This window comes from Rhopalosiphum maidis, chromosome 3 (assembly GCF_003676215.2).
Source record: "Rhopalosiphum maidis isolate BTI-1 chromosome 3, ASM367621v3, whole genome shotgun sequence".
Lineage (NCBI taxonomy): Eukaryota > Metazoa > Arthropoda > Insecta > Hemiptera > Aphididae > Rhopalosiphum > Rhopalosiphum maidis.
In genome coordinates, this window is record NC_040879.1 from 9,781,466 (window position 1) to 9,839,815 (window position 58,350).

Sequence of the window (58,350 nt, forward strand, 5' to 3'; positions counted from 1 at the left end):
TTCTGTAAGTAATAATATAAGAAAAAAACAGAATTATAATATAATCAACAACTTTAACAGCAACAACAACTATTTAGTTCAATTATTATTTAAGTATAATATACCTAAAGTTGGTGTATATTATATTGTGTACGTGTGTATAAGTGTGAATGTTTTGTTGTTGAAAAAAAAAAATCTACAATAATCAACTACTTGTTTACCTATTTAATAAATAGATTGATTGATTGATTAAAATATATAATAATAATAATAATACTATATGTTGAAATTAAATTAAATATGAAATAATTAAATGGTTAATGAAATATAATTGTAATAATAAGGAATTTATCATTTGAAATAAAAAGAAAAATAGTATACTATTTTTATTCAAAGAATATTTTACGAAAAAATTATTTTTCAATCATTTATTTTGTATAAATGTAATATATTTTTCAAGTGAGCAGCGACAATGAGTTTAAAATACAAATTTTAATTTTAAATGACCCAACAGGCAATATTTTGTTTGCCGGTGTACGAGTGCTTAAAGTGATGTTTTATAATAATATGAATGTTTATAAATTTATGTAAAATTATCAAACATTTTTTCTACATCCTACTCGATTAATAATAATTAATAAATTGTAGAAACAGAAAGTTCAAGCAAATATAATTGGTTCGTTTTCGTGGATATACGTTGATTACCTACGTAGGTATTATATAAATGCGAGTTCCGTCTAAATAAATGTATACGATTTTTAATACAATGTATATGTTATAATTTATAACTACAATAGTCAATAATAATAATAATAATAATAAATTTAATATTATCTCGTAAACGTTAAAAATGTTAAGACGACTGGTGGAAAAAAGTAGTTATGAATCGGTTATGACAATAAAATAATACTGCGGCGTTGGAATAAACATCGTGCAATATAGAAGAAAATAATTGATATTACTATTCCTTGAAACGACGCATTATAAGCTCTCCTAAGCTCAATGTAATAGTAACCCTCGTCATTTTCGTGATTTTTAATTTTATATATAATTATTATTATTTTGATTACAATTACGTTTGATTATTACGTTCTGGTGGGACACAACGGTATTCATACAATTATTATAGTATTATAGTACCCTGCAGCTACCAAATTTTAGTTACATTACATAAGGTAGGTATATAATACGATATACAATATCGACTGTAGCTTTTTATTTTGGTAGAAACTCCAGAAAAGTATTTAAATTGATGTGCGTGTTTTAAAATATATATATATATTAATAATATTAATAATAGTAAAAATAATAATAATAATAATTACACATTGATACGAATTTCGTGTTGGTCACAATCGAAATAGTGAAAATGAATATAATATTATGAATGTATTATTAATATAAGACGAGGATGGCGGAAAAGGAATGTTATTAGCTTACCTAAGAGAAAAAAAAATTGAACGATACTTTATTTCATTAGTTATATTATATAGGTATCTAATGCTGTGGTTTACGAACCGATCGACATAATATTATGTTGCTGAATCTAATAAAGAAACTTGTCACGACAGCGTTGGAAAACCTATATATAATATTAAATGTAGTAAATGTATTTTAATAAAACGTTTCCTCTCCTACATCCGCAGTGAAATAAAATAATATTACCAAAAATTACTATGATGACGATGATAATAATAATAATAATAATAATAATAACCACTGTGGTGTAGTACAACAGTTGCAATTGTTATATTATGCTGAATTAACTCGTCCGTCCTCGATAGATATTATTATTATTATTATTACCGTTTAGCATTGTTGAATGTAAGAAAAAAATAATATTAATAATATTAATGGAAATTTTATACAGCAGCGGCGGTCCTATTGCTTGTTATCGATTGCGTCGTCAGCCTTCCGAGCTTTGTGCCCACGGAAGGATGCCTGAATCTTCGTGGCGGCTTTGTGCAGCTCCGGATCGGCCAAGTCCACGTCCAACAGCTCGCTTAGGTCCGCGTCCTGTACACAACAGTTTAATGGATGTGTAGTACATTTTATGGGCGATATCAAAATAAATTGGGTTACATATCATACGGTCAACGATGATGAACGAAGTATGACAATAAATTATTATAGCACGTGTATATTGTATAGGTATATATTGTACATTTTCTGAATTGGTCGATGAGATGGTGAATTAATGATTTCATTCCAAGCAAATGGGTTTTTATACTGCAGCCTAGTGCAACAAACTTTTCCTGAGAACTTATTTCTACGCTGGAAAAAAACTTTCAATGTTCCGTTACATACATTGTGATCGCGAGACGCCGTGAAATGCAATTCGAAAATTGCAGGAAAAAAATATTTATAGCTCAACTTTTGACGCTTTTGAATTCTATGTAGGTCTAGAAGTAAAAGTGGACGAGTGACGTATTAACCATAAAACTATGCATATTAATATAGAGTCTACTCTCTATTTTGTTTTTGAACGCATATCATATTATATAAGCGACGAATGTAATACATTAGGGTGTTCCACTATTCAACTACATTATATTTTAGATTCCGAGCGTACATATTGGTTTTTATGATTAAATGATAGGTATATGTATTTCGTTCTAGAATATTTGTTTCGAAAAACACTTTGTGGATTACTATAAAAGTTTCAACCGTAGGTAGTCGGTAAATGTGTATAGACAAGTAATTGAATCTGTATTTTCTCTTTTAAGATGTATTTATTTAATTTTCTAATAATTTTAAACACTGACAAAATCCAAATATATTTAGGTAGGAGCTCCTCCCAAAATTGATTTTGTATTATTACTATTTTCAGACAATGGTTTGACATTTTAATTATATTATTTCTGCATTGCTAATATATGTTGTTCAAACGTTTATTGAAAATATATTAAAACCGCCAAGTAAATTAATATTAGTGTGTTTGATGTATTATTAATATGCAGAAAATAATATCACTGCTATTCAGTGTTATTATTCCTTTATTCTCATCGTGTACATTTCTCATGTCATTGACATATCAACCAATTATTGCTCATCTTTACATAACAATAAAAACCTCTAATTCAAATGGAAAATTTATATTATTTCTCGATATAGAATATTAATAAAATAATGGAAATGTGTTTGAATTTTGAATGTTTCTTGATTAGGTTTCGTAGAAAATATAGTCTTGCTAGGTATTTAAAATTGCATGTTATTAAAATAAATAAAAATAAAAATAACGTGTTTTTATATTAAAAATATCTTGATTATAAGATCAATATTGTAGTTAAACATAAAAATGTATTTTCTATAGAACTTAGAAAAAAAAATATTTATCAATTTTTTTATAATTATTATTGGATCACAGTAAGTAAGAGTAAATCACATTTGCTTATTCGTCTGGAATTATAGATGTATCAATTTTATTAGCTGTTTCAACCATAGTCAAGTTCTTTGTCTCATTAAGACTTTATAATTTTTTTTATTTACTCGTGTATATATTTATATCCTCAGTCTCTTTTATGCTTATATAATATTATATATTTATATTCGTACAATTATTGTAAATCTTTATGTATACATGGTATTATAATTTGTCACCTATATAATATAGTTCTATTTTATAACATTATACACTAAAATTTTAAAATTAACTTTCCCGTGCCAACTAATGTTAGTTTTATATTATGATTAAAAAAACATTATACCACTATAATAATATCTTACTCTCGCATATAAATAAATATTTAAGTATTTATACCTTGTTTATGTCGACGTTTTTCAACTGCGATTCGAGAGTCTCGTCTTTAGAAGTCAAAGCAGAAGCGGTAGCGCCACCAGGCTCATCTTTTCCGCCAGCTTGCTGTTTCCTAGTCATATGACCTCGGAACGAAGCTTGGATTTTGGTCGCGGCGTGACACAATTCTGTTTATAAATACATGCAATACAAATAAAAAAATAAATAGTTTTCGCGAACACATATTGTGTGTGTGTATGTGTGTGATGTGAGAATTGTATTTCAACAGATTCGAAAAAAAGAAAATCACTAAACAAAAGAAAGAATTTCCATTTATCTTGTAATAAATGCACACACTATTCACATAGTATGTCACTTGCACATACACACACATGCGCGCGCACACACAACACGACAAAAGTGTGCGTGCGCGCGGAACGCATTTCGTTTATGTGTCCTCGGGGGTTCGATTTTCCCTTACCAACGTCATCCGGCCGGAATTCCTTTTCGAAATCTACTTCCTCGGATGTTTTCATCGTGTCGGAGTTTTCTTCTTCGCTAACCGAACTGGTCAAACTGTCGCGGTCTCCCGAATCTATATACACACAAACAGAATACGACGTAAATTCAATTACGATATACACTCTTCCCTTGCCATGATATGCATGTAAGTGTCTATAGGACTGGGGTTAGAAAAAGTCTCCTAGTATAAATCATGTCCACATCAATTCTATCGCAATGTATTAATTTTTTTTTTTTTACGTCATGCGGCTGTGCAGGAGTTATTAAAAAGAAATTTCGATAAAAACATAATCGAATATAAAATGACATATTAAATTATCTAGGTAGGACAGATAGGTACTGATATTATATGTTAACGATAATTTCTGGGGTCATCGTGCGAAGATTGGAAATGTATAGATTAGTGCTGATTGGGTAAACAATAGTGGTACAAAATCTCACTAGTTAGATTTTCGTAAAAAAACAAAGGGTTCAAGCTCCCGTCGATTTAATTCCCCATTTGCACCAATAATTTAACAACTTAATAGTGATATTATATATTGTAATTATTGTTCTACACTCCAAGTCTGCAAGCGCGGACAACTATATACTGCATAAAACATATTTTAATATTATGTATTTATGAAATATATCTAAATGCTTTTTAGATCATTTTTATGTACACGGTACACATGCATATATATGTATATTGTATACAGAATGGCGAGTATACTGCAGTATTTGTATTGTTGCGCACAGCTAAATATAAAATATCGTACAAAGCTGGTAACCCAATCGTCATTTAACATTTAAAACGTGTATAATTTGTTTTAAATGTAATCCATTTTCGCTGTCCTCCGCTTCCCAACTTCCACTCACATTCACTATCATCATCGGTCGGTGGTATTAAGCAGAGGGCATAACTCAAAGTGGTGTGCAGCGTGCCTAAACATTTTTAGCAGATTCCGATGTCCTACTCCTATATATATTTTCAAAATGACAGTCGTATACAAACCGCTAATATAGATTGGAAGAGGAACTGCGCAATGCATTTTTAACGAACTTTTAAATCCTCATCACGCTATGGAAAATTATGCATGTCATTAAAACTTTTGGAACATAAGTACATAGTTGTACAAATTACATACACAAACCTATATAATATATATATGTGTGTGTATATGTAAAAGTCGAGTAATGTTTAATTTCAAAACATGATTTATGGGATTCGCATATTATATTTTACAATATTGCAGTTATTTGTTTTGTATCGATTATTTGTTTAATTTGACGTTGTTCACATTTTTATTTCGGTCATTAAAACATGTTTGGGAAACAAAAAATTGGAACGGCTTTCCGCTTACGACCTAAATACAATAGGCTACGAAAACAATACAATACACGTTGATACGCCACTACATTTTATTATAGTGTTTTAGTAAATAGTGAATAATACGCAAACGTCGCAAACGCATTAAAAAATCAAAAAGTACAATAATAATTAAAATACCGGAGTGAAAACTTTTTAAAAATGATGTAGGTTAAAAGTTGCAAAACAAACAAAAAATATATTGTAATATAAAAATGCATGATGAATACATAATAAATAATATAGTACATAGATTAAATACATATAACACTAGGTATTAGATACTTATTGTACGTATATTTATGAATACAATTTCAGGATTTAATTCACTCCCGAAATATAGGTACACGATAATTCAAGATAATATAATAAAAACAAAAAGTATATATTTAATACCAAAAAGTATTTGAATACCTTTACTCAAATACTCTTACTCAAATACTTTACAAGGGTGCATATATAAATATATATTATATATATTATACAAATACAATATATATAACAAATTTACACACCCCATGTGTGTTTTATTTTTTTTATACCATAACCCATAGCTGTTCCGTAGATACCATCGTTTTTGTGGGATTTTATTTATCCCAAATGCTATTGCTATATAATAAATATTACCTATAGTTTAAATTTTTGTTTTGGTTTTTGGCACTCAAACAGTATATTTGAAAAATGCGAACAATGAGAAAGAATACTCGAGGAAAAAATACTTGACAAAATAAAATACTCGACTTCTTTTTTGTTAGTAGATAAAATGATAATAAAATGAACATAAATAGATGAACAATAAAAACATGGGTATATAATAATAATAACAATAATATTAAAAAAATGTCTACTACACTATATAATATATATATATGACTTTTGAAAGGGCGGTGTTGAGAAGGAAACACTGCCACACTGGTATATCTGTGCCCTACATTTTTTTTTTTTTTTAGATTCCGCATACAGTGGTGCAAATCAATGCTCCATTTTTCGTACCCTTAACTGTTTTATCATATTCTTGTGTCTTTTATTCTTTTTAGTTTATATGCCTTTTTTTTAATCATTGGAACTGCTTCTTACAAAAGGATTTTTTTTTTTTTTATCGGTAACATCCATCTCATTTGGCTCGTTCCAGCTTACATAAAATAGTAATTTACGAATATTGCAGTTATAATTTTCCAAACCAATTTTGTCAACTAATAATAACAATAACTATTGTTATAAAGTCTAGTTAAAACTGCAGTATATTATAAATAACACGTACTGTACCTACTATTATTCGTATACAAAGTATAAGACAAGTACCTAAGTATACGTAGCAATATTGCAATAAATATCATATCACTATATTTTATTACTGTGTGATTGTTTATTTCATTTTAATACGATTTTCTTGGTTTGTTTTTCATGCCTACTGAAGTTGTGCTAAATTTTGAGTAAATGCAAAGTTGTTTTAAAATTATTAAAGATACAAACTGAAATATCAAAATCATACAAAAAAATTACGACCATCGACGCTAGTGGATGATAAATTTAAATATTACATAATATGTTTATGTTTATAATTTTTTTGTCAGTATAAAATATTTTCTATGGTGAAGATTTCAGTAAAAATTATAATAAATAATTATTCTCGGGGGAAAAATCTCGATTATAAAGTTTTCAAAACAAACTTATTTTTAATCCATCAATAAAATTATTTTCGCCGGTATGAAAATACGTCACCATGTAAATCGTTCTCACAAGTTGTGCCAATATATGTATATATATATATATATATAGGTGTATTGTAAACCATCAATCAAACAACCTTCGTGCACAAAAAAAAAACAATTTCCACTACTTGTGCAATAAGGTCGTAACTCTCAGAAAATAATATAATATTGTCTTTACAAGTTTGTATTTTTTTTAAATTTTAAATCCACCCCAAATGTTATTTGTAATCATTTGTCATGAAATGTATTTTATTTTATGTATTTCGTTTATTCGGTTATATGAAATCTTAAAAGCTCAAAAATATCTTGGTCAAACTTTCATATATAAGCTATAAATAAAAATAATAAATTATGAAAAAAAAAATAATAATAATAACAACATAATTATTACTCGATATTTATACGGTTTAAATATGTTCATTCTCGGCGAGTTCATGAGAGTCAACTGTCTGTAATTAATTTGAAAACTCACGACATCTTTATATTCTAACAAAAAAGCTCCAAAGAATTGCCTGTAATTACAGCGTTATTAAAAACTAAAAAAAGCATAAAATAGGCATCAATAATACTCAACGCTAGTTGATATACCAAGTATTGTAATTAGCTTTATATTTTTACGGGATTAGACGTACAATTTGATAAATCAAACTGTCGTAAAAACCAAATTAAACCTTACATGAGTTATATATGTATTATTCCTACCCATACCCGCCTAGCCTGGGCACAAACGAGTTAAGTTAATATTAACTTTTAACTTTTTTTAAATTTAATTTTTGTTAACTTTGATTTTAACTTAATTAATTATTATTGATAATAATTTAATAAGTAATGAATTTCTATGGTATTCAAGTTACGTGTAATTATATTCGTAAGTAATCAAATAATAAATATAATAAAGTTATAAATTACTGACTAATAATATAATTCAAATTGCATTATATACAATAATGATTAACGAGAAATTAAAAATTTAATTAAATATCTTTTTGTTTTTTTTTTTTCATTATTCCGAAATGTATTGATCACTAATATATCTGTAATACTACGCTATATGGCATATTTTAAGAATAATAATAATCAATACCTAATACATACGTTGTAAGTACAAATTATAAAATATTTTCAAATTTTCGTCATATTGACAAAAATAAACCAGACAATGAAATATTTAGTGAGTTATCATTGTTTTTAACACCTATATAAACTATATTTATATGTATTAAAAAAAAAAAATTAACTTAAATTAATAAGTACTCTTAACGTATTCGAGTTAAAAAAAAATTAGGTAACTGATAACTTTAAATGTTTTCCTATCAACTTAATTTAATTCAGTTAAAAAATATTATTAATTTGCTCAGGCTCGAATTATTCGTTTTGTTTCAATACATTTAGTGGCGTCATTTGGGACCGCGCAAGGTATACATTTGCGTATATAAAATCCAATATTGTAGTTATTTGGCCCACTTTATGAATTGATTGGCCTGAATAATTGATAGTAATTTGCGCTTAAAGTGGCCATGCGTATTAAAAAAAAAAAAAAATTGAAATGACGTTGAAATTACTAATTCAGTGGGAATACATTGTATTAAATTTAAATTCACGATGGTTGCAATATTTACTGTTCACACGAGCCCATCGAAGGTATAGGTAGGTAATATCATTGTATTGATAAACTTAAGGTTAACTGGAAATTGCGTTGTATTAGACCTAGACTTATAGGCGATTGTGCATGAATGGTGTAATATGTGCATAATGTATATCATGACAATCTAAGTGTAAACCAACTATAGAACCGTTTTCACGGAATACTAAAAAAAAAAAAAATAAGCTCTTCGCCCGTCTACGAATTATTATTATCATTATTATACTGCAGCAGCAGTCAGCCAGCCAGCTATTGTACTTGGCGTTTCCGCAATTCGCGTTGTTCGCGCGGGCAATTTATTCCGCGACGGGCGTAATGTATTTAATATTTATACAATTGTGGAACTACGTCGGGCTATATAATAATATACATATACATATATTTGTATAGGATAGTGTGTGTACCAGCTATTATACGCGCGCATACGGTGCCATTAATATTATATTATTAACGATTTATCATCGCGATTCGCGACGTGTATATATAATGTATACAACGCAATGCTTAGGTGTAATTTGCAGGGTACCTTTACGTATGTACGAAATATCACATCATATTTATCATGCAAGTGTGTATGTGATTTTGTGGTGGGTGTGTGGTTGGTGGATATACGTCAACACGCCGCTGTCGGGTCTTTTTGTTTTTCCGAAACAGGGACACCCCTTAATAAATATAGTTCTAGAGTAGATGTATTATTAATAATATATAAATTAATAACATTCTATTCGGATCGGTGTAAAATATATATTGTACCTATACACATATTTTACATCCTTTGATGTGGTAAGCAATATTTGTATAACGTGAAATTGAATGTTTATCTTACATATATCACCTATAGACTAATAAGTAATAATTTTAATACTTATAAGTAAATTATATGAAAGATCAACAGAAATTTAATGAAGTACGGTATGGATATAGGACACCTTAAGGTTACCAGTCACTAATTAGTAATCAGCTCACACGTCACACCGATTTTCGTTTTTAAAATTCCCGGGCCCATTTTTTAGATCTGAACATGTTTGTCCGTTACCGCCACGGATTAAGTCATACGTTACACATATACGAAGCGAGGGTACTGAATACTTTAAATTTTTAAGTACACAATATTATGTAGTAGGTAATATTCGAAAAAAATATCGGCGATCTAGTGCGGTTGACATTGTGTAATTCGAATAATGATGAAAAACAAAAAATTCTAATTATTGATAAATTTACAACTAGAATCGTGATAAATAATAATAATAGTAATTATAAGGTAGGTATATTCTTGTGGTGCAACGGTGATTTGCCGTTCATACCCGTGTACACGGTTGCACGTAAAAGTTTGCACAGAAAGAATTTTCACCTTCAACGCGACTAAGAAAAAAATCGACAACAAGCTAATTAAACTTTTTTCGTAATGTAACCCTCACTGCAGAGAAAACGTCCGCTTGTGGGGAGGGGGAGGTAGGCGACGACCCGAGTTTTAAACTGCTGACGTCTGCGTGCTGCAGATAAAATATGCTGATAATACGTTCGAATATATATTATAAAGGAACGAATAAGACAAACCACCACCACCACCACAACCGCTACTACAGTTCGTCGCGGGACCATTGAATATAAAGGAAACACTAAACTATAGAGTATTATCATCGATTCGCATATTATTAAATACTACTACAGCGTAAAACGTCAACTATGTACGCTCGAGAAACGTTTGTTTTTTTTTTAACTTTTTTTTTTTCTACACATTATGCAAAAACGAAAAAGATGTCCCCGATCGATGAAATCCGCTGCCGGTTTCGAAGGATAAAGGAGGTCAGCGCTGTGCGCGTCAGGTACAATATATATATATATATAACGTTGTAATAAAATAGATGGCCGCGGATACGAAAAGACGCGCGCATAATACATATACAGTCGCGGCGCGATTTCCGCTCGACGCGATTAACACGACGACGGGCAACGCAGATCGTTTTCATTATTATAATTAAAACCTATTGATTCGGCGGAATAATTTTTGTTCGCATCGACTGTTTCGACGGGTTTTACGAGATAAACCGCGGAAGGCCCGGTGGTGCAGCTCGTGTACAGTCTCGGCCGGTTGCTGTTCAGTGTTATACGCGTCGGTCGTTCGCCTGTACATTTGGGCTATACATAATATTATAACACACCCTAAGCCCGTACGCCTGCGTTTTCGGATCATATATTTTTTGCGCTCCGATTCGCGCACCACACACAATGTATGATTAAATATATGGTCGGTATATATATATATATATATATATACTTCCAACGTATAATATAGGTAATATATATATATATATACGTAATATGTGTTTCGAAAATCGGTGTGATTACTTATGACGAACGTATCGCAAAGCCGTCCCTCCCGATCGTGACCAAATATACCTATATATATATACAGATAATGTGGACAAGACAAAATGGTGAGTTGTTGCGATGGATGAGGCCGTGGAGGGGTAACCGGAGACGGTGGTCGGTCGGTGGGGGGGGGTTCACTATATAGATAGAATGTATGTGTGTGGTATCTTTGTGTGTGTGTGTATGTGTGGTGGTTTTCGGCGGCGAACTGCATCGATCGCGGCGCGCGGTAGTTAGGTCGTTCGCGGGGGGTGTGAGCGTACGCGCGAGGGCGGCCCGTGTCGGTCATTGGAGGTCATCAGGTCGCGCGTTCGACCAAGGCCGCGCGTCACCTTCTCGGCAATTATATCGCGCTACACTGCCACTGCTATGTGTACTGCCATTCACCGTCATGTTTACTACCTATGTATGCATAATAATATCATACTATACGATACATGTATATTATACCATCTGTATATCATTATTATTATATATAGTCGTGATATTATACATATATAATGGGTACTTAAACTATATGCACTTCACCGTAGAACAGTGGCTGTACGCGTGTATTTACGTATAACAACACTCCGTCATGCCGCACACCATCCACCCTGCACTAACACATCACCGGAGGAGACTCCACCCGCGTCGGTATGAATATGCAATCTCGTTATTATTGTACCATATACGCAATGTATATGTATATATACACACTTTGCGCGCGTTAAAATATTATATTATACCCGTGGACCTTTTACCTTATAGACTTTACTATAAGGACTATGATTATACCTATAATAATACGATGATCGCCGTAAACGCGGATGTTGCAGCAGCCTACAGCCGGGTGTACCCCGCATTATGCACCGTACACAAACGATATTAGCGCGCCGAAATTTCTTACGACCCGCTCGTCCGTACAGCATTGAACATATTCGCCTATGCCCCGGCTAGGTCAGGCGGATGCAGAGCGGTGAACTCGAAAGTATTAAATAATTATAATAATAATAATAACAGTTAGTTACGTTCGGCTTCCTCCGATGATGTATAGTGTATCCCCTATACCTATATATATATAACATTATCAAGTTACACTTCGGGACTAAAATATATTATGATAATAATAATAATAATAATAATAATAGTAATGTATAAATTACTACGGTAGGGTCGAAATTACATTTTAATACTACCCAGCCAACCAACCGTCAAGATGATAAAACACTCTGACCTTTTCGATACATTATGTGCGAGCCTTTCACGTTCGACAAGTTTCCTGCAATCGCGGAGTCGTGTATATTTATATACACCTATATACTCGTATACACACATATATATATATATATATGTGTATCGAGTTGGCAGCCGAGAGAACGGGGTTTTATTATACTACGGCGGTACCTTCCTTTCCGTATATATATATATATATATATATATACTTTCCTTTCTTTTTATATTCGTCCGAAACGCGCCTTTATTTATTGGTATACATCGTCGCAATACAATACTATACGAGTCGTGAGACGTGCAGAAATGGAAAAACTATTCGAGTCTACCCGCGGAATCGTGATATCTCAACAATACGCCTCGGTCGGCAGCGGGCCGTGTGGGATCTGGTGCCACTTCGCCTCGCCGCTAAATAATAAATCACACCATACACTCGGATACTGCAAAGTTTGCGGGCGTCACTGCGGCACTACAATAAATTCGCCGCGTGCGTATTCGCTGCATCGGCGTTACACGGCACAACGGTATACGCAAAATATATACAGTGACTATGTACAAATATAATATACTATACACACACACACACACACACACATACAGTGTATAATGTATATATCATATATCGTTATATTTGCTTAGAGTTTGTATAATGTGTTTAAAGACATGATCTCATGACGTGATCACAGTCATATCGAGTCGTAATATTATTAAATATAATACCCAACAATGTTTAATGAGACGACAGAATTATGATAATTATAATAATAATAATAATGATGTGACGTACGGACGAGACGTCATACGGATACACGTCGTGAAGTGGTTATATTTTATTAAAATAATATACTTACGTGCGTGGGCGTGTGAAGTGGAGATGCGGTGATGTCTCGTGTTACTGCTGCAGGTGTAATATGCAGGTACTCTATTGCGCGCGTGTATATGCGGTTATATTCTATTGAAAAGTGTGGAACGTCGGCGGACGACTGCGCTGGCGGCGGATGTTTATTATATCGTATTGTATACAGTAAAATGTGATAAATGATCGAACAAATATATACAATATTTTTATTACAATAATAATATATTAAACTCTGCACGCAGGTGGTATGGCACAGGTGTAAGCCGTGCGGCGCGTTCGCGGTCTACGTGTGCGTGTATGCGCGTGCAGTACACAACGGTTTTTTTCTAAAATTTTTTTTATTTTTTTCAATGTATCGCAATGGGTAATGTTAATATTATTATTACTATATTGGTGATAATAACACGAACAATACGACGGAATATCGCAGTGCAGTGTTACGGTGTTGTTATTTGGTCGTTTTATAATAGAAGCGATTTAGTTTTGTAATAATAATAAAATTAACAATGTGATGTACAGGCGGGAGGACGACGACGGCGGCGGCCGACTGTGCGGGGCAGTCGCGTGCGGAAAGAGATATTACGGAGACGGACGCGGCGCGCTGTCTGGTCTGGCAACGGCGGCGGCGACGGTGGTGGTTGTAGTAGTAGTAGTAGTAGTAGCAGCAGCCGTAGAGGAGAGTTAGTTGAGAGCGTACCAGAGTGCCGTCGGTGACGGTGGCCGGCGAGCGTATGACGGCGCGGCGGCGGGTTCGTGCGACTATATACCGCGGCGCGACGTGCCCCGCACGTTGTAAAACGTACGGCGGTGTGGCGGCACAGAGCGCAAACGCCGCCGCCGGTCGAGCGCGTATATATTATTATTAGGTATACACATACATATATATATATATATATATATATAAAAGCACTTGTCCTGTTTGCGTGTGTGTGTGTGTGTGTCGGAATTGAAAAAAGCTGCGGCGCGGCGGGTGGAATATATGTATAATACCGTTCGCGCATACATATATATATAGTCGAATAGCGTATATGCGGCAGCGCCGGCGCCCCTGACACTCCCTGGCGGCGAGGCCGAGCAGTGCGCGCCGTGGCGAGTCGCCGGCCGCCCTCGTCGCGCGCATAATCGCTATGATACACACCACCGCCACGTCGTCTCGGCGCGCGCGATCCCCCCCCCCCCCGCCGCAACCGCCGCCGCAGCGCCAGGGACTCGGTCGTATACAATAATGCGAAATCGCGTACGTACGTATCGCGTATATCGTGTATGTGCGAGTCGTACGCCGCATAGGTATGCGGAGTATGTGGCGTGCGTCGTACGGGCCCCGCGCCTTTCCCCCCCCCGCCCGCCCGCCACCCCTAACCCCTCCGCTACGTCGCTACTCGTCGCCCACAACTACTGTCGCGCGGTGTGCGCGGCGCACACGGATGATATGCGAGAGACGTGTATATGTATATTTCCCGTAAGCTATTATTGTGGGTATAATACGTGACGTGTCCCACGACTCGGCTAATTAAGCGTCGTACAGAGAGCATTCGCGTCGAACCGGCCAAATCCCTCCGCAGCGTTCACGGCGGCATTCGAGCCCGAAAATTCGGTCGTTTATATTTTATTGTTGATTTTTTTTTGTTACGTAATCCGCTTATGACCGCCGCCGTCGACAAGCGTCTTGTACGCGCACCGTATAACGAGTATACTCGTATATATATATAATATAGTCCTCCCGAAAGTCGACGTATTGCATTACTGTGTGTTTACGGTTCTTTTGTGTGCGTATCGCGTACAACGTCATTATCATATTATACATGGCGGGCACGTTTTATAATATTGTAATAATTATATTGTATAAAAAAAATGTAAATACCTACGAGTGACGTCGCGGGAGGGTCGTTAAAAACAGATTAGTAAAAACTATATAAACATGACGACAACAACGTCACGTGGCATAATCGCATAATATATGCTCTAAATATATATATATCACATTCACTTATGATACGCGTCACGTCTTTGCTATATCGTCCGCGGGTATAAAGGTCCGCCTACGAGCATAATACAATAACGATATATTATATGCATATGTTATTGGTATAGTACACACGCGCGCACACGTCGAGACCGAATCGTCGTCATTATTATTTTTTTGTTATTTTCGAAACGTCGTCCACTTACCGTCACTCAACGGTATCAAGAGCGTTTTGGCCGCATCGGATTCGGCGGCCGACGACAATTTGTCGGAGACCCCTCCTCCGCCGCCGCCACCGCCGCCGCCGTCCACACCCACGATTCCTCCGCCGTCCACGGCGCTTCCGTCTTTGCTCGGGTTACAGCCCATGGTGACCGCGGTCGGCCGCGCTGCAGCGCATCACCCGCGGTGGTCCTCGCACCTCATCCACCGCCGCCGCCGCCGCCGTATGACCGGACCGCATCCGAAGTGCACCGCCGGCGCCAAGGGTCGTGCGGTCGCGGTGATGTGGCCCCCGGAAAACGATAATGCCGCGCCGCGGTGCTGACGTTTGTGCCTATAATACGGTGTGTGTGTGTGTGTGCAACTCTCGGTGTCGCCGCGTGTGTAACGTCGACGTACATCAACCGCCGAGTCGTAAGTACGGTTTGCGTGGGTATTGCTGTGCAATAAACGACTACGGAGCGCATAGGTATTTTCGGTAACGGACGACGGGGTGAGTCGTGAACGAGTGGCAGAGAGAGAGAGAGAGACAGAGAGACAGAGACGGAGTGAGCGAGTGAGAGGGACGGACGGGGAAGGAGCGAGAAAAATCCGCCGCGGCCTTATTACTATATGTACGCGTATAAACCGAGGAATATATTACGGCATAATACGTATATAATAATATACAAGAACGGCAGCGGAGCAGGCGTACCTATTTTTTAGGGTCGCCCAACCCTCTTCGTCCGCAAGTGTTTTCATTCACTGTTTAAAACGTGTATATATATATATGTGTGTGTGTGTGTGTGTTTAGGTACGGTAAGTATACCTGTACAGTATGGTCGTTACGCTTCGCCCCCGTCTTATATTTTATTTATTTTTTCTAAAAAAAAAAAAAAGACGAAAAACGCACATCGTCTACGACGGACGTCCGCGCCGTTTATTATACGGGCAGGTTATATAATATTATATACGTATATACGCGCACGTATACACATAGGCAGTATAGAATATAAGCGTACTAAGAGGTCGGTTGCCTACGGTAACGGCGACAACAGTGGCGGCAACAACAGTAATAATAATACTTACAATAATAATAATAACATATATACGAAATTAAACGGGGGCTGGGTATATATTATAATAATATGGACATTTACTGTATAGAGCGGCCGACCGCTGTGTGTGTGTGTGTGTCGGAACGGGCAGAGCGGGAAGAGTCCCTTCCGCCGCCGTCCGCGGAGTATTTTAATGTGCACACTGGCGCGCGTATATATAGCTATACTGGACGCCGTCGGTTTTTTATTCGCGTTCATCACGCATTCGTTAATGTACATCAACCCTGAGCCCTCCCCCGGCTATCGTCGCGTACACGCCGGCCGCGCGGGTGTACAATGCGTAGCGACTATATACATACCGGTGTATGGCGGAGGAGACTGGAGAGGCGCCGCCGAGTTCAAAGATTTTCAATCTGCCCGGTGTTCACTACATATTCATCATCAATGTGTAGACGAGTATAAATGTATACACCGCAGAGTTATTAAAAATTATCAAATGCCATTTTCATAACCGTTTTATCTATTTTTGTTTTTTATTTTATTTCAAGCCGCAACGAATAGCATCGAAAAAATTGTCCATACAAAACATATAGGTTCTAGGTTTTGTACGGAATAGGTAGGTCGTTTAAAATTATTCGTTTACCTATATTATGTGGCTAATGGCTATGTACATGGTACGTTCGGTGGTCAGCACTACCTAAATATAAATTACAAATGCTATAATACCGTGCGAAATAAATTAAAATACTTAATTTAGGTATTTTTAGAATGAAAAAAAAGCTAGCATTTACACAACTGACCCCAAGACTATCGTTATCCGTTCTATGGCAACGATCGTTTTTCTAAATTGTACGTGTTCCAAGCCTTCGTCGGTTCGTCCCCATGTAGTGAGATTACAAATTTATTTTGGAATACAATTATTTAGTAAATACGTAATCATAACATTCGTATTTACATAACTGTTCTGCACGTCATTTCCCTGCCCACAAAAATCAATCTTACACAATGGACATGCGCAAAATCAAAAATTGATTTTCGTGGTTGTTGGAAAACGACATGCGAGTTTAGAGAATAGTCTTGCAAATACATTATGCTAATTAAACGTACTAAATGCTGATGCAAGAAAAAATGTGGATATTAGTATTTTTGTAATTATGTTGGGGAGGAGGGTTGAAGATGTATATCTAAAATGCTCCTAACCCCCATTTCATTTTTGTTATCGTGCTTAAACCAAAACTATGCAAATACATACTAATTACTTGCTAAATATTTGAAATTGTTTTAAATTAAAAATGGCAATGCGAGAATACGTAATTACGTAATTTCTTATTAAGTTAAGTTATCTATGCGATTTCAACAAGGAAACAACGTATTCGTATATCATTATCGGTGCAAATGGTGTATTTAACAATATTTCTAAAAATGTATGCGGATAAGTCTGTCCTTTTTAAATCGTTGTCGATATATACCTAGTTTATATCTACTATGTTTGTAAAATTAATTAAAAAATGTAGAATAACATAGATACAGAATCTGAAATTAAAAAAAAAGTATAATAAACTAGAACGCAGTTGGTTCCGTGTACTGAAAACATAATCGCATTTCCCGAGTAAAAAATATCCTTCGCGAGGCTGCAGGCTATATATGGAATACATTTTGACACATTTGTTACTACAAAAGGGTACAATTATAATCGGTGTTTGTAAAATAAATGATGTATTATGTAGATTTATTATGTAATTTGAAGTGTCTAACACATACAGACATACATTCGTGATTTAATAAAATTAATCTATGAAAAAGTTCAGTAATATTAACATGTTATATAAATCATATTGCGACTAAAAAAATGTAATAAATATTATCTGCATTAATAGTAATAAAATAAATGGATAAACGATATTTATTTTTATTAAAAAAAATTATATATACCTATTGTTTAACGTTTTAGTTGAAATAAACCGTTGTGTATTTGTATGACATAAAGCTTAATGGTTAAGGTCAATAATTAGTTAATATTATGAATACATGAGTATTATAGTGGGTACATTTGATTTTTAAAACATTACCTACGTTTCCTGTTTATAGAGATGGACAAAATACTTAATACAAAATGACTGCATACATTTACTTTCTTTGAGCATAGCCGGATTAAGAGGGAGATTAGGGCCAGTCCCCCCCCCCAAAAAAAAAATTATGTGTTTGCAGTTTTTCTACAGTTATAATTTATATTATTCGATCGAAAAACGTATTATGGGATATAGTAACCGACAATGATTAATATATTTGGGATCAGTCGGAATAGTTTTCTGTTTTCCATTCAAATTATTTCCATTTTATAATAAATTTAAGTCTTCATTTTTAAAATCATGTTTTCATAATTTGAAACACGCTGATGAATTAGTACCTAGTCATGAAAACAGTATAAAACATAAAAATGCAGTAAGTTCGTGAACCATGGTTAATTTTAAGTTGGAAAAAAAAGCTTGAAGTCGATATTTTCTTTTTTATTATAGATAAATTGATATATGAAATTGACAGAAGACTAAATACTTATTTTCTAAATTTTTTTTTCAATTCAAATTTTTAATTAACTTTAAAACTGACAATGAACCTAACCAGTCATTGGTTCATTAAATAACTATTTAGTTTTACCATAACGAGTTCGATGATAACTTAAAAATCGAAATATCTCATTTTTATCATAACCACAGTTTCTTCAGATATTGACAATTGTAGGGCTATAGCAAAACTTCTTTATGAAAGAACGAACTTCCTAACGAAATCTTATTGTGATGTTTTTCCAAATACACATATTGCATTAAAATTATACCTGACTATACCGTTGACAAATTGTGAAGCCGAACGTTTATTTTCAAAGTTGGCTCTAATTTTAATTATATAATTAACTAAGATCTACACAGTAAACAGATTGAAGATAGGTTGAACGCGTTAACAATCATGTCAATTTAAAATGATACATATATATATATATGTGTGTGTGTATATATAAAAAAACTCATTTAATGACGTTTTAGATACTTTTGCATCAAGTATAGAGTAGCTATATTTTAATAAATTAATTATGTAATGTAAATTCGCTTTTTGAGAGAAAATATTTCTCTTATTTAACTATAAATTACATCTAGTTTGAATGAGTAAATACAAAATACAAGAAACTAAATACATTAAAATTAAAAATAAGTAATATTTGAGTAATATTAATTATATTATTTATTCAACTAGTAATTTAATTAAAATAACTATATGCAATTATAATTTAAAGTCAATTAAATAAATTATAAGTATTTATTAAAATTACAAATTATGTTGCCAACATTTTAAAATAAATAAAGAATGAGTGAAGCCGACTGTTGAACACGTTCAATCAGGGCTGAAGAATACAAATCTGTATTGAATAATTACACATTTTCTTTATTAATAGTTAGATTATTATATCATAAAAAATACTAAATATTAAATACAGTGAGTAGAAATAATATTTAAAATTTAAATACAATTTGCTGTAATGGTATATATAATATATCGTTATTAATTTATTAATTAGATTTAATTAGTAATTACATATATTTAAATATTTTAAATTTAGCAATTTAAGTTTACAAATTAAATATAATTTAATAAAACATTTTCTGACATTAATTAATATAATTAATCGTAACATTTAGAATTAAGTAGACAAATTAAAAATTAGATTATTATCAAATTATAAGAATGTCATAAACACAATACATATAGATACTTTGTAAGATGCTGCAATTTATGTCTTGATTGATATCCCACAATATTTTCTATATAAGCACATAAAACACTCAATAAAGCGCTCAGTCGCACACCCGATTAATATTCTTTCACTGTACGTGTAATTAGTTAATGTTTCTTTTTATTAAATTAAAATATTGTTCATAGTATACTTTTTGTATTTCATTATTTCCTAATCCACTCAAAAACTCAAGAAGATTATTTCAAACAGCAAATTGCGTATGAGGTAAGGTAATACATCTATCTTCAATACATACATCACGCATAGCCCTATATATATATATAAATACATTAAAAGAAAAACTCTCTTACTTACTCCCCGTATCAATGTTTCATGTTAATAAATATTCATGTATAAAGTAATAAGTTGAGACTTGAGAATGCCAATTTAAATACAATATATTAATTGTTATACTCGTACTAATATTAAATCAGAACCTTTTATTATATTTCTAACTCATTACAATGAAAAATACTTTAGAAAACAATCAATAAATATTAAATGCTGAATACCTATTGTCAAATATTTAATATTCAACACTTCAAGTAATGGCCTGTCCTGTACGTAATGTATATACACTATATACAGACAATATCGTCTACTTGTGTTATTGACCCGTAGCCCATATAGTCAATAACATTAATAAGCACTTATACGTTATTAGTTATTAGTTTATTACACAAATTAGTATTCACAGTACCTACCCTATTACATCACGGTATAAATGTTATGTTATTTATATGTTAATATTGTGTAATAATATTCGTCACAACTTCAGTTCCAATTAGGTAGGTACCTATATTAAAAACAAACTACCAACTTATATCTCAAAACCACTACATCACATAGTATTGAATGAAATATACATAATACATATATTATTATACATATAACAGCACGTGTACAAAAATGTATAATATAAGTACCTACCTCGCTCTCAGTGCAACATGGCAGTCAAGAGCGTTCTCTTTATATAATGATAATGATAATAATAATAATAATAATAATATTATTTTGATCCAAATAACACGCATGCGGTAACACATCATACATATTATTGACATATTATTATGTATAACGTATATTATTTAGGTACGTCACAATCTATTCGGCGATATCTATAGTCCTGTATATTATGTACAATACGTAAATAATAATAATATACACGGGAATATGTCTTATTAGAGGCTATAAAGTATAAAGTGACTACTCGAAAAATGCATTGTTGCGACTGTTGCGTACACTATTATAAACTATAAATTATAATATAACAATATCGTGCTGCACGTCGTAATGACTGCTGAAGGTATACAAATGTACGACCGTTTTATACTGTAAATATACTTGTATTATATATCATTGATATCGTTATCATGCAGCACCAGCCGTTCAGACTGCCGGTTGTTCGCAATGGTTAGGTCGTGTGGCAGGTTAGGCTATCGGAGACCGTAAATGCTAAATACGCTGGCATTATTATTGTGGAATTCGTATAACACTTTACAAAGGTATCAGAATAAGCTGTACCTACGGGCTTTAAATATACGCGCTCTATATAGAATTATTTTATGAAACGTTAGGTATATATTTTTTTTCGTATTTATACAAACAGGTACTAAAAATACAGTACGAGTATTATGATATTTGTCTGTTAAAATTGTTATTTATTAGAACACTGATGGTCATTGGTTCCAATTTATTAATATTTATGTTCAATTTGAATAATCGTCATTCATTAATTAATTTTTTTTTTGTCAATTTTTGCGTAATTTTTTATATAACCTTTAAAATAAAAAACATAAAAACTATCTATCTTTTTAAATTTTTATCATTGTTAAATGTCAATGTATTTCCATTTGCACGAGCTTCAATGTCTATGGAATTTTCGTAATTGCTAAAATAAAGACATTTTCAATATTTTATATTTTAGGTATACAATGTGCATACCAAAAACATTATAATATTGTTTAATAAAAAATTAATGACCATACTATGTATAGTTTAATACGCATGGCATTAAAAAAGTTCTTTTACACGTAGTATATAATACAATGTATAAAATGGTATAACATAAAAAATATATATAAAATATCTACCGTATTTTGTATCACAACTCACTAGCGTATTATTATTATAACGAAATGACGACGAAGTCGCCGATCGGCGAGTGTCCGATTTCCGAGTACCAGTGGAATCAGCTTCTCGCGTTTACGGTCGTATATTAAATTATTATTGTCGCTGTATAATATACCGTGGGGATGCTGCTGTATCATATCATATGTCGAGGTTGTTGGCTTCGCATGAACCGTTCTCGAGTATCAGACATTATATCGAATGTGATGGTGTGTAATGTGTGTTATACACATATGTACAGGCAACGTTGAGCCAAATGGTTATATTTTTGATTATGCATTTATTCAAATCTTTATTTTTAGAACTTTTTAGCAAACTTACAAAGTTGATTATTTCAAATACTTAGTTTTTTATGGTATTTTTTAAGGCGTATCCTGTGTCGATAAAATATATTTTTTTTAATGAGAAACTCCTCTTATTATTTATTGTTGAACCATTAATTATTTTTGTTCAATAATTCTGATACATTTATAAACATAAATTCAAGTAACGAATTGAAATTATATATCATAATAATATATCTAACCTAAAAATATGTATTTTTTTGTAATTTAAAAATGAATTACTGTAGGCTTGAAATTGCCTCTAAATATTCTTATATTAGTATATGCAATAGATATGCTAAACAGTAAACGTTACATAATTTTCAAAATATTAAATTATTTGTTTGTGCTGTTTTTTTACAGATATTTGAATATTTCATTTTTTAGTTTTTTTTTTTTTTTATTTATGCATGATGATTAAAAGATAATTATTTTCCGATTAAAAATTAATATAATTTTAAATTGTTTTAGCTTAGGCTTATAAAGTTTAAAAATGTAATACCAGATTTCTCATTAATGTTATAGTCGTGTTATAAATTATATATAATAATATAATATATGATGTGAATCCAGCAAGCGTGTGTAGTGCGTGTGAGCGTATGACAAAGAGAGAAAGAGAGAGAGAGAGAGAGAGAAGCGAATTAAGACGAATATCAAGCTGTATTTTTTTTTTTAAGTATCTGCCTATACAATATTATTATACCTACGACGGAAAGGCGTGTGTATAGCGTGTCAAAATGCCGGGTTTCGCACGCTATTCGGGAACGTACCAGGCCCGGGGATTAACGCGTGGGCGTATGTTTGTAAAGACGTCATCGCGGCGTCGGGTATTGAAATAACGACGGCAAAGCCAATATATTATTATAACTGAATACAATTTTGGGGGCCACGCGATTTTTTAAAGTGTTTTTTCTTAGCTCATCTGCCTGCCAGACGCAAGCTATTTACAGCTATTCAGCCTTACAACAATTCGAAATCGCAGGTACCAGTGAACGACTTAATCAGATTATATACATAATAAAATATCCTTGGTGATGCATTAAGTGCCCATACACAAATTGTTTTAAAAAGTTTTAACAACAGAAAATATTATTTTTACATAATTCAATGACATGGTAAAACAACGCTTTTGAATAAAAAATATATTTTTTAAATGTATAAAGTTTTTTTTAATCAAAACATTAATTTTAAATTTCATATAACGAAGCCACCACTTTGCTCATCTAAACTTTAAAAACTTATAGCTAATTTGTGTTTCGATAAACATTTATACTCGTTCAAAAAAAGTATAAAACACTTAAAAATGATAATGATAATATTTTGAAAGTAATTTTTGTACACTGTTTAAAACGTAAATTGAAAAAAAATAACAAACAAATACGAAAAAAATTATGTTTTTTTTTTCACTTTTTGATCGTAACCACGCATAATAGATATTACGAATTACAATAATATTCATTCGGTCTGCAAATAGGTTTTAAAATTTTTGTTGTTTTGACGATTTAGTAAAAACAAATGGTCCACGAATTTTGTTTGTTTATTATGTTATTGTTTTATATTTACTGTTGTTTTTAATTATAGATACAATAACGATTAGGCTTAAACCAAAATTGGCGATGAACGGATAATACATAATAAACAAACCATAATCGAAAAAATGGATTAAAATAATATTGTATTATTTACATTATTTTAAATTCTGAACAAGTTTATTTTTTTTTTTTTTTGCTTTATAATAGAAAACAAAATTATTCATAATTTAAACTTATAGGCTTTACTGTTATAGTAATTTAAAGTATCTAAAATACAATATGAGGCCTTTTTTAGAAACGTTTTAAGTTCAAACTTTGACAACAATTAAAAAAATTATTTTGTAATTAAAATTTGCATGAATATTCATTGTTTTTTATTATTTTATAACTTTTATTATTTGTGCGTTCATATTAACGAACAGATAAATATTATCGCAAACTAATTGATTTATTTTAAAAACATAATAAAAGCTTGGAAAATATTAGATTGTTTCATCATATTTTTAATACAAAAATTTTTAAACATGATGAACTTTGATTAACATAGTAATTAATTAAAAATTTTAACACAATTCTTATGAAATGAAATTATTATGAGTTGTTTTATGCAAAAACGAGGCACAATAGCTTAAAAAAGTCAGAATATCTATATAGAAAATTATGTTGTGTATAACAAAATCTAATATAAATATTTTGTGAAGATTCCAATTATCTACAGTTATTTGTTTTTGAATTAAAAAAAAATATCAAAAATTATTTGAGGAGAAATGGTTATTATACGGGTGAATATCTAATGTAAACATTTGAACTTCAAATGGCTATAAAATCATAAAAAATTAATACAACTTTCAGTAACCTTTTTATTTTTGCTATAGATAAAAAGCCGATAAAGAATTTTGTACTATATTTTCAAATCTTAGATAAAAAAAAGAAAAATTTTATAAATTTTTAATTACAAAATAATTTGTAAATTTCGAGGTTTTAATGAATTTTGTTAGAATTGTAACTTTAACACTTATAAGAAAATAATGTGATTACACATTTTTGACACTTTTTAATTAGTATTATAATAATATAATGAGAAACTTATGAGAAACCTTTTATTCAATTTTAAAGTATTTTTACCTAATGAATTTTTCATCGACATTTATAGAAAAAGAAACTAAAATAATTGAAAAATTAAAAATTCTTATAAATATAGCTCAAAAATTTCAACATTTTTTGAAAATTGTATTATATTTATGTAATGATAATATAAAGTTTTGGGTGTAAAATTGAAGTATAAACAGTTATTCGTTTTTAAATCACGAGTACATGATTTTGTAGAATTTTTAAAAATTCTTGTGTCTTTTTATTATTTTTTACTTTTGTCTCCCTAAGCATCAAATAGATCTAATTTACTAGCAAAAATCTTCCCTAAAGTTGTAAATCGGAACATTTTTACTGCCCTAAAAAGTGGTGATGACATACAGGTTAGGTTAGGTTAGGTTACCATACAGGAAAATAATACATCAGTGTAAAATCAATACATTATGACTTGTAGTGTATTAGTGTATACAATATTATAATCAAACATAAAATCTAATTTATGAAGTTATTACATTCAGATACTATACATTTTTAATAATGAAAGAAATTTTAAATTATGGTGAAACTTTTATTTGTTCATTTTTTTTTTATTATCATAACTGTATAGTTATTTATAGATTGTAATGATTGTATGGTAATGTATATATTACACCAACTCTAGATGATAATTTAATATATTATTAAGGCCATCCCTAGGATTTGCGTGGCCCAAGGAAAAAAATAGCAACTCCTAATATTTACACATTCTTGTTTTTGTACTGGAAAAACAACCTAATGTATACAGTGAAAAATAAAAATTAAAGCTTAGTAATTATTTACATAAGTATATATAGTTTATAATAACAAAATAAAGGTTATTTAACCCTTTTTATAGTGCATAATATTATATTATCTTTTGTATTTTCACTCCATTGGTTGAATTGACCTTTTCTTAAATTTAAAAGAAAATATAATATTACTAGGCCATAAAGGTTTCACGAATGTCTTAATTTTGAAGCAAGTTTGAGAATTTTTAAATAGTAAAATGTTTGTAGATTTTTAAATACTCATGACTTCAAAATTAAAATATACAAAGCATTAGTACGCATCTAAAAGTAAATAAGGATTAAGGTTTTTTTTTTTTTAGAGTAGTTACTTTCCTCCGTTTTTAATAGTAAGGGACATGCCTATTTTACGACAGTATTATGACCTTTAAAATACCGATACACGTTTTTTGACAACGAAATTGCTGATTTTGGCAGTTTTCTTACAAATTATAATATTAATTTAGTAATTTTACGAATTTGACTAATATTTTAACACGTTAAATTAGAGTTTATAGAACTTTTAGTTTATAGATTTAGTTAAGTAGATTATTTTTTGGGCGAAAAGATTCTAAGTTTAATGAGTTATTTAAATTAAATATATTATTAGTTATTACATATTATGTGAGATGAGAAACGTAATGATACAGTTCAACTTCTTGAATTTTAATTATCTGCTATATTTTGGTATAGAATAAATAATCTTCATTCTTAAAAATACTGTAGGCTATGTATTACTATATCTTACACTCTAAGTTGAAACTTCAAACTAACAAAATTCTTAATTCTTTAAGAACAATTAATTTGAATATTTTTTGTTATACACAGCTCAATTGTGTTAACACATATTAGGTAACCATTTTTACTTATGCTTAAAAAAAAACACAACCTACTCGTATGTTGTTTATTATAAAACTTATAATATCAAAATTATCAAGGTAGATAAAAGTGAAATAGTTTTTTTTATTAAATTAACTTTAACCGTTGATTATATTATAATCGTATACCTCGTAATTGGTTTACTTATTCAAAAACCAGAATAAGAATAAGAAAATATACCAAATGATATTATTATCCTTTATAGGTACTAATAATTTTAAGTGATCTATTAATAATATATAGTATTCTATAGTTTAGTGAATCAGTGAGGTACAATAAAAAAGCGGATCGGGAAGTGTGTACTCAATGTTTTGTCACGTTGTTAGGACGTATTATTATTATTATTATTATTATTATTCCTGTTTCGTTATTATTATTAGTATATTTATACTGTAAACGACTTGAATTGGTTAAACCCTTACAAAGTTTTCAAAGAAAATCGTCGCAAACGACGAGGACAAAGCAGACCGTTAGTTGAGGAGTGCCTGTTAGTGTCATTTGCGATTGATTGGTTTTACATGGAACTTTTGAAAAGTTCAACGGTGGCCATACAATGGGATATTTTTTTGATTGATTGTATTTTAATAAAGCATACACTCCTAATAACAGCTATGGTCACGTAATTCACTTTTGTTGAAAACATATAATGATATGGGACAAAAGGATTTCGTATTAAAAAAATAAATAAATGAACGGGCTATTATGGTAAGTGATTATATTTACGCATTAACAGTGTGACCTATCGAACTGCCATTGATTTGGACTGGCTGCAAGCCAACTACTAAACAGCTCTTTTTAAAGCAGGTTAATGTTTGGGTTTAAAAATGCCAAAATAAGTTTTGTCGGTGAAGTTTTGAAAAAAAGTCATTATCACATAAAAATGTGTTTTATTATTTATTTTAAATATAAATTTAATGCTCACAAAATTGGCCCTAAATTATCCGATCGATTAAAAAATGCGAATTAAAAGTAATTATTAATTAAAATTTACAAATATCCATATAACATTAAATATTAGATACAAGTTAAAAACTAATAACTATTTTATGGGATGAGAAATTTCATGTAATGATGATTGTTAGATCGATTCAAAAAATGAGTTAATAGTTTCAAATCTGATTTAAAATCTAAAATTAGTAAAGTTGGCTCGAGAAATGGTCTTGGTTTTTTTATTATTAAATATTAATTGAACAGTTGACAAATTCTAAAAACTAATTTTCAATTATTTCATTTAAATTGAAAAATATTAGTATTATTTTTTAATTAATCGAAGAATGTTCGAGTGGCAAATTATATGGACATATAAATTATATACATTTTAATAAATATTTGGGGTAACTCAAAATTCTATGATATACTAAATTTATAACTAAATGAGAAAATTTTAAATATTTAGAAATTGTCATGTTTCGTTTTGGATAGTTTTTTGATATTTAACAAAAAATAGAAACTATAGTTTAGATTGTTTTGAAAATACTGCATAACTGATACATGACATGTGTGCAATTGTCTCGCTTCAATGTAAGGTAGTGTTGTTATGTTGTATTATATTAGATTGATTTTGAAAGAAATGATAAATCATCGAAATTCAAAAGACAAATTAGAGCTTGGGTTACTAAGGTGTTTGTCATTTTAGACTGTTAGCGAAGATGTATGGTTTGGAAATGCTATCCAAAGGGTATAGACGGTATTTCAGATGGCTCATTTTTTATTTCCATGGTTATTATTTTCTATTGTTCTAAGCGTAAAAAAACTGTAACATATTTTGAAAAAATAAACAGAATATTTCACTAATATATAATTATGTACTATATTGATATTTATTTTTATTATTAATGTATTTTTTGAACAGTAAAGTAAAACATATCCTTAAAGTGTTTTTAACACAAATCATCGTAAAAAGAATTTTGATATAATTAAAATACTAATTTACTTATTTCTTACATTTAAAATAGTAATTATAAAATTACAATAAAAAAATATAATAAGAAATAAAACTACTACCTATGTTTAACAAACAGATAATTTTTGTTGTTAATTTCAGTATATTCCTAAAGAAATTTAAATTAACTTTTATGCCATTCAAAAATATATAACAATTAAAATTTAATAAATTATTATCATAAATTAATCATTTCGTTTAAAATCTTAATAATGCCTATTTTACTTATGGGTTATAGTTATTAGTTTATTATACATATAGAAAATAAATATATTTCTTAATTTAAAAGGTATTCAATTTATTTTTATTTTATTTTTTATTATAATTGTAGGGTATTTAGAAAAATAGTAACTTAATAATTCAGTGAAAAATTGTATAATACCTATCGACTAAAATGAAATACATGATTTTAGTATTACTATTTTCAAATATTATATTCAAAAATATAATAAAAATTAGTCGTATTATTTTAGGATATAACTACACTAAATTATTTTAAATCTTGTTTAAAATGTAGTATATAGGTATTCATTTTTAGTAACTATATAATTTTGACCATTTAACATTTTGAAAATGTTGTACCGATGTAACTAATTATGTACATTGCATATGTTGTTTAAATGTAAAACAAACAACTGTCCAAATAACCTTAGTTTTTAGCCACCATACATAATTTAATATTTATATTGTAGCCACTAAAAGTATTGATTTCCTGAATCGTTCAAATGCTCTCGAAGTTTGGATATCAATAGCCGCTTGCTGAATTTAACCCCAAAGTTATACAGACCCTAAAGTTGTGTACATGCACTTCATTAGCATACACTAAGGGTATTTTAATTTCAACTTATAAATAAAAATCCATTTATGAACAATGGTGATTAGTGGTGTAATGTTAAGTGTCTGAGGTAGCCGTGTAACTGTCTAAAGTTTCAAATTTCCTAGCCTCAATAGTCTTGACCCATGTCCAATATTCTAGAGCGTTTGATAAAATGTTCACTAGTTCACTTATTAAGTTTCTCACGTACCATCATGATTTAATAAAACATGAATTGGTCAAAAATCCTTTATAGTATGTCTAGAATGTGGCGATTATCAAGTAATTTAATCTTTCTAAACACTTATAAGAATATGACTCTGTCGTACGAATTTATATTGCTGAGTTCATTCAATCTACTATACATGCAGTATACAAGCTAAATATATTTTTTTCCTTTTCTCTGTTTTAAATTATAGAATTTTCTTATAGGACGTATTGTAAATTTTCAAACAAATACTATTTTATCAGAAAAAAATAATTAATAATCATCAATCTATTGATCAGGTATAAACGAATTGGCACAACATACGACTACATAAAATATTGATGGCTAAATTATTTGTATCGATTAAATGTCATGGTGAAATTATAGCCTCATCGGGTTATAAAGTATTTATAAATAAATTATGTATGCTGAAAGAAAGTATAGATATTAAGGTATTTGTCAAAATAGGTAGTTAATTTTGTATCCAAAATTGATATTTTTGAAAATAAAATAAAATAAGAAATGAATATGTATGAATATGTATACCTATAAATAAACGTATACAATATACACGCAACGTATAATAAATTAGTTTATACTATACAGTGTAAATGCAAAATGCTAATTATGAAATTAATAACAAGTTAAACTTGGAATTTCTAGTTAAAATGTGTTAAAATGTGCTACGTATTAATCACAAAAAAATCTATTTGTTTTAGGTGCAATATTTTTCTATGTTATAGTTGTGTATTTTAAAAAATTGACAATGATCTAGTTAAAAATTAAAATACATATTTTTTGCATGATGGTCATAGTATGATATCTTGTACTTTTACACCCTGCGTACATTTCAAATTCAAAATATACCATGTCCATTATATAATATAGATATAATTGTATAGATATATTGTATTAAATTATTATGTTATATGAATGGCTTGAACTATATTACTATTATTACTAAGTTTACGGTCCTACATATCTAAAATTAATTCAATGGGACATTTAAGATTTTATTTCTAAGTCTATTTTTATGATGTAAGTTTTACCTAAATGGCTAAATCACAAAGCTTAATACAAGAGCACACATCGCACCTCTATCGCATTGCACCGGCATTTAAATTGTTTTATTTGCAATTTTTATTGAGCTTTTATAATTTATTGCTAAATATGCTGTAAGCTTAACAATACGTTACACATTAAGACAAGTAAATAATTTATGTATTTATTAGTAATATTACAGCATATTCTTTTTCATAATATCAAATATTTATAATTTATTTAGATTAATAAAATCTTAGGAAAGAAAAATTAAATTTAAATTTAGTGTCTGTTTATTTTAAGGCTCTCAATAAATAAATAAATAAATAAAATAATAAAATAACATCAATAAATATAATATTCTAGCATTTTTGGAATTTGAAATACATAACTTCATTCTTCATACCTGCAATTTTTAAAGTTATATACATTAATACATAATGCTTCAATATATTGAATGGTCTTAAATTATATCTAAATAACGCAAAAGTAAAGTAATTTTACTTTTACTTTTAATTAAAAGCTAGTATTTTAAGACAAAATAAATGTATGATCTATCTACGGAAATTATAATATTTTGAGAAAATTTAAATTTAAACTTTAAAGCAAAACATCACAATTAATCAGAAATGCGAGATAATTAGATATATTTTTACAATAAGTGTAATAACTTAATAATGTCGTAATTAGGGGGGGAGGCTCCAGGTTTCAAGCTCCCTCCCCCCCCCCAAAAAAAATGTCAGACGGCAATAATTTTATTAATTTTATTGAAAATACATACAATTTTATATGCGTAACATCGTGATAACCCCAAATACGGAGAATAGCTAAAAAAATATTTATTAAATATTTGTAGTGATAAAGTAACGCCCCTCTTATCACATTTACTTGATCTTGATTTGATATGTGTAATTATTAATTATATTATCAGAAATACAGTGCAAACTTAATTTGTTTTCATAATTTGCCGTAAAAAATTAAGCCCCTCCCCAGAAAAAAATCCTAGGTATGGCATTTTAACCTAGTAACTTTGTGATTTAAAGTAACAAATAAACAATATTTTATAAAAACAGATTATAAATTAGTAAAGTGTTAGATGAAGAAAAGAAACTTTAGAATTTTAAATCTTAAGTAAAGCGGCGATGAATGTATTAATTTTACAATGATTTGTATTTTTTTTTTTATTGTAATTGATGACACTTCTTAGAAAAACTGCATTAATTTTAACTTTAAGGGTGGTTATTGCCGTTATTGATCTCTGATAACTAGATATAGTTGGTACTTTTGAAAGTTAAAATAAAAAATCTTAGTTCAACACCTAAAGACATTTACTTTTTAAAATAATCTGAATACCTATAAAACACATTACGGAAAAGTTTTTGTCAAAAACAATATTGTTTTTTTTTTTTTTGTTATAATTCAAAAATGAATAAATGTAAAGACTTAAATTATTCACAAAATATTTAAATATAAATATTAGCATTTACCAAACAAAAAATAATTTCCAACATTTTTTGGCACTTTTTATGTTCTTTTTAAATATTTGAAAATTTTACTTTTTTCAGTCAATATTTATATTATATTATCAACCACGATCGTATGATTTAAATTTAATTAGTTTCATATTATGTGGGTTTATCGAACGTTTTTATATTTTATTTAATGTAATCCATATTTGTGTGTACGATATGCATTTATGCAATATTTTTACGGTTCTTTTATAATATAATATGTATATTTTTATAAAAATATACCTTAAATGTCATATACAAAGGTTTTTAAACGTAATTTAAAAAAAGTGAACAAAGTGTACCTACGCGTGCATCCATCGTTTTTGCGTTGTTAATAAAAAAAAAAACAGTATTCTTGAATTACCATTATCGGTGTTATCTATTCTCCAAAATACTTAAAGGGTTTGAGTACGTTATTTAATTATTAATATTAGATAATATCAATAAGCACCGACCAACTTTAAATTAAAAAAATTATCACATTCATTAAAGTTCAATCGCTTTTGTTTACTGTTTGGTTGTTGGTTACAATTCGCATAGTGATGTAATGCAAACACGAATTAAAATGATAGCTTTGGAAGAATTCGAATAATTTATGGCTTCGCAGCAATTAGAATTGGTTAAAACAGTAAAAAATCATCCTTGTAAATGTTATCATGTCCAAAATGGTTTTAAAGATTCGTTAAATATATTATGTTATTTTTTACACATTCATGAATTTGCCCCCCCCCCCGACTTGAAACAGAGACTCCAAATTAGCGTTAATATTTAGGAACTTTTTTGCAACTTTTAGCAACCATAAGATTAAAAAATTTGCAAGCTTTTACTTCGCCACCAAAATCGAGAAACTAAAATTGGAGGACAAATTTCACGTAGCCTCCCAATTTTTTCCAATGGACTTTGAACTTGTGCCAAAAAAAAATTAAAAATTCGTATTTCATTTTATTAAATATTGAAATATTTACATTTTTTGTTTGTTGTTAATAATTTTCATAAAATGCAATTAACAGCTTAATACATACATATTATGTCTATTTATAATCAAATAATGTATAAATATTTTAAATTATTAAATATAATTTTATTGGTAAAATCTCCTAGCTATCGTAATTAGTTGTGTACCTATATGCCCTATATATAACATCGAAATATTAAATCACAAACTTAACAATGAAAATAAAAATAACTTGCTATACGTGCCTATTACGGGGGTATTGCGTATGGGATTTATTTATAATGCTATATAAATTGAGTTTGGATCAGTTTACTTTATTATATCGTATTTATTTTATTAAAAAGAATTTTGAAATTTAACTTGATTTAAACGTAATAATCTATCTATATTTACGTTTCAACGTTTTTTTGTAATGTACACAATTAATGAACTAATATATACGCCCGACGTGATTACTGTATAATCATTGTCTAACATAACTAAATATCGCTATTCAGATATTCGTGTTTAATCTATGTCAGATTTTATTTTAATAATTTAATGAATATTTAATTTTAAAAAACAAAACATACAACTCTACATTTTTACTTACCCTACAGAGACATAGAATTTTAAACATAAAATCCTAAAAAAAAAACAGGATATTTATAAACCGATAGAGATTTAATTGAATTTTATGGGAGGTTATAATCTCATACTACTCAACATAAATCAATTAATAACATAAACAATATCATAATAATTTTAATTTTGGGTGACTAAACCCCCACCAGTCTACATATATTAAACATTTTTGAATCTTTATTAATATATATTAAATATAAATGAATATTAAAGTAATTAAGTAGTTATATGATCATGAACTATAATTCATAAGCTCCAGGAGACGTGGCGTGTGTGTGTATATATATATATATATACATATATAATTTAGTAAAATGAAGTTAGTTTGTTAACAATTCAGTTAACTTGGAGTATAATATTATTAATCTATTACCTGCAAACATAAAAGTTTAAACATTAACACATTACAATCAGAAGAAAAAAAATACTCATTTACGTGATTACCTAAAGTTTTTTCAAATTTGTTGCTAATCAATATCTGTGTACAATAAATCATCAACAGCCAACAGGTTATGGTATTATGAAAAACAAAAATTATATTCCGCTGTGTATGTCTATACACAGCGGAATGTAGGTTTAATTATAACTAATAACACATAAGCTTTTTAATGCGTATTAGACCGAAATAACTAAATCCACTGAATACGTAATATGTATTGGCGGTTGGACTTCCCTTACTTGAATGAATTTCGTGTAATCGAAAAAAAGTTTATGTAAACATAAAGATTTTTTGCTGCAAACAATAATATTTGAACACGATAAAATGCGGCTAGAAATAAAAAATAAAAAACAAACAAACCATAATCGACCATTTATACGTACCTAGTACCTACCCGCGTTATACATATATATATATATATACGCCATGGATACGTTATCCATTCATCACCGACCCCTGTACTGTATATATATATATATATATGTTGCAAACGTGAGTCGTACTGACGTATCATATCTTTTAGACGTTCCACGTCATTAGTTTTATATAAAAAAAAAAAAGAAAAATCGACTTACGCGGCATTCGGATTTTTTTTTGCGTACAGTCTCAGTAAACTCCGTATGCCGTTTACCCGATAACGGATTAGATTTTATTAAATTCTCCGATGCAGCACAGTAGCAAGTTATATGTATATGTCATGATGAGAGCAGCTGATATTCCAGTATCCCATCGCAGGCCGAATAAGTGGCGGATACTGCTTAATACGTCCGTATAATTGGTATTGATCTCCGCGTCGTCTGCAGCATCAGGGCCTGACTATAATGGAATGCAAATAGCGTATAAAAATAGCCCATTCGGAAAAATCGCTGTCACAACAATCGAGATCAAATAATTCGTTCATGTGACTATTTTATGCGCGTATACAACTACTTATACACATAATGTAAAATAATATTATAATATACTTACCAGAATGCGATTTTCAATTAGTAATTAACGATTTTGAATTGGCGTGTACTGTTTTTATCCTGCAGCTGTTGAATAAATAAATATATATGTATAGTTTAATCTATTTAAATATGTATAACAATATGTATATGCGGTATATTTTTATGTTATATAGGCCATTAACGCCTTATATGCATATTCCGCCAAACTTTTCCGTGTAACATATACATTTTAATTATTATATTAGACTACAACGACCCACAGATAATATGAATAAATATGTATAATATCTTTTAAGATTTAAAATATTGCCAACGAACGTTACCGATTTTTTTTACTCCTTAAATGTTCACAAAACATGGAAATATAACAATTAAACTTTAAAAATTTTGATTTATTATATTTTCTGCAATGATTTATAATAATATTAATGGAATAACCTTTTTTTTCTTAAAATAGATATAAAGTAGCAAAAATAATCATCAACGATCTTAAAACTTTGAATTACCTATACTTAATACAAAGGCAAGTTAGACATTTATTAAAGTTAATTTACATCGCTTTAACAGTATTAATGTAAATGTAAATGAATATTGGAATGTTGGATCGAGTATTCAAATAACATGATAAAATTGATATGATTTTCAATATATTTTCCTATTTAGTAGATTCTTATTATAATAATATTAATTTATAAATACGAATAGTTTAATTAGAAACTTAACGTATAATGATTCAAGCCAAATTGTACTTACAACAACTAATGGGAATGCTACAACAATGGATTTTCTAAATTTAATAGGTAGTACTGGTATAGTAGCTTAATTAAATAGTCACATATATTCTTTGACAAACACATACTTATTACTCAACGTTCCGTTTGGAAACTTAATTAAACTCGAAGTGGGTGCAAACAGTGCAAAATAAATTGTAAGTTAAATGAAGTAGATGTATCTCCAACCATCATTTAAACGTATTTAAGCTATTAAGATAAATACGGGACAGACTTAAAATAGTAAATAATTTTCCAAAGTCCAAAAGTATTTAATAACATTCTTTAATATAATATATACCTATATATATTATATGTATCTCAAAAGTTTCATTACACCCTAAGGTTGTTAAAAATTATTATTTTTTTTTTATTATTTATGCTTTTTGGGGACCTATTTTTAACGATTTCTCAATTTGATGACAATTTCAATCATACATTTTCAAAAACTCAAAAATAATACGTCAAACATGCCTTTTCATCGAATAAGTAACGTTAATAGATGTATGAAATATAAATTCAATGAAAAACCAATTGTACAATGAAAGACAATACTGAACAAAGATGGTCTAACGTTTAGGTCACCAAGTTTATCATCAAACAGTTAATTTAATAAAATTAAAATTTTAAAAAATATTTGTATTTTTTTTCTTAATTATTTAAAAAAATTAATGAAAATTTTCAAATTTAAGTCATCAAAAATATCCAGTATATTAAATTTTCTACCAGAAACATTTTTTGATGTTGATGATTAGAACATTTTGTTTAATAGAGTCTTTAGACAAAAAAAAAATAAAAATCACATCATTGTAAAATCAATGCTAACATTTTAGAATCTAAAATGTACCAACCTTATTAAAAACTATATTCATAGTTATTCATAGAATAATTAATGAAAAAGTAACTATGTATTAAAATTATCTTATTATCTTATTAACTCGTTAATAAATATCTTAACATTGAAAAAAATAATAATTTTTGTTGTTTTATGTGGTTATTACTTATTACTTTCATGTATTAATGTATTATATATATATATATATAAATTTCAATAGGTATCGATTATACCTATTTATTGAGTAAGTCACTGTAATATTTGTGTTCAAAAGCTTATGATAAATCATTGTATACGAAAACAGTTATAAGTGTTATGACTGAAGACGGGCCAGATGAGTCTGTCAGACTACATTATTAAGTATATTAAATATTATAATATAAATGTATTTTTTTTTTATTCCTATTAAATAATTTATTTTACTATTAGTAAAACGATTGGATTACATTTTCCCGGATTTGAAAATATTATTATATGTATAAAATATAAAAGTACTTTCTTTCGAAATTTTTCTTTTTTTAAAAAAACTCTCGCAATGTAGAAAATTGATGTATTTTTACTTCATTGTAAAATCAATATATTCATCGATCCATTCAGAATCTAAAAGATTCAATTTGTTCTGTTTATACGTATATCATGTAGAATTTGCAAATAATGTTTTGAATGAAACAAAATTTGAACAAAAGTCTTTTCAAATATTGCACTTTAAAATATTCTCTACTCTATAGTCATTGATCATTCAAATTTGCTGGTTTTCCCTTTCGTGAATTGAATTCAATAGTTGCCATTTGACGGCAATGGCCTATAATTATTTAGTGTGGATTCGTGTGTAGTAAAACATGTAACAAAAAATGGGCATAATGGTTGCGCAGTTTATCCAGTACCCATACCTTAACTAAATATATATGTACTTGAGGTTTAATTTATATTCGAGTCACATCATCAAGAGTTCATGTATGCAATTAAAGCTTTAAAATATTTAGGAAGATTATCCCTTGTACAGTTCTACAGTATTATATTACCTGTAAATTGAACTAAAGGGGTTAAATTACGTTATACCCTACCTCACCTTATAGAAAATAAAACTTTATAAATGTAATTTGGATGATGGTCAATAACTGAACGGTTCAAGCATAAAAAAATAACATTGCATTTGATATTTGTAAATATAACTATTTAATCAACATATTAACTGTAATATTTACACGTATGATGTAAAGGTAAACATATTAATACACTTCTTGATACATTTTAAACATACAAAAATATACAATTTGTTATAATTTATTCATAAACATTATTATAACTTCATACATGAATTTTATTATTTTAAATTAAATTTTATAAATATTATAGTATTAGTTATTTTTTAATTTGTGTAATACCTATCTTAATCAATAAGCAACGCCCTTCGACGGAATAAGCCACACAATTTAAATCATATATATATATATATATATATATATATATATAATTTTAAATTTCAAGATACGACAGATAACCAAAGCTCCTTTTTACGTATCGAATGATACTCTCCACAGGGACCTCCTTATTCCGACAGTCAAAAACGACGCTAAAATCTTATACCACCTTAAACTTGCAAATCATCATAACCCCCCCGTCCAAAACCTCTCCTTTCGAATACTCCCGGGTGACCCTGGCCGACGTTTAAAGCGCAGCTGATGCCGTAACCTGCTAGTCGACTAGTCAACTAACCACTACCATCCATGTCATGAAGTGCTATTAGCTCCTTCAATCAAGTCAATCATGACCTATTATATATTTCTATATATAATATCTATATTATATATCTATTGTGTTTATTGTAAATATATTTTAAACAGATTGTACAAATAAAAATAAATATGACAAAAAAAAAAAAAAAATTCAAGATTAGACCTGGCCAGATTGATTTCTACAAATTAAAATGATCTATTATAATATAATGTACCATAAATATTCTCACCACGACTTCGTTTATTATTATTATTATTTTTAGTCCTACATCGGCTACATCATCTGTATGTTATATAATATTTTAAATGTTGTCAAGAGTTATCGTTTTTGTTTTTAATAAGTATAACTATACGTTGTTACTCTCTTAATCATTGGTGTAACCACTAACCTAGTTGAAAATCGATAGTGTCGTAACATTTGCAGCTTTTTTTAAAATAAGGTACGCATATTCCGCACACGCATCACACTCCACGGTTTTATAGCTCGGAAAGATCATAAATCATAGCTGCTCGTATATTGTACAAGCCACAATGCAGATATAGGTATTATTTGTTTCATTCTTTTATAATGAAAAATAATAATATAATAATATTTGTTTTGAAAAGCGAAATGTCTCTAGAAACGAACAAAATAATATTTTATACATATTATACACCGAGTAACATTTATGTTTATATACTGTATATACGCATGTGATTATGAGAAATTGTTTTGCACTTAATATCAAAAAACATAATAATAATAATAATAATAACAATAATATACAGTGGCATTACGACCGCAAAAATCGTATCACGTGGTGTGTACACACATTTCATTAAATTACATGCGACCACAACACATTCGGAGTCGAATATCGGGTTAGCCGCGGTAATATTCCGACCGTTGCACGTTTGAGAATTGTCGTGCTCCCCGGAATATATAAACCGAACCGTAAAAATCACCTCAAAAGTCGGAACACGATTGCTGCGGTGCAGACTATATAGTTCGTGTAATAATATAATAACCGCCGTATACACGTCCCGCGTACGCGCGCGGAGAGTTCGCCTGCGGCCCGAAGACCGGCCAGCCAGCCAGCAGCTGTCAATGGGATGACAATCTGTCGTTTTACCGTTTTTATTTTTTGCGATATTACTACGCGATTTCCGTTGGACCGCGGGCAACAAGCACCGGCATTAGCATCGGCATCGGCAGCAGCAGCAGCAGCCAGAAGTATAGCTTATTAATAACGTGCCCGATACACACGTGTACGTAACAGCCGAGATCAAAGTGTTGTTTACACTGCAGTAAATTAAATAGGATGCCCGCGCACGTATGCGTCATAAAATACTCGACCGATGCACACAGGATTCTACCCGCGAACAGCTATCGTCTAAAAATAAGTGCCGAACCCACACAATATTATAACGCAATAATAATAATAAACACGACTCTCTTATATATATATATATATAATAATAACACACTGTAATAGTACGGTAATGTACGTGTGTATAATGTGTTATACTATAAATCTATACAGTTCGGCGTACACGCGAGAAGCTGCACTACTACGTTTTCGTGTATACCTATACCCAATATAATATACACCGCCGCGTAGAGCTATCCAATAATAATACATTATACCTCCTACGACGTATACGCGCGCACCGTATTATTATTTATACATATTGCTGTTATTATTATGTGTATCGCGTATACAATCGCGGCTAAAAATTCCGTTGAAATATCATTTCTCGCACACAGGACGAACATGTATACGTAATATATAGGTATTCTATTCATAATGTTGTTAACAGTGTAGGAGGTACACGCGCGCGTATCGAGGAGTAATAATAATTTTTGGATTTCGCCGTCACGATGTTGCGTATCGCCGTTATCGTTATTATTTGCTATAATGATGAATTGTCGGTGTGGGGAGGTGTACATGTTGATTTCTTATTGCTTTTTATCAATAACCGCGGGGCGACGCCGTACGACTGCAACAAGCGCGAATTTCACACGAGGTACACACACAACACACGATGCATCCGCGATTGATAAAATATAATAATAATTTATACACTATAAGTCGTGTTATTTATTCTCACGGTTGCTGGCGATGTATTGACGTCGTATGGGACGACGGCGCATTACTGTTATATGTATATACGTATAACACGCGTACGTACAGGGCCAACGCGAAATATATTATAATGACGCCCTAGGCCAACCGTTATGCGGGTGGGCGTATCTGCTGTGCTCGTGATTAGTTCTTGTGAAACATTATGTAGTAGTGTGTTGTTATAACGATGAAAAAATAACTAAAATATATGGTAAATGATGAACGCGAAGCAAGTCAAAACGAACAATAATAATATAATTATACATTTTCCGACTCGATTTAAAACGCGGCGGTTTCTCAGAGTAACGTTTTCACGTTTTCCTAGATTTTTTTCGTTTGATAACCGTTGAAAAACGTACAGTCGGAGCCATTTCGTTCTCTGTGCGGAGAGAAGTGAAACCCAACGGCCATTGGGTCACGGTAGATCGCTATAGTACGACGTTTTAATCAGCTAAGTTTCGAGAAGCTCCGTTTACCGCTATAGCTACCGTTACTGGTGTTATTAATAATATTTTCGACATAAATATGTTTCCCATAAATTTCGGAAACACGTCTGCAGTAACCGCTATACCGTGCACTTTAGAACGGTAGTTTCCGAGTCATTTGTCATTAGATACGGCAGCGTTTCAGTTTTATCAAAAATATTACTTAAAACCAAAATATTGTTAACAGACGTTTCGGCGTCCCTCGGCGATTGGCGCCTTGGGCGATCGTCTGGGTCGCCTTATGCTCACCACGTCGGCCCCGCGCGTATACAATATAAGGTATACCTACGCGCACACAGGTATGGGCTAACCGTTTGCATTATAAATCGTTATTATTCCCGGAAAAAGCGACGGATGTACGCATATATTATGCAAAGAGTGCGCGAGTGTGCGTTTGGCCATAAGCCGATTGTTTTTTCCGCCCTGTTCCCGAGGGACGCGAATTTACGATTCGTGAAACACACTCGCGTTTTAGTATAATATCGTGTCGTGGCGGAACGATGTGTAATATTACACGCTCGACGTATACCCACGACCCACCTACGCAATAGCCGCGCGGCCACCGTTCACCTTAATAACACAATATCTATCGGTTGCAGGTATATATATATATATATATTTGTGTAAGGGGGTATGATGTGTGTGTGTGTGTGTGTGTGTGTGGTTTTTTCTCGCGCAAAAACCTTTTAAGCGTCGCCGTTTCTGCCAAATCCTTTCATCCTTCGCCGCGCACTAAACCTGAACCGCCGAACGTGCAGTATTGCGCGTGCGTGGGCACATGTGTGTGTGTGTGTGTGTGTGTGCCTTATAACCATATAACATCAGACGTTTTATATACTTAGATTACGGTCGTGTGTGAGTGCGTGTATATATTTATATATATATATATATATACACACACCGTCTCTAGCTAGACGTACGTACGTATATTGGATATGTGTTCGTTTATTGTATAAGCCATCCCCTCGTATCGCGTGCCCTTACACCGCCAACGGAGAAAATCGCTAACTCGTTTCCGTTGCTTCTGATCCGACGAATAGCTATATATAGGTGTATATATATATATACCTACGTTTCTATACGCCGTTACGACCTAACTATACATAGTATAGTAGATATATATATAAACACGTGCGAGTTATAATAATATGGAAAAAGAAATGTTCGCGTGGGTAGAGCAGCAGATTTATAATAACGCGCGTTTATGCTGTACGCCCGCCTTTGCCGCCGCTCCGCCGTGTTAATGCCGTTTTATCGATTATTTGGCTCTTTTTTTTTCGCCGTTCATTTAAGGAGCACGGGAACGCGTCGGAAGCACTGCGGAAGAAAGAGAGATACGAAATCGGGACGGAAACTTTATCACGCGAAAAAAAATTAACGTCGTGTCGTGTCAAAAACTTGGTGTAAGTACCCAAGACGGGAAAACGTCGTCGTCGGTACGTGTGGTCATGATTTTTCGCGTTACACGCCGTGGTATTTAGTGTAATAGGTACCTACTGCGTGCTGAACAACACTGGCTTTCCATCACGAAAAACTTTTCAAAAGCTGTTATTCATTTTCCCCGTCAAATAAATGCGGAAATCAACAGGCAACGAAAATCATTATTGTTTATGATATGCACAAAATGGTTATTAAAAGTTTCCGCGGAGGCCGTTTTGCTCTGTCTCTCTGTTTCTCTCTCTCGCTATTCATGTACAACGACATATTTTCGTGAAATTTCCAATGTACCTAAATGTGCTTCTTATTTTAGTAAGACTTCAGGTCTTATATGTTTATTGTATGCCTTACGAGCCACAATCAGTGACGTAACTACCATTATGAGAAGCCCCGGCACAAGGAATTTTAGAAGCCCCTAATATTTACTATATCTAATGCTCACCCAAACTTTTACAAGGGCTCCAATTACAAAACTAAAGTTAAACCCTGTTCACCTAAAACTTACTGAATAGGTAATAGAAGCCACTTATAAAGCCACCATATAAAAATGGGTCATTGGGCTTAATTTATAAATTATGCCCTGCTTATGTATAAGTTTCTGTATTAAGTCATTCATTGGCACCTTCACTTTTAGTACAGTACCTATACATATTATACACATTATATTATAATAAATTGATTATATTTTTCGTACTAACATTTATAATTTTGATTTGTGTTACCATGCTTCTGAAAATATATAAATACCATAGTTGTTACTTGTTTTATATGTTATGTTAAAAACGCATTTTTTTCAAAAAATATTTTATTTCACTGTTTTTTGAATATAACATATAAGGAGGTCATAGTTTACTTTTGTTTTTTATAATACATAAAAAATACATTTCAATGCCTTCTTAAGTGGTGATATCGCCAATCGCTTTTCTTCAATATATTTTAAAATGTGACTTATTAAGCATATAATTACATAGATAGGTACCTAGGTATTTAATATTATGTACTTTGATATGTTTCAGACTAGTTTATTGAATTTATCTCATGTAATAACTAATTAGTTATACATAATGTAAATAACTTTTTTATCAATAAAAAAGGTATAAATATATAATAATAATAGGTATGGTGTATCAACAAAAGAATGAATTATTACCAATTTATTTTATTCATTTTTCCCAAATATTGTTTCAATATTCAACATGTCATATTTTCTGTATACCTATGAATGTTTAAATATTAATTTTTAATTTTGCTGAATTATTTGCACTTAATATTATATTTTATAACAATAATTAGTAATTATTAATTACCTTGATTAATTTATAATATTACACTGTAAATCAATGATAACGTTATGTTATAATTTATAACATAGGTATAGGTAGTAGGTACCTTATACTGGCGAAAATTTGTGGAGGGGAAACTAAGTCTTTCCAAATTCAAAAGTTAATGGCTTAGAGTGCTTAGACGCTTAGTGCTTAGTACACTTAAAAATTATGATTATTATTACTATAGTTATTTTGTCTTATCGAACATTTTTGGCTATATGTGAGTTTGTAATCCACCTTATTTTTTATTATACAATAACTATAACTTTGTCAACTTATTTTATAAAATAAAATAATTAGAAATAGATAAAATCACATAGCCCAAAGTGAACAAAAATAATATATTGATTATTGTGGCAATTGATTATTTTAATAAGTGTGGTCAGAAATTAAAGCTGTTCAAAATAAATTACTAAAACTGAATTTTTTTGTATTGTTTCGGATCGCCTTCATTTACATACTACAGGTACAAGACAACGAGTGATTTATGCTTGCCGCCCTAAAAGCAGCGGGCTTGTCAAAATACAGAACCTGCGGATAATAAAAAATGTGATTCTAAAAACATTATATTATGTAAATTATGTTAATAGGTAGCCTATCAAGGTATAACCAATAGCAATAATCTATTGTGTCTCTTCGATTGTCGTAATATTCAGTTTGCACCAAAAGTACAAATTTTTTTTTTTTATAAAGTTAATGTTCAACATTACTCATAGACATTAAATTAATTCAGAAAAGTTTTTAAGCTCCACAATCGATATAAATAGAGATGACATAAAAATATTAATTTTTCTTGATTTTTATTTTTTTTTTTAACATTGATATATTTTATAAACGCTCGATTATGAACAATTTGATTACCTATATAAATTATTAATAAACAAAAGTATTATAACTTAATATAGTTGTGTATTTGGTAAAATATTTCAGGGGGTAAATAATCCCGATTATACTCGTAAAATTTATTGTTAACAATTATAAGAAAAAAATTAATTAATTTGATAAATATATTTATTGTAAAAAAAAAATTGATCGATCCTATAATTATTTTTTATTTTGCTTATTAATTGTTCGTATGTGATCTGTATGTCTAAATTGTTCGTGTAAATAAGCCATTTTTTCGAATAATTACAAAATTATATTTTTCAGAGAGCCGCTCTAAATAAGACAAGTATAGCATGCATGTAAAAGTACAAAAAATGACTAATATATTTTACGGGTCTCGAAATTGATACATACTCCAAAAAGTTGCAGATCCCTGACCTCCGATCTATATTCTATATTCAATTATACGAATTCAATAGATGGTGCCTGGTTGTTATATAATAAAACAATACTTAATACATATGTTTAACAATAACTTTTGATTGTTTTGTACGAAATAAATATATAATATCATAATTTTAAATAGGTCTAAATATATTATTACTATATTCTATTATAATTATTTGATTTAACGCTCTGATATATAAAAAAAAAAAACATTTATGAGATACGTTAAATATTTACATAAATATATTTTTATATAATTAAAAAAAATATATATATAATAACATAATTATGTTACCTATTACTTTTTAATACTGTTAGATCTTTTTATTTTAATAACTCACTAGTATAATATATAATACATTCAACAATATTTAGGTTGAGTGGCATTCACCACTGTATAGTGTATACGTACATTCAGTCTTACAGAAACATATTATACAGTATATCAGCTATAGGTACCATAAATATTTACATCCAGACCCTGCAAGTCTCAAACACACATTACAGCACCATGTGTTTTTAGTGTAAATCATATTACATAATAGGTTTGTTAACTATGGCATGCAACTGTGCAAGGGATCTATCTAACATTTCATTTCAGAAGCATGGCATAGAACGAAAAGGGTTAATTGGATTTAGACTGAATGAAAAAAAATGTTCAACAACTAACGTGACAAATAAATATAATAATATATTTATAATAAACCAAGATTATAAGATCATAGTTTCAAAAATATTTTGTATGCGTGAATAATCACACATGATTCCCGATATTTTATTTACTCTTTTTTATTTGTAATTATACTGATAATTTAAAAAAATTATTTAAAAATTTGAATTTTTCCTTCCCAGTTTGGGAAATACAAACTTAAAGTTTCCTAATTTATAAATTAGCTTCGGCTATAAGAAACTTGTACAGCATTGCATATATCAACCCTTAGTTTTTACCCATGAAAATGTTTACCTTCAGACTTTCTAATTCTAGAAAAATAATAAATAATTAAAAAGAAATCATTGAATATTTATTTTTGGCCACTTTGGCATTGAAATAGTAAAATGTATAAGTATTTTACACACACACACACATACACTAACATTAGATCAATTCGTAGTGTGAGGGGGGAGAAGGAGATTTAAATTATATTTTAAACAATTGTAATTAATGAGGTAGGATATCTAAACGCTTTCTTATAACCATCTAATGCAGTGAGTAATGCCTATGCGTTATAATATATATAAACTTTGAAGCATATCTGTTGTTCTGGTATTTTTTGCCAATTTTGATATGTATTCGATTAATTAATTATTGATGTATAACAATTCAATATCAACAAATTACGATTTCTCTAAAAAAAAGTTACTTAAAATCATTAGAAACTACAAAAATGGTTATACAGTAGACGCCGCTTATAAGACTCACTTTGGGACCAGCACAAATTGAGTCTTATAGCCGAATGAATCTTATAGGCGAAGTGGAAAAAAAATTAATTACGTATTTATAAATTTTATTTTACTACATATTTTGCTTTAATTTAAATACTTTAACAAATATTACATATTACATACTTATTATTGAATAAATATAATAATCCTGATAAGAAAAATAAAATTATAATAGGTAAATATTACATATAAAAATATTATAAAAATTGTACATTAATAAAAAATTATAAAGGATATATGTATAATGTATTTATTATTTATTTTGAAAAAAATTTGTAATTTTAGTTTGTTTTTTATTTTATTCTAATATTACAATAATATAATAACGATAATCGCTGCGATAAATGTGAACTTTTATCTGCGATAAAAATTATTTTACGTTATAAGAAAGTACCAACAGAAACTAGAAATAATCAATACGAATATTATTTAATTTTTCAATTTCAATTAATTTTTAAATTATAACCAAAAAAGTTTATTTTCTACTATTTATTTTACGAAATTTGAGTCTTATAACCGATTTTTTTTTTTTAATGTATTTTGATACGTCCGGACCGTACCAGACGATTTTGAGTCTAATAAGCGACTGAACCTTATATTCGTGAGTCTTATAAGCGGTGTCTACTGTAATTTGTATTATTCAAATCATAAAAACGACGGCTCTCTGTAAACGATTTTTGTAAACAATAACATTTGAACAAATATTCCCCATTTGTTTAGTCGCTTTCAGCATGTGGAATTTATTGTATTTATTGTTTTATTTTTTCACAGTATAAAATCGGTCGTGTGGTTCTGAACTCATTTTTGTTTACGGCACAGTATTATACATCACAAGTATTCGCGGTACACTTACGCATTTGACAACAACAACTTTGGCAACTTCGTCGAGGACATTAGTTATCGCTAAGCGCATATACAATATACACGTATCGTCTTATCTGAACAATTAATTAATTGATATTTTCAATTTATTTCTGAACAACTGTACTGTTCTATAAACTACGTCGTATTAATTTACACACGTATTATTTATCTATACAGATAGTACAGTTCAGTCGAATCTGCACGTGTGTAAGCTGTACACTTAAATGTAAAACGATATATATTAACATTAAATTTTTTTTTAGTGCGTATGTAGTTTTTAGAGCAATATGGATAAATTTGTAGTGAAAAGGAGAAAAGTTGAAGATGGTGTACTATTGAATAGTAGCATCGAAAACGAAAATAATCATGTTGCAAGTACAAGTGTTGTAAATAAAGTAGCGCAAAAAAACAAACAACCTACTCCTATTTTAGTCCGTAAGTATCTTGATAGCTATTTAAGCTTTGGTTTTACATTTAATGGTCCTGAAAACCGTCCTGTGCCACAATGTATCGTTTGTGGAAAAAAACTCAGCAATGAATCCATGGTCCCTAGTAAACTGAAAAGGCATTTAAGTAGTAAACATAGCCATCTACTTGGAAAAGATAAAAATTACTTCTCTCGACTGTTGTCATCGGAAGAAAAACAAGCAAAAGCTATGGTACGAAGAGTTTCTATAAGTGAGAGAGCACTATTGGCCAGTTATAAAGTGTCTGAAATAGTAGCAAAACGAATACAGCCTCACACTATCGCAGAAGACATTATTTTACCGGCTTGCAAAGAAATAGTTAAATCTATGCTGGGTGATAATGCAGAGAAGGAAATATCCTTTGTTCCATTGTCAAACGATACTGTGTCAAGGCGTATTGATGACATGTCTTCAGACATCCAATGCCATGTGCGTGAAAAGTTAAGTGACAGTAGATTATTTTCACTGCAGCTCGATGAGTCGACTGATATTAGTAAGAAATTTCAATTACTAAGCTATATCAGGTTCATTGATGAAGACTCAGTTATTGAACAATTTCTGGCATATTCTGAACTACCCACAACGTCAACTGGAGCAGATGTGTATGACTCAATGTCCAATATTTTAACAGAAAATGGGCTATCTTGGAAAAACTGTCTTTCTGTTTGTACTGACGGAGCACCTGCTATGACTGGAAAATTCAAAGGCTTTGTTGCTAAAGTTAAACAAAACTTTCCAAATGTTGGCTCAATACATTGCTTTATCCACCGCGAGGCTCTAATAGTGAAGACTATTCCTGCAGAACTAAAAATTGTTTTGAACCTAGTTGTAAACATGGTAAATTTCGTTAAATTGAGGGCTTATAAATCAAGACTTCTCAAAGAAATGTGTCATGAAGCGGGATCCAAACACGATACTCTGGTACTTCATACAGAGATACGCTGGTTGTCGAGAGGTAAAGTCCTACAAAAATTTTATGAGCTTAAAAACGAGCTGTCAAGACTCTTTAGCGCTGAAAAACCAAACTTTGCTGCTTATTTGAACGACACAGAGTGGTGTGCCAAAGTAGCTTACTTGGCTGATATATTTTATCATTTAAACTGCTTAAATGAGAGTATGCAAGAAAAAGAAGAAAATATCTTGACCTCAAGTGATAAACTGAAAGGGTTCTTAAAGAAACTAGAAGTATGGAAACGACATGTAGAAAAGAAAAGCTTAAAGATGTTTCCTTTAACTTTTGATATAGATCCACAGGGTGACATAACCGCTCAACTAGTTCTAAATCACCTCACAGCTCTTGAGGACAGTATGGCACAGTATTTTCCCCATATCTTAATTGAAAAGTATGATTGGGTGCGTAATCCTTACGTTACTTCGTCAGAACCAATAACTTACCTATCTCTTGAGAAAGAAGAACAGCTAGCAGAAATCCAGGAGGATAGAACACTGCGACTGAAGTATAATGAATTACCACTAATTGGATTTTGGATTTATGTAAAGACAAAATATCCTGTAATAGCGGAAGAAGCAATAAACATTTTGTTACACTTTTCAACCACCTACCTTTGCGAGTTAGGCTTTTCGGCACTATCAAACATAAAAAACAAAAAACGGGAGAGTCCTCTTTCCATTAATCAGGAAATGCGTGTGTGCTTGTCTTCAATTCCACCACGAATCGAATTTTTGTGTACAAATCGACAAACTCAAGTTTTTCATTATTAATTTAATAAATTATATTTTATCTTTATGAAATAATATTCTTTTGCTTAAGTAATTTACTTCTCAAAATATTATTTTATTGTTGTATTTTTAAAAAATAAATCTAATGAAATAAAATACTATTTTCAATATTTTTTTATCAGCATAATCACAAATATCAGACATTTCTCGTGGCACACCTAGTCGATCTCGTGGCACACCGGTTGAGAACCACTAATCTAAAACATAATAACTGAATATTCTCTCTGAGTTCTGGATCATTCACATCATCAAGGTTAAGATAGGCAAAATATATTGCATCTCAATATAATATGTTTTAATATACTAATTATTAATTGTGATAAAATAAAACAAATTAGCCATTTAGCTAATTTATCAACTAAAATGAGTTAACATTAGGTGTAAAGTGGGTCACTATTATGGATGCGTTAAATTTAAATTCGATGATATATTAATATCATTGTGTAAAAAAAAACAATTCTGAGTGAAGACGATTTCTCAACCTACATCACTAAGTATATTTCATGTTAAATTTTTTGATATTGCTATTAGGTAAAGTAATTTATTTTACTATCAGCAATATAGTATCATTGTGTGTATAAAATATAATAGCATACGTAAAAGTTTTATGATTTAAGTTTAAGTTTTATCACGAATGGTGTTTTTGAACTATACCAAAATAATGAATATTATTATTCATGGTTTTAATATGTAATTTTGTCCAAGTTTAAACGTAAAAAGTCTATGAAAAAATATGACGCCTATATATTTATACATTTTTTTTTTCATTATGACTACCTATGAGAAACTTTGTATTCAATGTTTATATCTTAATAATAACATTTACATATTTTGGAAATTTCTGATTGCAAAAAAAAAATGTTCAAATTTTCGTGATCCCAACGAATTTTACTAAATTGTGAACTTAATATGTATTTAAAAATAAATTGTGTTTATGTATCTTAAAGAATTTTACATATTTGTTAGAATAACTTATGTGAGATTTTGTGTATAATTTTCTAACATTCTTACCAGTTTCAAAAAAACTTAATTACCTACTAACCTTATACAGTTAAATGCAAAGAATCGATGAATAATGTGTCAGTGTCAATAATTGATTTAGATATAGTTGTAACTTGTAACTTGTATTATAATTCATAGTGTATTTATTAATAAAACAGAATTTTAAAATAGATTTAACAATATCTAATTTTCAATAATACAAAGTTACGAATTTGATTTTGTTCAAATATCTCGCAAAAATATTTCAAAGGTGACATTCAAGCATGGTATACTTACTCGTATTTATAATACATATAAACGTATTACACACATACGTATTCATTCATAATTTATTTCATGTAAAACTGTACGTCTGTACAAGTATTCTCAAATTATTAATTAGATATTATGGTAACTACAGAGCATATTTCCTTCTCTTTTCCGATCGAAAACCTAGATGTGATCAAAGAAGAATGTTAAATAGACTAGTAATTACTTAATTGTTACAGAGATGTTAATAATAATAATAATAATAATGACGATTATTTCTATGAATGACTATGATTAATGGATTTTGTACAATATGTTTAATATTGTATTACAATATATCATGTAAACCATCTTCCGTTTATCTATTAAATTAACCTAATTGTATAGACTAATTTGAATTTTGAATACTATTATTTATCTATTATCTATTAATATACCAAAGCACATGTTATAATAATTAGTATTTGTACATAAATTTGTTTATGATTATGATTTTTTTAGTTATTACTTGGGCTAAGATTTTAATGTCCTAAAAAAAAATACTTTAAAATATACATTAAAATGCATTAAAAATCTTAAAATATGACGTACTTTATTTCCTTCAGTTTAAAGTATGGTATAACAGAAAAGTAAAAAGTGTTGTACAATGGTGAATTTATTTTCATAAGACACTTTAAAATACTAAAAACTCTAAAAGAACAGTATTGTTATCGTCACTTAATTTAATTGCAGATATTATGGAAACGGTGGTAAACAATTTTTAAAATACCTTTTACAAAGTAGACCACTTGTGAACAACAATACGTTCGTCACTATCTGACCACTACATTATGTACTTCTTTCGATATGCTTATTTTTATTACTACGATACATTTTGTAATTATAATTAAAGTTTGCATCAAAAATGAATTATGAATTTATACAATATTTTAAAAATTATTAGAATATGTTGATCAATTTTTAATCCGAAAATATTACATTTATTTTATTATTATAATATTATAATATTTTTATCATATTATATCAACTTATATAACTAATATTTCTCAAAATGTAATAACATATTTCTATAAATACCGTAAGACAGTAAAAATGAATTCATAGTAGATAAAAATATAAATATTTAAATATAGATAAAAATATCTGAAAGTAATCAAAAATTTTGTTACCTACGTATAGTCAAGTTCATAAAAATATAATCTACGTTAAGAGTTTTAAGTTCCCACGAATAATGTTTTTAAATTAGAACAAAATAATGAACACCGTTATTTATCAGTTAAAGAAATAATTTAAATAAAATTTGTACTTAAAATGTTTTTTAAAAAAATTACCTTTGGTATTTTTTATATTTTATAGTTTCAATGAGAACTTTTAATAAGAAATATTGTATTAAATTTTCAAAACTTAGATATAAAAAGAAAAAGTTTTTATGAATATTTCTAACTAAAAAATAATTTGCTAATTTTCATGATTTTTATGAATTTTGTTTAAATTCTAACTTAAAACGATTGAAACAATTGTTCGTGACTATAGATTTTATATATTTTTTAATTGACAAATAAACAACTTACGAGGAACTTTTTAATACATTTTCATGCATTTCTACGCAGCGTTTAATTTTTCATCGAATCACTAGAAAAAAAACTAAAAAACATTGATTTCTCATGCCTATAAATAGCTCAAAAATAGTCAAAATATTTTTAACATTTTATCGTAAATAAAAAACAATAATATAAATATTTAGTGAAAATTTCAAGTATCTGCTACGGTTATTCGTTTTTAAGTTACTCCAAAAACACTAAATCGACTTTTGTTAAGTATTGGATTTGCGTAAAAAATCTTGTATTTCCTTAATTTTTTTTTCCGATTATAAAAAAAAAATTACTAGGATTCTTTTATGTTGACTTCTTATAGTATAAAATAGATCCAATTTGCCACTTTTGAAAATTAAATCATTTTATCGACTACTTATAGTGTACACATACACACATTGTAAAATCAATACGTTCATCGCTCCACTCACAATCTAAAACATATTAATATTAAAAACATCATTAAAATACTTATTTAAAGTTCACATTTTCCATACTTATGGATATATACTTAACAACAAAAAAAGACATTTTAAACACACACTAATAAATAATAATACCGTTAAAACTTCTTGAGCTAAAAAAACATCTATTAATAAAACATTGGTTGGTGTAATAACTATAAATATAACCATTACCCTATCAATATTAGTAAGTACTACACATAAGTAAAATGTTTGAAAAACAATAATTTTTTTATTAGCCTTGGAATAGAATTTTAACTAATATAACCACATCCCTGCTGAAATATAATATTCTGGATGGCTGTATAGGTAAACGAATTGCGTTCTATACATAAAAATTGTGAAAAGTGACATTTACGTCCCAATTGTCTGGTTAGATATGAATGATTATTATCTATTGAATAGTACTTTATGAAACAAACTTAAACTTCTAGTAAGTGTTCCGATTGTGTGCCGTTGACTAGTGTGCGTGTTATGTTTCTAATGTTTAAAATATGAGTTGAATTGTAAGCGATGTAATGAGTTGTGAACAAAATAAAATATTTTCATAATAGATTTTAGATTACGTTTTCAAAAGTTATTAAGAACTATATACAACGTTAGATGTTTGAAACAATATTTTTGATGTATATAAATATAATGAAATTACAAAACAATATTTTTAACCCACCTTTAACCATGTAAGTTTGTATTACTGTATGGATAGGAAAATAATGTTTTTTCATGCAGACATAATAAGTGTAGTCATTTAAATTTCTTTTGAGGTAATTAATATAGTTCTTAAGTATTATCTGGACGTAATTTGTACGAAAAAATGATATTGGGATACAATTAGTTTGCTGCCTCTGAATTCACAGCTGATTTGTGAGGGGATAACTGAGTAGTTCATAAACACATGCTTTTTTAAAATGAATTATACTCGAGTAGTTATGTCAAATGATAAATATATTTAATATAATCTTTGCAAAATAAATACCATGATCTACAGAAAACTAGAAGTACGAGTAGCTTACAAAGATCATAGTAGTACCCACTAAATCAAGGACTTGGGGGGGAATAGTTTCCATTCTTTTCTCTCGATCTGAACACTCTTGTGCTATTATATTTACTTACTCGTCACAAAGAAAAATTTTTGCGTACGTACGCATCATTGTAGTTAAACAAAAAAAAGATGCATTTTAATTTTACAGTAATTATCTATACATATAACATATATTATTATCAATGATTTTAATTTTGAGCATACTTGAATGTTTGAATCATAAGAAAAAATGTCAATACAGTTTCAACAAATTGAACGTGAGCCAATAATATATGTTGTCGCTGTTCCAAAAAAAAAAAAAAATTGTTTTGTATCTACTGTAAACACCATAAAGCAGTGTTTTATAAATTTCTAATTTATATTATTTTTATTTTTTAAATGTGGGTAATGTATGATCTAAATGTTATTTTTTTTTTGTACAATACCTAAGCTTAATTTAATGTTTTATTAGTTGTTAAATTTGACATGTAATTTTTAAAAAGGTGGTTCTAGTATATTATGATGATAGAATTTACATCCAATACTATATGAAAATATCCCGTTTGAAAATAGAAATAATTATATGTACATATTTTAAAATAGCTGTCATATACGACCGTGATTATTATACTGAGGGAAATTCACTTGATAAAATACTTTATAAAAAAAAATTTCGAAGGTATTTTTATTGCTCGTATACTGATATACGACTATACGAGTACTACGTAGTATGTAAAATAACTAAAATATAGACTAAAGACCGCTCTGTCATATTGTCATATACTCATACTGATTTTAATAAATTCCGTAAGTCTACCGTTTTGAAGGGTGTGACTGCAGTGAGGAGTACACGGTGAGATGCTGGAATGTCATCTCTTCATTTTTTGCCATTGACATATTTTATCTCCTCTACTTAATTTTATTTAAGAATTCCATTCCTTCACAATACATATTACATAATAAATATAATATATTATTTTAAAGTATATATAGACTCTAAATTTTTATAATGTATATTTCATTACATTTGTTTTAATATCTTCTACAAAAGCGTGCAGCTTGAGATTCTTCATAGTATGTGTGTTGAGTGACACTTTTGATATATTAAAATAAAATAATAATTTTATTCTCGCTTATTTTAAAACACTTCACTACTAGAGGAGTACCAGGCATACTAATATAGTAATATCCCTAGCAGTAAAAAAAAAAAAATAATAATAATAATAACGAATTTAATGAATAGAATACTATACTTGACGTTTTGAATATCATTTTAATGAGTATCCAATGCCGCTATACTATAATTTTTAAGTTTTTTTTAAATTTAATTTTTGTTATTCGCTGAACTAAAAATTTATAAAAATGTAATGAATATTTTGTAAAATTTTAAATCTCATAACAGTAAAAACTGAAATGGTTTCTTGGCAGATTATTTTTTTATATCATAAATAATTATAATATAATATCCTTATTATTGTTTGTATTCCCAGATTACAAAACATACGAGTAGAACGATTACATAATTATATTTATATTATTTGGTATAAATTATTAATTATAATGCTTTGACTTGATAATTTGAAAAAAGATTTATTTTAAGTTGTAGATATTAAAACATCAATTTAATATATCAAATATACTTATAAGCAAATTTTTTTTTTTAATTTGAAATTATAAATACTTATAATACATCGACAAACTTTGTTAAAATTACAATTCATAAATTATTTTGTTGTTAAACAAAATAAACAAATAGCTAAAGTTTAAAAATTGAATACAAGGTTAAATACAAGGATAAATAAGTTCTTCTCCCGAAAACACGAATACACGCATTTATTTAATAGAAATTTCAAGCTCAAATTAGACATTTAAACAAAAAACAACAATTTCAGTTAGTTTATTGCAATTTAAAAATATTATACATGTCATAGAAACTTAAAACTTTTTGAAACCACGTATGTTGTATACATTATTAATTATTATCTTACTAATTACTATACATAATGCAATTTTCTATTAATATATATTTTTTATTAAATTTAAACTATCTGTTTCTTCTATGAAATTATTTAAATCACTATGTCATAAATCTAAATTGATATTTACAATTTACAATTAATTTTATAGGGAATATTTCATAAGGTTTTTTATTTTTATACTAAAGTTCTTCTTAAAATGTTCTTACAACAATTGAAAAAATATCAAAAATACATAACTAAGATTTTTTTATATACATCTGATGAAAATTATAAACTTATTTTTCAAATAAAAATAAGTAATGATTTTATTTAAATACTTCCATAATTATTTTTTGTGCACAAAGACATTTTTTAAATACTAGATTAAATTTAAGCTATTTGGGTGCACTGTTCTACTGTAAATTGGTAGGCTTATTATCGACAATAATAATACGTTTAATATAAAATGTGCAGTGATTTCGTCGAAAATTAGTTTCAGTTTATCTTAACGTATTACTATTTTATATAAGAAAAAATAATCATTAAAGTAATTTAATTATGCCATAAAATATCTTTAGAAATAGAGTAACATCAGCTCCGCTTGGATTAATTTTTACACTTACCTATGTAATAATTTATCATTCAAATATATCGTATCAATTACTTGACCTAATCAATAACAAAGTTCTTTTTCGGTTTGAAAAAATGTAATTGGATTTTTTCAGGTAAATTTTATGAAAAAAAATTTTAAAGTTTAACATTTAAAAATACTAAATTAAAAAAAAAAATAAGACAAGTCAAAATAAAATTCATATTATTTTGTTCTCTTTTAAGTTTCAATATTTTTATACTCTAATAAAGATAGACATTAACTGCTTTTCCTATTTTTGAAATCATTATCTTTTTCTGCAAATACTTTTTCGAGTATGTGTGTTTAAAAATGACATGTATAAGCACATTTTAAGATCGAAAAATATCTAGTCTGAATGGTGTTTTGAAGTGGTCATTATTCGATATTCTCAATAGCTTTTCTTTACAACCACTGAAAGTTGTTAAAGACATGTCAGACAATAAGCGGGATTTAGAAGAAATGGCAATAATAATGGTTTAACTTCACTCAAAATATTTTTTATAGTTCAATGATGATTTATCATTATACTTTCTTATTTAATAACTCAACGTAGTACTTATCCTGACAGACTCTCGTGTTCCGAAGTGTGTATATCGATTAGTGTATAGGTAGTCGAATTCGAATGTTATGATGCACAACACATGTATTCGGCTTGTTGTAATTCAATTTAGTTGAAGCGCAAATAATTATATTTTCAATATACTGTAATGGTATATATAATATATTATTTTAAATTATATTTAATTTCAAATATTTATTAGTTGACATTTAAACTCTTAAATAAACATATTATATACATAATAGTACATCAATACAATCTACATTTAATTTTATATACTTATTACCTAGCATTAAGATTTAAGACTTGAGAAAACAAATTAAATACGATAGAATTATTGATACAATTAAATACTCCAATCATTACGTTAAAAATAAAATATCCGATAATAATTATAATGTCACCCATACATCACACTGCAGATGCTTTAAGAGTTGCCACAATCTATGCCTTTACGAGCAAAGGCGGCATTTCACAACATCATCTATGAAAAGTAAAAATCCATACGACACGCAAAAATGCGCTCAACGGCTCACCCAGTGTTCGCTCTATTATTGTACAATCTTTAAATTAATATGTCATTGTTTAAATTAATACGTTATTTCAATGTGTTTTCTTGTGTTTTATTAACTTCTAAAATATCGAGCAATTCAATATTCAAGAAAATAATTCCGGAGTGCAAATTCGACAAAAGGTAGGTGACATCTGTATGACTGTATTCAATGCGTATCACATTAAGTCTTATTAAAAATATATATATATGTGT

General features: G+C 29.3%; 2 protein-coding genes across 3 annotated transcripts; one reads left to right on the forward strand and one right to left on the reverse strand.

Annotated features, from left to right (window-relative positions):
- Window positions 1-384: 384 nt before the first annotated feature.
- Window positions 385-15,730, reverse strand: LOC113559830 (neuromodulin). The gene is made up of 4 exons (XM_026965597.1): window positions 15,553-15,730; window positions 4,197-4,310; window positions 3,740-3,903; window positions 385-1,995 (listed from the first exon to the last, which is right to left on the reverse strand). Exons 1-4 carry the CDS (start codon window positions 15,713-15,715, stop codon window positions 1,861-1,863), a joined length of 576 nt encoding a protein of 191 aa, XP_026821398.1. The 5' UTR covers window positions 15,716-15,730; the 3' UTR covers window positions 385-1,860.
- Window positions 15,731-47,837: 32,107 nt separating this feature from the next.
- LOC113559796 (SCAN domain-containing protein 3-like) lies at window positions 47,838-50,702 on the forward strand. Of its 2 annotated transcripts, none has more exons than XM_026965552.2 (2): window positions 47,838-48,108; window positions 48,165-50,702. In XM_026965552.2, the coding sequence occupies exon 2, from the start codon at window positions 48,189-48,191 to the stop codon at window positions 50,088-50,090; it is 1,902 nt and encodes a 633-aa protein (XP_026821353.1). In that variant the 5' UTR covers window positions 47,838-48,108; window positions 48,165-48,188; the 3' UTR covers window positions 50,091-50,702. The 2 variants fall into 2 exon arrangements, with proteins under 2 accessions (XP_026821353.1, XP_026821355.1); XM_026965554.2 differs by having other exon boundaries at window positions 47,838-48,104.
- Window positions 50,703-58,350: the final 7,648 nt, after the last annotated feature.

Bases quoted from the DNA above. Each gene is read 5' to 3' on its own strand.
- LOC113559830 (XM_026965597.1), bottom strand. From the start codon at position 15,715: ATGGGCTGTAACCCGAGCAAAGACGGAAGCGCCGTGGACGGCGGAGGA. The intron at 4,311-15,552 runs GTAAGTGGACGA...GTGTGTATATAG, and splicing joins CTTGATACCGTTGAGTGACG to ATTCGGGAGACCGCGACAGT. The intron at 1,996-3,739 runs GTATAAATACTT...TGTTGTGTACAG, and splicing joins AAAACGTCGACATAAACAAG to GACGCGGACCTAAGCGAGCT.
- LOC113559796 (XM_026965552.2), top strand. From the start codon at position 48,189: ATGGATAAATTTGTAGTGAAAAGGAGAAAAGTTGAAGATGGTGTACTA.